Here is a 72,089-nt window from a genome sequence, read left to right on the forward strand (position 1 = left end):
CTTCCCGAGGTTGTTTAGATCCTTCACCAATCGACTCACATTCCTTTTTATACGGATATATATTTTCAAAGAACTCAGCATTATCTGATTCTATAACCGTATTATTATGAATGTCGGGATTTTCTGATTTATGAACTAGAAATCGATATGCTTTACTATTGGTCGCATATCCTATGAAAACACAATCAACGGTTTTCAGAGATATTTTTACCCTTTTGGGTTTAGGAACTTGCACTTTTGCCAAACACCCCCACAACTTTAAAATAATTCAAGTTGGGCTTCCTTCCTTTCCATTTTTCATAAGTAATGGATTGTATTTTACTATGGGGTACTCGATTTAGTATTTGGTTAGCCGTAAGAACGGCTTCCCCCCACAAGTTATGTGGCAAACTAGAACTTATCAATAATGCGTTCATCATCTCCTTTAATGAAAGATTCTTTCTTTCTGTTATCCCAGTGGATTGGGGCATGTAAGGGGCCGTTGTTTGATGAATAATTCCATATTCTAAATATATTTGTTCAAAAGGAGATTCATATTCACCACCCCTATCACTTCTTATCATTTTGATTTTCTTGTTAAGTTGTGTTTCAACTTCATTTTTGTATTGCTTGAATGCGTCTATTGCTTCATCTTTACTATTAAGTAAGTAAGTAAACATAGCAATATCGAGTACTATCGTCAATAAAGGTTATGAAATACTTCTTTCCACCGCAAGATGGTATTGACTTCATGTTACAAATATCTGTGTGAATTAAGTCTAAAGGATTTGAATTCCTTTCAACTGACTTATAAGGATGTTTAACATACTTAGATTCCACACATACTTGACATTTTGATTTGTCGCATTCAAACTTAGGCAATACTTCCAAATTAATCATTTTCCGCAAGGTTTTATAACTGACATGACTCCAACGTATATGCCATAATTCATTTGACTCAAGTAAGTAAGACAAAGCTGAAATTTTATTATTATTTTCAACAACCATTACATTCAGCTTGAAAAGGCCCTCGGTGAGATAACATTTTCCTACAAACAACTCGTTCTTACTTATTACAACCTTATCGGATACAAATACACATTTAAAACCATTCTTAACAAGAAGTCAAGCAGAGACTAAATTCTTCCTAATCTCAGGAACATGAAGGACGTTGTTCAAAGTCACCACTTTGCCGGAAGTCATCTTCAGAAAGATCTTTCCACATCCTTCAATCTTGGTCTTTGTAGCATTTCCCATAGAAAGCGTCTCATCGGGTCCAACAAGAGCATAAGTAACAAAAGCTTCTCTAACAGCACAAACATAGCGAGTGGCTCCAGAATCAATCCACCACTCTTTAGGATTGCTCACCAAGTTGCATTCGAAAAGTATGGAACACAAGTCATCAACATCATCATGCTTTTCAACCATATTTGCTTGACCCTTCTTCTTATCTTTCTTCGGAGCACGACACTCCGTATATTTGTGTCCGGCTTTTCCACAATTGTAGCAATTTCCACTGAACCGCTTCTTGCTTGGGTTGTATTTCGGTCCAGAAGCCTTCTTCCTCTTTTTGTTCTCTTCAAAAATATTTGCTCCCATTATTGTTAAGTTTCCACGGCCTTTCTTGTCAGTAGTTTTATTGTCCTCTTCGATTCTCAACCGAACAATGAGATCTTCAAGGGACATCTCCTTGCGTTTGTGTTTCAAATAATTTTTGAAGTCCTTCCACAACGGAGGCAACTTCTCAATCATCGATGCTACTTGGAATGCTTCATTAATGACAAGACCTTCAATGAAAGTTCTGTTAGTAAACATAATAAAATTAATTCTACCAACACTAGTATTAATTCTACTTATACCTTCAGCAAGGAGATTGTGAATAATCACTTGCAATTCCTGGACTTGGGTAATAACAGACTTGCTATCTACCATTTTGTAGTCCAAAAACTTTGCAGCAACGAACTTCTTCAACCCGATATTTGCAGTTTTGTATTTCTTTTCAAGCGCAATCCACAGTTCTTTTGACATTTCCACGCCACTATAGACATTATACAAAGCATCCTCCAGCCCACTTAGAATATAATTCTTGCACAAAAAATCTAAATGCTTCCACGCCTCAATCACGAGAAAGCGTTCAGTCTCTGGAGTTTCATCGGACAGCACAGGAACATCTTCCTTGATGAACTTCTGGAGACTTAGAGTAGTCAAATAGAAGAACATCTTTTGCTGCCAGCGCTTGAAATCAATCCCGAAAAATTTTTCGGGTTTCTCCGCCGGTGCCAATGCTGCCGGTGTTGTTCGGCTCGTTGAGGCATTGGCAGTTACCATCGGAACAACTTGGTTTTCATTGTCATTCGTCATTTCTGTAAAAGAATGACACAAACATTAAAATCACATAGAGTTTAATCTCCAATAGAGTACAAAACCACAAAGGTTTTACTCTCCAGAAACAATGAGTATAACACAAATACAGAAAATATATTAAATTCCTTAAGCTTGTTAGTAATATGTATTTGTAAAATAATTCTGGAGAAAATAAAATAACATAAACAGAAATGTAAACGAAATAATAAAAACCAATTCGAGCCCACTGAATTCACAGTGTTTCCTTAAGGAATTTAATCCCCTCCTAGTACCCAAAGTTATGGATTATTTCCTCCCTGGATAGAACGAATTACACACTGGTGTAGTGGTACTTCAAACCCCAGTGTTTCAGCAAACACAAAGTTCGGTAGCAAATCACACTTACTGTTGCTTTCTTTGAAGTTAAAATATGCAGAAGAAAGGAGAAGAACTCAGAAAAATAAATTTGGTCCAAAAAATTAATCAATCAATCATTTGACCAAAGCCGAAGCCGAAGCCGAGCTGAGTGAGCGACGACAACGACGGCGCGAGGCTTGCCTTCTTCTCAACTCTTTAAGAGCTAAAAGAAGAGCAATTGCTTCTATACCCATAAAAAACCTCTTCCTCTTTCAATATGGGACAATGTCCCTTTACCAAGAGGGAAAACTTAAAATTTTAGTTAGAAATTTTATTTCCCTCCATTTCCCATTCACCCTATTTTAAGCATATCATATACTTAAAATCCCAACAAATGGCATTCCTAAACGGCTTGGCTAGGGAGTAAGCTTAATAAAGACACTAGTGGTAACAAACTGTACCTATGTCGGCATGCTATGTTGTAAGTCGCTAAATTTTACCATAATCAACATTTGCAAGTAAAGAGGCAGAGGATAAAATAAGATGCACCTGTCTTGAAACAAAGATAGTTGAAGACGTTAAAAAAGACAATGTATACCTCACATCACATAGGAAGAATTTGTCCCTGAAAATTCTCCCATTCTCTTGAAATTCATCTGCACCCCCCCCCCCCAAACCCTCCCCCCAAAAAAACTAATGAAAAAAGGATATCCATATGGCGCCAACTAAAATTAAAACTTAAATCTTGTTACAGTCATTCCTCTCTATAACAACATCTCTATATAATAACCATTTACTATAAAAGTCATATTTTCTCCTGAATCGATTCTTATGTTATGTTATAATATATGTCTTCTATAACAACGCTTCACTATAGCGGCCAAAAAATATTGGAATAAACGAGAATGTTATAGAGAGGTTTGACTATATTACACTCACACTATGGATGAAAATTGTAAAGACTTTCTGGCGTCACAAATATAATTTATTGAATTATGGAAAGAGTAAAGTCTAACTGGAATAAAATGAATAATGAAGGGGAGTTATTGCATTACAAGAACGTAAGGTCATTCTTTTAAATGCTCTCTCCAAAAACAAAGCTCTTTCAAATATCTATTGTTATCGAATAGTATAAGCTCAAGAAGAAATATCGTTAAATCTACTTAGGATCTTTTTCTTTTTTTCTGTCTCTCTTTTTCTTGGCTACCTCTTTAATTTCAATGTTTTACCATTTCTCTTTATTTTACCACTTGTTATAAGTTGAATTGTATTGTAGGTGAATTTCTATCTTTTTAGAGAGTTTGTTACTTTGTGGCTAAGTTATTTTCCCCCTATGAATAGAGGAGTTTTATTCCATTGTAATTCATCTCAAAATCAATAGAATTCTCTCTTTCTTTTCTTTGCAATATTTTCTTTCTTTTATTATTTTATTTCACGTTATCAACACGAGACTCTACCATCTCAAAAATCTCTTTGAGAAGACTAAGGTACAATTGTTTTTTCCTCTTTTAACTATGACTGATATTATGAAACGAAAATTCGTCGCCCTTGAAATTTCGGGCAAGAACTATATGTCATAGGTGTTGGATGCTGAAATCCATTTAGATGCAATGAGTCTTGGAGATGCCATTAAAGATAAAAATAAAGTATCTACCTAAAATTGTGCTAAGGCCTTGATTTTTTTGCGCCATCACCTTGATGAAGGGTTGAAAATAGAATATATCACAATCAAAGATCCACTTGTTTTGTGGACTGGCTTAAAGGAAAAATATGACAACTTAAAGTTGGTCACACTTCCACAAGCACGATATGATTGGGATCATCTGAGGCTCCAAGACTTTAAGTCTGTTTCTGAATATAATTCCGCGATGTTCAGAATTACTTCTAAATTGAAGCTTTGTGGAGATAATATCAGTGACTATGATATGCTTGAAAAAAAAAATGTTCACAATGTTTCATGCCTCAAATATGATCCTGCAACAGCAATATCAAAAGAAAGGTTTCAAGAAGTACACTAAGTTGATTTCTCTTCTTCTTGTGGTTGAATAAAATAATGAGTTGCTCACAAGAAATCACGATAATCCGCGATCGCGATTAAGGAATTACTGGGCAGAGTATAAACTTTTCAAAAACGAGGGTTAGTCATTTTATCAAAACTTGAGTTTGGGAGCTCGGATTTGGACGAGAGTTTGAGGGATTTTCAGAGAAAGCTTTTGGGTAACGATTCTTAACTCCTTTATGGTTATATTACACTAATCTATGATTAATTTCATCATTTAATTTCGGATTTGGGTTGAAAAATTAGAAAAAATGGGAAGAAGTTCTTCAACTAAGATTTTGGGTTTTGATTGAGCTTTTGACTTCGGATTTGGATAATTTTAGTATGAGTAAACTCGTGAGTGAATGGGTGTTCATATTTTGTAACTTTTACCCGAATCTGAGACATGGGCTCGGGGAGACTTTTTAGGACGATTTCCTAATTTCTTGCTTTAGCTTTGATTTCATTAACTAGATTAGTTTTTTTATAGTTATATTTATGATATGTAATTGATTTTGGCTAGATTTGGGCTATTATGAGTTGGATATCCGTGGGAAAAGCATGGTTACGGATTAATTTGAGTTTGATTCGAGGTAAGTGGTTTGCCTAACTTTGTGTGGAGGAAACCCCCTTAGGATTTGGTGTTGTTATGATATGTGAGCGTCGTGTACACGAGGTGACGAGTGCGTACACGGGATATTTGTTGAAAACCTAATTTTTACTAGGTAATAGCATGTTTTCATCTTATCTGAGTATACTAGCATGTGTAGTTTTCCCGTTAGCCTAGAATAGCATGCTTACTTGTCTTAATTGCTTATTTGAACTCTTTGCAGCATGTTTAGTGAATCCTGCTCCTTCTCGACTTGTACTTAGTCTAAATTGTAGGTTTTCCTGTTGTAACTGTTATCTTCATTTGTTTGAGCTGCATATTTACTTTGGGACTACGGGACGGTATCTCCGGAGATTCCCTGCATATTTACTTTTGAGACTACGAGGCAGTTCCTCTGGAGTTCTCCCTGCACATTTATTGAGACTATGAGGTGGTTCCTCGGGAGTTCTCCCTGCATATTTACTTTTGAGACTACGAGGCAGTACTTTGAGAGATCTCTTGCACATTTATTTTGGGACTACGACACGGTATCTCGGGAGATCCCTTGTTGTTTATCCTTGTGTATTGTATTACTATCATTGCTGTGTTTTCCTTTGTTTCATTCCAGTCTTTTATTATACTGTACATTTTCCTGCTTCATTTATTATAGACCAGTGGGCCTGGCGTGACCTCGTCACTACTCGACTAAGGTTAGGCTTGGCACTTACTGGGTATCATTGTGGTGTACTCATGCTACTCTTCTACATATGTTTTCTTGTGCAGATCCAGGTACATCATTCCAGCCTCGCTATTAGTTGTGCACCTTCTACTGTTACGGAGAGTTCAAGGTACATCTACCGCGTCCGCAGACCTACGAGTCCCCCTCTATATTTTGTGTAGTTCTTCCTCTATTACTTTTAAACATTGGTATATAGAACTTTTAGTAAATTCTTAAAAGCTTGTGACTTATGATGTTCCGGGTCTTGGGGAAAGTTCCGTATGTATTTTTTAGGAGTTGCTTTTGTATATGCCGAACGGCCTTTCTATTGTTTGTTTCATTACTGTACTGTTAGTGGTTTAGATTTATTCTTCATTTGTTGTTATTCCGCAATTGTTAGGCTTACTTAGCCGTAGAGACTAGGTGCTGTCACGACCTCTCAAAGAGGGAAGATTAGATTGTGACAATTTGGTATCAGAGCTCTAGGTTCATAGGTTTTGTGAGTCACAAGATGGTATATTAGAGTCTCGTGGATCGGTACGAAGACGTATGTACTTATATTTGGGAGGCTATGGAACTATTAGGAAAAATTTACACTTCTTTGATTCCTTGTCGTGCGAAATTTGTTGACATCAAAAAAAATTTAAACTTCTGTATTCCATTCTTTCTCACAGATGGTGAGGACCTATACCAGAGGATCTGATGACCAGGAACCCGCGCCCCTGCTAGAGCCGCCAGAGGCCGGGGCTGGGGTAGAGGCAGAGGATGACCACGCGGTGCAGCCAGAGCACCCACGCGAGCTGCTACAGAGGAGCCCCTAGTAGCTCCATCTAGATGGCCATCTTCACCGATATGGTGGAGGATATTCTTGAGGTCTTCATGGATGATTTAACCGTGGTTGGAAACTCTTTTGATGATTGCTTGAACAATTTGGATATGGTCTTGGCTAGATGTGAGGAGACAAATTTGGTGTTGAATTGGGAGAAATGTCACTTCATGATCGAGGAAGGCATTGTCCTCGGCCATAAAATTTCAAAGCATGGTATTGAGATCGACAGGGCAAAAATTGAGGTGATCTCCAAACTCTCTCCCCCTACATCCGTGAAGGGAGTGAGGAGCTTCTTGGGTCATACGAGTTTTTATCGCCCCATTGTGCAAACTTTTGGAGAAGGATGCCAAGTTCCATTTCAATGAAGATTGTATGAAGGCATTCAAATTGCTTAAGTTCAAGTTGACTACTACTCCTATTATCACCGCACCGGATTGGAGCTTGCCTTTTGAACTTATGAGTGACGCTAGTGATGTAGCAGTTGGAGTGGTGTTGGGGAAACGTATCAACAAAATCTTCCATCCAGTCTATTATGCAAGCAAGACCATGAATTATGCCAAAGTCAACTACACAATGACCGAAAATGAGCTACTAGCTATTGTCTTTTCTATGGAGAAGTTTCGCCCGTACTTGATGTTCACACCAACCATGCGGCGCTTCGGTATTTGATGAGCAAGAAAGATTCTAAGGCAAGGTTGATGCGGTGGGTACTTCTATTGCAAGAGTTTGATCTAGAGATTCAAGACTACAAGGATAGTGAAAATAAAGTGGCGGACCACTTGTCCCGATTGGAGGAGGAGGGGAGGCCACATGACAGCCTTGAGATCAATGATTCATTTCCCGACGAGCAACTCCTAGCCGTTTCAATGACCGGGAAGTCATGGTTCACCGACTTAGCAAACTATCTTATAAGTGGCATTGTACCGAATGAGTTCTCTTCAAACCAAAGGAAGAAGCTCAAACGGGATTGCCTTAACTATTATTGGGATGAGTCGTACCTCTTTTGGATTTGTACCGATGGTGTGATTCGACGATGTGTACTGGAGGAGGAACAAGTAGGTATTTTTGAGGCTTTCCACTCTTCACCGTATGGTGGTCACCATGGTAGAGCAAGAACGACAGCAAAAGTTTTGAGTTGTGGATTCTATTGGCCGATGCTCTACAAGGATGCTAATGAGCTTGTCAAGCATTGTGATGAATGCCAAAGGGCCGATGGGATCTCAAAGAAGAATGAAATGCCTCTCACCACCATTTTGGAGATAGACATTTTAGATGTGTGGGGTATTGATTTCATAGGTCCGTTTGTTAACTCTTGTGGGAACACCTACATTCTAGTCGCGGTTGATTATGTGTCTAAGTGGGTCGAGGCCGTTGCTTTGCCCAACAATGAAGCGAGGAGTGTGGTGGCATTCTTGAAGAAGAGCATCTTTACGAGGTTTGGTACACCAAGGGCCATTATTAGTGATGGGGGTTCTCATTTTTGCAACAAGGCTTTTGACACCTTACTCACAAAGTATGGTGTCACTCATAAAGTATCGACCCCTTACATCCTCAAGCAAGCGGGCAAGTTGAAGTCTCCAATTGGGAGATCAAGAGTATTTTGTCAAAGACAGTCAATACCAACTAGACGGATTAGTCAAGAAAACTTGATGATGCTCTTTGGGCTTATAGAACGGCCTATAGAATACCGATCGGAATGTCTCCATACCGGTTAGTGTTCGGGAAGGCGTTCCATCTTCCTGTGGAACTTGAATATAAGGCCATGTGGGCTTTGAAAAAGTTGAATCTTGAGTGAGATGTCGCCGCAAACCTAAGGGTGTCACAATTGAATGAGCTTGATGAATTCCGATATCATGCCTACACAAGTTCGTCCCTTTACAAGGAGAAGATGAAGTACCTCCATGACAAGTACATCCACAATAAGGAGTTTAAATAGGGTGATCTTGTACTATTGTTCAATTCCCGGTTACAGATATTTCCGGGCAAGTTGAAGTCACAATGGAGTGGCCTATTTGAAGTGGTGAAAGTAACCTCCTTTGGTGCTCTAGATTTGAAAAATAAGAACGATGTGGTATTTAGAGTTAATGGGCACTGGGTTAAACACTATTTTGGCAAGGTTTATGATGGCCACATCGTGGTGGTTCTCCATTTCAAATGATTGGTAATCTGCATCGTGCTGCGATGTTAAATCAGACGCTTCTTGGAGGCAACCCATGTGTCTTTTTTTTTTCTTCTTTGGATTAGACTTTTTCTTCTTTGGATTAGATAGGCTTTGTTTTGTGCTAACTAATTTTTAAATGTATGTAGGAACGAGTGTGCATTGTAGGGACTGTGCAAGAAAAATTGGCTAAGTGTCGCAAAAGTGCGGACAACACCAGAATTTTGCGGACCGCACAATCACGCTACGACCACACATTTCTGTGTGCGGTCGTACAACTGGAAGATCAAAAATGCATGCTCTATAAAGTTTGGCATGTCGACTCCCGTTAACAATGTGCGGCGGCCGCACACAAAATTGTGCGGCCGCACACAAAATTGTGCGGTCCACACAAATTCTGCGGCCGCACTCACTTTTGTGCGGAACATAGAAATTCTTCACAGGGACAAGTAAAGAGTGCAGACCGCACTTAAAATTTTGCGGCCGCACTCAGGTAAGTGCTAGGCCCGATGGGTCAACCTGTAAATAGGGCTTTTCAAAACTTTTCACACTTTACACTCTCTGAAATATCAAGCCCTAAGCAAGCGTAGCCCATTAGCTCTAAATCTTCTCTCATTTCATCAAATTAGATTCTCACCTGCATCATTCACTACTAGTATGTTCAATCCATGTTAGATTTTTGTTCTTTCTTCTTAATTTGTGTTCTTATTTTCTTTGATTAGTTTAGTTATTTTTAGGCCTATAAATGTCAAATGTGCTAAATATGTACTCCAAAATCATGTGGATAGCTTCGTATGTGTTAATTAGGGACCGTGTAGACCACTAAGCTTGTCAATTTGTGCAAACCATGTCTAAATTGTGAAAAATTGCATGAACCCTAGTTACTGCCCGTGAAATTCAAATTGTACGGCTGCACACATTTTTGTACGGTCCGCAGTTTAACTTAGGGCTTCTGTGTGCTTAAATTGCGCGGACCGCACTCAAAAATATGCAGTTCGCAGTGAAATTGTGTAGTCCGTAGAAAAATTGTGCGGTCTGCACTGATGAATGATCAGAGAACCTAGTATTCTGAACCTGGGGTTGTGCGGCTACACTCAAAATTGTGCAGTTCGCACTTTTGGTTGTGCGGTCCGCACTTGGCAGTCTGCGGCCGCACTGCCTCTTCTGAGACTGTTTTTCCACAACTGGCCTGCAACTGTCATGCATATATCTGTGTCCTAAGAACTTTAACTCTAACTGATTCTTATTGTTATGAATAGCAGACGATAGTTAGATTAAGTGGGAGAGGAGATACATCAAAAGGGAGGGCAGAACCCTCCCGAGGCTGAGGCCGAGGCAAGAGTAACCTACCACTTGCCATTCAGAGAAACATAGGAAAGAAACCAACCACCAGCAGAGTTCCTGAACCCTCCAAGACTAGTAAGTATTTCCCATCTGGGGAAGTATGAGCATCAGCATCCAGGTGGGTTGCTTCAGAAGTTAGAGATTCTGAAGTGGAAATGGGAGCGGATCACTATGGATTTCGTTGTTGGACTCCCAAAGACTCAGAAGAAGTTTGATACAGTTTGGGTGATTGTGGATAGGCTGACCAAGTCAGCTTATTTCATTCCTGTGATGACTACCTATTCTTTCGAGCAGCTGTCTCGAGTGTATATCCGTGAGATCATCATGCTTCATGGCGCACCAGTATTTATCATCTCTAACAGGTGTATGCAGTTCATATCACGATTCTGGAGGGCCGTACAACATGAGTTAGGTACTCGAGTGGAGCTGAGCATAACATTTCACCCTCAGACGGACTAACAATCCGAGTGCACTATTCAGATACTAGAGGATATGCTTTGTGCGTGTGTGATGGAGTTTGGAGGTTCTTGGAATCAGTTCTTGCCGTTTGTGGAGTTTGCCTACAACAACAGTTATCAGTCGAGCATCCAGATGGCACCGTATGAGGCTCTATATGGTAGGCGGTACCGGTCTCCAGTAGGTTGGTTTGAGTTGGTCAAGGCAGATTATTGGGTACAAACTTGGTTCAGGATGCCTTGGAGAAGGTTAAGGTGATTCAGTATCGACTTCACACAACCCAGTTCAGATAGAAGAGTTATGCAGACTGGAAGGTTCGCGATGTTGCATTCATGGTTGGAGAGCGGGTCTTGCTTTGGGTTTCGCCTATGAAGGGCGTTATGAGATTCGAAAAGAAGGGCAGGCTGAGCCCAAGGTATATTGGTCCCTTTGAGGTGTTGCGACGAGTTGGGGAGGTTGCTTATGAGCTGGCCTTACCTCCCAGCCTAGCAGGAGTTCATCCGGTATTTCATGTTTCTATCCTCCAGAAGTATCACCATGATCCATCTCATATGTTGGATTTCAGCTCAGTCTAGTTGGAGAAGGATCTATCCTATGTTGAGGAGCCAGTGGCCATTGTAAACAGGCAGGTTTGAAAGTTGAGGTCAAAGAACATTACATCAGTGAAGGTTTAATGGAGGGGTCAGCCGGTGGAGGAGGCAACTTGGGAGACCGAGCAGGATATGCGTAGCCGTTATCCTCATCTTTTTAACGTTTCAGATATGTCTCTATATTCGTTCGAGGATGAACGATTGTTTTAAGAGGGGGAGGATGTAACGACCCGGCAAGTCATTTTAAGAGTTATAGCCCTGATCCCCTTCCCCGTATCTCTTTCTGCTTATGTGACCTACCGGGAGGTTTTGTTTTGGTTTTTTGAAGTGTTTTAGGACACTTAGTCCCTAAATGGAAGCTTAAGTCTTAGGATTTTGACTGTAGTCGAAACTATGTGAAGACAACTCCAGAATGGAGTTTCACCAATTCTGTTAGCTCCGTTGAGTGATTTTCGACTTAGGGGTGTGTCCGAATTATATTTTGGAGGTCTATAGCATATTTAGGCTTGAAATGGCGAAAGTCAATTAAAGATTTTGACCAGTAGTGGACTTTTTGATATCAGGGCTGGATTCCAATTTTGGAAGTTGGAATAAGTCTGTAATGTCTAATATGACTTGTGTGCAAAATTTGGGGTCAATCGGACGTGGTTTGATTGGTTTTGGCATCGGTTGTAGAAATTTGAAGTTTCAAGTTCTTGAAGTTTGAAGTGGAGGGTGATTCGTGATTTTAGAATTGTTTGATATAATTTGAGGGCTCGACTAAGTTCGTATGGTGCTTTGAGACTTGTTGGTATGTTTAGTTGAGGTCCCAAAGGCCTCGGGTGTGTTTCGAATGCTCAACAGATCATTTTTGGACTTTGGAAGATAGCAGATTTTCTGGTGTTTTTGTTGTAGACCTTTCTTCATCGCGTTTGCGAGAGAGGTCTCGTGATCGCGTAGGCTAATCTATGCAGTGGAAGGATTCTTTCTTCCCATTAACAGGTAGGAGTATGCGAACGCGTAGTTGTGTGATGTCGTTCTTCGTGAACGCGTGGACAAGGCTGCGTTCACGTAGTGTCTATAAGACGGAAGCTGGACCACACGTTTTGTTCATCGCGAACGGATGGTGTCGTTCGCAATCGCATAAATCTGAGGGTGTTACACCCCATGTTTTCGTACGTGAAAGTACGCCACAAATAAATTGATGGAAGCTCGAAAAATGAGATGTTACATCCCGCATTTTCGTATGTTAAAGTTTCATCGTAAGTTAATCTACGTAAGTTCGGGAATGAGATTATTTTGAGATTATAAGCATTATGTTACTTCAAACAAGTGATAAGTAAATTCGTGAAGATAAGAGGGTAAGCGAATTGAAGAAAATGAGTTTCGTAGAAGTTGCACATTTTGAGATAAAATACGGTCCAAGCTATAATACCCAGTATTTATGGACTAGAGCCATACAAGGTACCACATAACCAGGTGTACAAAGTGTGTTAAAAGTGAGTATTATTTTAAGTAATTTGAGATAATTCCTAATTATGTGGATAATTGGATAATTATTGATTAATAGGGGATTAACAAATTAATTAAGGTGTTGGTGGTTAATTAGTTAGGAATGGGTAAACATCAACGTGGCAACAACATAAATCAACTAAAGTGACTCTTGAATCATTCTTCAAGGTGGCAAGGATTAGTCATCCTAGTGAGGCCCACACCTAAAGGTAAAAAAATAACCCCTCTTATTCACCAAAATGAATGGCTCACCTCTATTAACTTAAGAGCTTTCCTTATCTCATTTTTGAAGGAAAGATGTGATTAAGAATGCCTCTTCAAATTCACAAAGACATGGAATGGAACGTGATAAGCTTCAACAAAGATGTTGATTTGAAATAGCAACGTAATAGCTTCAAATGTTTCATACGAAGGTTATCTAATACTATAGCAACGTGGGATTTGCGATTCTAAAGGAAATTGGTGCAATCTTTCTCAATAATATCATACGGATTGTGTTAGAAGGTGTCAAGAGAATCGGTTCAGGTATGTTAAGGCTATCCCTTCTTTCCTTTTGGCATGATCCGTACAATGCAAACGAAACGAGCAAATGTAAAACTTCCATAAATGACTCTATTCATAGAAATGCTAAATATGCTTATGTTCTTGATTCCCCATATGTCTTATTTTTATATCGTCTGTTCATGGGTCTCAAAAAATACGTAAGTTGATAAAGTTCATTTCATGATATTAATCAGAGGCATAATGGTCTTATGACATTCCGAAAGATTTTATTGATGTACTTCTCATGCATTGCATTCATTTATACATGCACATTGACCCATGACCAGATGACGTTATATATGCGTATATATGTGTATATATGTATATGGGATATGGGAAAAAGTTACGGCATTATATACGTACCACCACCTGATCAACTGGTATACGTTGATGATTTTCCCACAGTGGCCGAAATGATATGATAGGATGCCCTCATAGGCTTGATGATGTTATGAATGCATATACTCATGCATGGTATGACATTTATACGCATATTCATGACATTATAATATTAATGATTCACAGAGTTATTCAGACTTACTTGTTGAGTTTTTTACTCCATGTTTTTCTTATGTCTATTATTTACTGATTTTCATTCCTTACATACTCGGTACATTATTTGTAATGACGTCCCTTTTGTCCGGGGATGCTGCCCGCAGGTCTGATAGACAGGTTGAGAGTCCTCCAAGTAGGCTATCATCTCAGCAGAAGATATTGGTGCGATCCATTTGCTCCGGAGTTAGTTATTTAGTCAATATGATCAGTACATGTATTGATTGGTATGGCAAGGCCCTGTCCCGACCTTTTGTGATGTTATGTACTCTTAGAGGCTTGTAGACAGATGTCATGTATACAGATACTTGTATGGACTTGTCGGCCTATGTTTTGGATTTACAAATGATCATATTGGACTTATAGGCCCGTATGTCATATGTATAAGTTTCTATATCTGGTTATGTCGTGTTTTATCGAGTGTTCCCTAACATTTTAATATTGTTGCCTCATATGGCCCACTTACCCATGATGATGTAGTATGAAAGATATGTTATGTTGGAACTCGGTTGAGTAAGGCACTGGGTGCCCATCGCGGTCCATCGGTTTGGGTCGTGAAAAAAGTGGTATGAGAGCAGTTCTGTCTTAGGGAGTCTACAAGCCGTGTCTAGTAGAGTCTTGTTTATGGGTGTGTCGTGCACCATACTTATAAGTAGGAGACTACAGGGTATTTAGGATTGCCCCTCTTTCTTCTTACTCTAGATCGTGTGGTAGAGCTCAGTTGTAAGAATTCAAATTCCTAACTTCTATTTTATTCGTAATAAGATGATACCTACATCCAGAAAGACAGTTCGTAAGATATTGAATGTGGCTATGGAAAAGTTGAGTCAGAGGAACTCGATTTTTCATGATGCTTGTAATAAGTAAATGTAAGGTCTTCAGTAGATCATGCGTGTACTAAGACGTGTAAGCCTCTTGATAAGGAGCCTTAAGGCAAGAATATTTATCCACCTTTATAGTGAAAGACAATGAGAAATTCAGAAGATAAATACAAGTTTCAACAAGCAAATGAAGCAAGATGAAGAAAGTTACGAGGCACCCAGTTAATGAAGGTTAACAGTATTTACAATTTAGACAGAGGAATATAAGCCTTTTGAGTTACCTTCAATAGTAACAGAGGTATGTACAATTGGCCACACCAATCCCAGTTATGCCCTATGTGAGATAATATATATGGTTTAAGAGAAGGAGGGGATATCAGGATCCGACTGGGGTTAAAGTAACCCAAAATGGTGGATGGATTATTTGCATTAGTTGACATTAGGATATTGCAAAAGTGATAATAAATCTCCTTGAGACATTCAGATGGTGCACTCTAAAATAGTATAGTTATATATGAGTACTATAAAGAAGGCGCTGGAAGCCTTGAAGGGATAAATATTACCTTAGTGCGGCTCTCGTCCCTAGTAAAGAAAGAATGTTAGGCAACCCGAAGAGCTAGTAGATGGATCAAGGGGAGCTAAAAGCAAAAGAATGTTCTATTGAAATTTTCATAATAAAGTGATAGACAGAAATGTTAGCAAGAAATTAGAAGAGAGTTAATGAAGCATTATGAGTAAGATGTATGCATGGATGATAATGGTAGATAAAAAAAATATGACGGTATTACAAAGTATATAGTCAAGTGAAGGAAAATACGGGAGGAGCCAGGCCTTGAGACAACAAAAGAGTATATGCCATAAAGTTATATCCTCATTTCGAGAAATAAGTTCGTGACTCCAACACGACTACCAGAAGGGAGAGTTAAACCCTAGAGTAATAGAAATCAGTATGGGCCGGTGAACAAGATAACTAAATATGAATTAGGGGCTGAATGATTTGATAATAGTCAGCATCATGAGAATTTCATATTGCGTTCCGGCGATAATAGAATGGACAACAGAAGAAGATTCATGAGAAATTCAGAGAATGGTCATTCAGGAAGACGCTTCCCTAAAACAAGCAATGTGAGCGAAGTTAAGTTTAAAGGATTATATGTGACAGTAACACTAAGTGTCACCATCGCAAGTAAGGAATTTTGTTATCCTTGGTACAGAAGGATTACCACAAGGCGAGTAAGGGTCATCGATGATGTGAAAGGACCCAAAGATGAAGAGGTAAAACATCTATAGGTTGGTCATCGTAGCTCCAACTCTTAGTACTCCCCTAAATGGGGGAGGGGGGGGATATGGAGTGATGTGGAATTAAGTCAGAACTAAATGGTTCTAGTAATTATAGAATGGTAAAGGAAGAATGCGATAGAAAATGAAAAAGGTATGAGATTGCACTTATTCAAAGCCTATAGATATACTACGATTCCAGAACACTATGCAAACACGACGTCAAGGAAAGGAAGTAAGGATTCTTGCCCAGGATGTTATTGATAAATAAAGAGCCAGTGCGAGAGGTAAGTTAAGACAAAAGAAATAACCCAAGAATGATTACGCAGAATACTGATATGAGAATGGGCCAACGAGTAGTCAATAATTGACTCAGGAAGAGCTTAGTTATGGCTAGACAAGAGGATACAAACAAATCAATAGATCGTGAAAGATAAACATAGTGAACCCCAACATGAGGAATTCAGCCCCGCAGTTATGACATTGTAATACTTGAGAAATATTCAGATAGGAGTTAGGGTAGTTAAAGGTACCATATGAGTGTTACGAAGATAAAAGAGAGTGGCACTGAGAAGGCAATCAAAATATCAGCTCAGAAGCAACCTACAAGTACAAGGCATGGAGGTAAGTAACTATGGATAATTATAGGCGAGGAAGGACATCAAAAATTCCGTCGAATATACGATATAATAAGTTCACAACTTTACAAGAGTCAGAGGGTCCTTAAGTACTACAATGAAAGACTAGTCATATAAGGAAGAAGGCTTTAACCTAAGCACAGTGACTTAAAGAGGAAATGGTCGTGTAACAACAGTCTCACAATAATTTTATATGCACTCCATTAGAAGGTGACACCTATCGTGACTAATGAACAGGAACATTACGTGTTTGCTAGATGTATAAATAAGCCAAAATATATTTATAATCCACCCTGTAAACGTACCCAAATACTCTCTAAGTTTGAAAAAACACTAGTATAAAAGTAGCTTTCACGAACAATTAAAAATTTCAGAATTTTTTAACAAAAAGTCACTAGAAAGTTTTTTTCACTTATTACAAAATATATTTTTTCACTTTTCGGAAAACATCGCCCACAGGAAGGGAAGATTCCAGCGTCGCTTACGGATATACCAATAATCTTTTCTTTTTGATTAGCTGTCATCACTACTTTTTCAATTTACACGCCAACCACTACGTAATAAAATGCTTATATTTACCAAAAAACCTACCTCCTCTCACCTATATAAACCCGCTCTCCACAGTCTTTCAGACCTTCTTTCGCCTACTTTCGGTTTCACACCTATTGGTATGTCTCAATTATTTCCTCTTTCTCCTTTATCCTTTCATTTTATTGTTTTCTTTTTGTTCATTTTCTCTGTTTTCCTTTTTGCTTGTGTTTTCATTTCCTCTGTTTTTAATTTGTTTGTATATGAATTTTCATTTTTGCTGCTGTTTCTCTTATTTGTTCTTCCTATTTGCCGCATATGTGTTTCTTAAAATTATAAATTTCGGTGGCTTCAATATTTTTGTTGTAGAATCAGCCTAATTTTGATTATGTGGTGAATTCTTTTAGACCCGAATAGATCGAGAAGGATATTGGGATCGGGTTGATTATTTAAATATTATGCTTCAGTTATTGTTAAATTTGTCTATTTTTGGCGATTTTGCTAATATTTTGCTGCTCTGTTTTTGGCTTGCAGATTGATTTGCGTTTAATTGCTGCAGATACTGTTTGGATTTGGATCTACACATACTTTGGATTCTTCATTAACCCATTGAATTAGGGTTTCACAAATAGTTTATATGTTAGCTTCCAATTCTTCATGACCCTCATGCGTCGAATTCGTATTATGCATTCTTTCTCCGTAGTCTTCCTGTACTGGTTCTACGTGTTTTCATGAACTAGCCCCCCTCACACCTTGTTTTCCTGTCCAGTTTGTTATAGAAATTCCATACTTAGAAAACCCTAACTCGCAAAACCTAGCAAGAGCAATAGTGCCCTCCCCCTTCTTTGAATTCCAATAGTTGTCTGATTAGCCTCTGACTGGAACGATACACAAGACATGGCTTTGACACAGCAACCGGCTAGTTCAGGTTCTGATGGCCAACGTTATGCCACAAATGACGATAGAAAACGAAAGAGAATGGAGTCCAACCGTGAATCTGCAAGGCGGTCACGGATGAGAAAGCAGCAGCATTTGGAGGAGTTGATGAGCCAAATGACACAGCTACAGAATCAGAACGTTCTGTGGCGCGAGAAGATTGATGCTGTGGGAAGAAACTACCTCACCCTCGATGCGGAGAACAATGTCTTGAGGGCTCAAATGGCAGAACTGACTGAACGCTTGGATTCTCTCAATTCGCTCACTCGTTTCTGGGCTGATGCTAATGGACTAGCTGTGGATATCCCTGAAATTCCTGACACTTTGCTTGAGCCCTGGCAGCTTCCTTGCCCAATTCAACCCATCACTGCTTCTGCTGATATGTTTCAGTTTTGAGCTGCTGCTCTGCAGTTCTGAACTACTCTGCTCTTAGCTTGAATTCTTGTTTAATCAGGTGTTGTTTTGCTCTTGGATTGGAGTATGCGATCCTTAGTGGAAGTGGACCTTGTCAGGGGTTGCTTACATTATCCCTTTTGCAGTCTGTCACTGTTTTTTTGTTTATTGTCAATGTGGGTCAGTAGTTTCTGTTTGTATTAGCTTGGTGTTAGTTTCGGTGTTGTTGGTACTCCAATGTTTAGCTCTGGTGGGTTAGCAGTTTCTAGCGCCGTGTCAATGATCTTTGCCTCCAGTTTTATAAATAAATCATTTATGTCAACGAGATTGGCCATTGTTGTTTTTGCGCATTCTCCAAGGTTGTGGGTAATTGTGGATCTGTTCGTCACAATGTTGGGGGCAGTGTTGATTGTTTGGATCTTTTGGAGGTTGGTGATACAGAGCAAGGCTTTTCACAAACAACTCTCTTTATGCTTATTCTTAGAACACTGTACACGTTCAAGAATGGAACATGGAGCTTACTCTAAAATCAAACATCATAATCCCCGTTGAAATTTTTCTTGGCTATTTTGTCGACAAAAGTTGCGCATCTATAGCTGAACGGATTGTTAAATTGTGGAGAATTATGTATAATTCCATTTTTAGGTGCATCTCGTAAAAGGTTATTTACATCACACGGGTAGATTTGCCATTTCATTATATTTCATGCGCTGAGGCCAATTTATAGGCTTCTAATATTTGGTCATTGACTGCCTTGTGGAGATTCCTAAGAAATAAATTACCATATATTGTTAGTCTTTGTTCCAAAGGCAATCTTTATCATGTCAAAAGATAATCGACAATTGACTAATGGCTACATAGTGACTATGCAAATCGAGCTAAATCTAATGTTATCATCGTCTTAGCTAAACCATACAGTAGATGGTTTAAGGTAGAAAGCGGAAGTCAAATGATTCTTAGTTCAGGGGAAGTTGGTTGAGAGTTGGAAATGTGATGTCCAGCACCAAGATTTCGAGCATGAGAACAGAGTATTGAATAATGACTTCTGATTTATAAGCATAAGCTGCGTCAGTTTCACTTTCTTTGGTATGATTTTCAATTGACTACCCTAGGATAATGTAGCTTCGCCCTGTCCTCTATTATCGGTCTCAATTATGTCTATGTATTCTTTATAACAAAAAGTCTCTCTAAAAGTATCTTTTCAGACTTTCTGAGAGCTAGGTATAAACAGACAAAAGATTCCAGCTCACACAAAAATATATATAAATGATACTACTAGTAATATCGCGATAAGATCGAGTAAAACAGCAGACAAAGACTTTCAAGAAATATAGATAACTACTAATTAATTTCTTGTTATACCATGAATTCATATAACAAAACCATCCTTAAACACCACATTCAATAGGTTTGTATCGTATTTATACTAAGCTAAATAGGAAGAATTTTTTCATCATACATATGATATGAGTAGCCTATTTTAGAGCATCCAAGATTTAAAGGACTAAAACACATGGCATAAAATAGAAGTATGTGGTTAAGAAGCAGAAGTTTGCTTGGAAACACAAACAACTATAATCAATTGTCATATACACGGCACTCATCAGTCTCAGGATTTTCCTTGCAATAACCTTCCAAAGGGTCAGAGTTCTGCTTCTGCTTGTCCCGTGCATGGCTAGCTGCTGCACTTGTCTCTTCCACTACATCCCAAGCCGCCGCACATTCTCCGCTAGCTGGATTCTCTGAGCATGCTTCCTCGGCTCCCTTGACACTGTCAGCCACAAGGTCAGAAAGCTTATCTGGTGCTGCTGACACTGGCTTGAGGTACATCCTACTAGACCCAAATTGAGCTGAATTCTTCCATGGATTGTTAAGGCATGGAAACTTAAAGGGCTCAACTTTGGGAGAGTTGGATTTGTTGGCCAATACTCTTGGAGTAGTGAGACTAACACCAGCAATTGTTGCCATATTCTGAAGATCTTTTCTTTTTTCCTTCTGTTTTAGTGATCTTTTGTATGATATGATGTTTAATGTATGAGAAGGTACATATATATAAACAGAGCATGGAACGACTATTGAGCGCACATTTCTTATCATTTTTATAGCCACTGCTGGACATGCACGTCGTAAAATGTCTTTTATGTGGTCTGTTTCTCTAGGATCTTTATGTTAGAAAATACAAAATCTAAAGCATAAAGCTTGATATTATTCCGTGCGTTAGTTGGAGTTTAGATGATGGTCCAGTTTGGTCACGGAATTTGTACCGTTCACAGAAATTCAAGATTGATTAAATCAAACAAGGATTAGTTTCTTCTTAAATAGAAGTTGGATAGTCCTTGTTAATCAGTTTTTCAAAATTGGAGTGTGAACAAAGGGTGAAAACAGTCTGAGTTTAACTTCTATACACTACTGTGTAATAGAACTTTAAAGCGTCAATGTAATACCTTAAATTCAAAATAACCATAGGTAATGCTCACAATAAGTTGAAGGAGTTACTCGAAAAATAAAGCATATAACATGATATAACTGTCAAATTAAATTTATAATATTATAATTTATTTATACTTGTCAGTGTATATAAATTAAATCGTAAGCGGTGACTGGGTGAATCTCACGTCTCCAAATTTCGATATTTCAGCAAAATTGAGGCTCTAAAAAGTCCAAACTTCGAAAAATCCAAGGAGCTGCTTGTTTTTTTCTTATCGACCTCCATGCACTTGTTATTCCATGTCATCCATGATGTTGACATAGGTACTTTAAGAAAACAAATGACACGATCTATTCTTGTAAATCACAAAAAAAAAAAAAAAAGATATGGAAGAAAAAGTTTAGCTAGATGTGGCTAATTAATCATCGAAAGCATAAGCATGATAATACAGAATCAATAATCAGTTCATTTAAATCATTCTGTTACGTAAACATATTCTCATATACCTTGAAGAATATACTTACATAGTGTATCTCTTACGTTTACCTAATCGGCTAATCCAACTGATTACTAGAGGTATAATGCAATATGTCGCTTCCAAATTTAGGACATTGAATTATAAATGTTGTGGAAGAAACTAAGATGGGGGTGTCCGCGGAAGGAGGAAACATGGAAATTCTAATTAAACAGAGGAGTGAATTGAGTGTGCTTAATTTGAGCCTAAAGCCTTCCTGTTTCCGGGGCATCTTTTCTTCCTTTGCCTCGAGGCTGGACACTGTTATTTGCTTTCCTTTTCCTTTACGACATGACATCAGATTCTTTTCCCTCTAGGCTCTATGATCTTTACGTTTTTAAACTCAATCCCATCCATGTTCTAACCCCAAAAACTAATTTTTCGATCGGGGTTTTGAGTTTCGAGAAGAAAGAAGCAGACAATTTCTATAAGGATGAGGGCACAGTTGCTCTCTTTGACATCAGTTTTTGTTCTGAGTTTCATAGGTACATCTACTCTCGATCAACTTCCGGCGGCAGATTTATGATTTAAATTTAATAAGTTTAAATTTTTTTTTTTTTTTTTTTTTAGAAAATATAGATTTAAAACTTAATCTTTACGCAATATTCAATAGGTGTGTGTGTGTGTTATATATGTATAACCTACAAATCTTTTTCTTCCGTGGTGTCCTATTTTAAGAGCCTCATATTAGTTTTGAGATTTATACAAAATATAGATAACTTCTAGTGCTTGATTGGAAGCTAAATTTTAATATATTGGATTGAGACAAACTTAAATAGCTACATGAGTAATTAATGAGAATTCGTATAATTAACCTCCAATTTGTTTGAAATTGAGGTGTAATTATTGTTCTTATCATAGGCTAGTAAGATTTTCAAGCTGGTAATATCTTCATTTAATGACCCTATTTTGTATGTTTCTCTACTGCAGCTGAAAAATGCCGGCAGTTGGTGGGAGAAGAATCAACTTCGAGGAGCAAAACCGAAAGATTCACATTCATAAACTGTTTTGACATGAGTTACGGAACCATAGGCTGTTTACTCAAGGAATTAGTGAAGATCTATTTATACTACATTCGAGCAATATACGTGCACAAAGTGAGGAATGAAGCAACAAAAGAAGCAGTCCAAGAAAACTTGTCCAAAGGACAAAGTCTTGAAGATGCAGTCAAAATAGGACAGCAAGTGGGAAATGCTGCGGCCAAACGAGCATCTTTACAAGCAAAACATATTATGGGGCCAATGGTTTCATCTGGATGGGACTTTTTTGAGACAATATATGTAGGTGGCACATTGGGTGAGGCAATTATTAGAAGTGTTGGTACATTGTTGGGGTCTTATATTGGAGGAATTATTGGAGAAGGGAAAACTAGGTGGTTGGGTTTTCTTTTGGGAAGCCAATTTGGTAGTTGGATTGGTGGGAGGCTAGGCCTAATGTTGCATGATGTGGGAATTGGGCTGCAATATCTACATCAACTCATGAAAACTAAGAATGATGGAGAAAGCAACTCACTTTTGTTGGTTCCTAGCTAGTGAAAGACCTTCTCTCTGTAATTAAAAGCTTGAATTAATATTATTGCTTGTTAGAGCAACAATTTATTGGTAAAAGCCTAGAACTTTGTAACAAGTTTCACATTTCTCCAATTCAGTTGTAGTCTTGTGTAATTTGATGCAAACTACAATATGTGACATCAATGTAATTCCAAACGTAAAGGTTCAGCGGATCATTAGGCAATAGTCACATAATTCTATCGTCTTTCCAGTATTCTTTCTTATTATTGTCTTTTGTAATTAAACTGATAAGTAACACAAATAAAAAATTATAATTGATTGATTAGTAACGAGATAAGGTGAAATAAAATAGTTTCGTGTTTTCAGTTTCATTAAATGTCATTTCATAACTAATAATATCCTTTTTCACGGTAGTAATAGTTATTTGTTTTCTTAGTGCATAAAAGGAGTCATTAAAATTTCAATTATAAAAAAAGAGTAAAATATTTAAAAGTTTTACGAAAGACTTATTTCTTGACGGGAGGAATATCAAATATTGTAAAAGATTATTGCAAATGTATAGCACTAGCTAACATTCACAAGTAGTGTTAAGACCTTGAATTTCAATGATTTTTCTTCTTCTTGGCTTTGAGCCTCTTTCTCTCCTACTAAAGAATACAATTTTTTTAAAAAGATAGAAAAAGTAAGGCATCTCATGCCAACACCAATAGAAAAATCTAAGTGGGAGACCTTTTTAAAAAAGGAAAAAACTATGGAATCTCAGATGGATTGATTGAAATCTATGAACCGGTCAGTCAATCATGAGCCTTCCCAAAGTCTATCATCGTTTCTCTTTACTCTCTCTACACTCACCCAAAACCCTCTTCTTCTCTTCTTCTCTCCCTCTCGCCGTGAAACGCCTCCCATCGCCGCCGTTACTACGCGCCCATTCTAGAAGATTCGTTACCGGCAAGCAATTCAAGGCCAAATCCGCCATGGCTTCCTCCAGATTTCACCTTGTTGTCCCCGTCAACGCCCTTGCGATTGAGGACGGCGGCAATGGCAGTGGCTCTAACGGCGCTGCTAATGCTACTGCTTCTGTTGCTTATGATGACGGTATTTTAGTCCACTCATCTTGAATAATTCAGTTTCGTTTATAAATATTCCTGTTTTTCGTTAATGCTGCTAGGTAACCTTAATTATGGATACCTGTTGGGATTAAGCTAGTTATAAGTGCAGAGACAAGTGGGAGATTTGGAGAACTTCTAATTTGTCTTAAAAGATAAATTTTTTAGTATTGGAATGAAACGGACCTGAATAATCCCTCAGTAAACGATGACTTCTGTTCTTCAGGTGATAGAACATGGTTAAGGCAGTTATATCTATGGAGATTTTGAGGAGTTTTGATGAATAAAAGAAGAATTGGTAGAATTCTCACAGTGCTATTTAAACATTAAATTGATATTTTGGGGTTAAACTACTCGTCCATGAAGAGATAAGTGGGGGATTTAGACGTTGTCTAGTTTGACTTAAAAATCATTTTTTCTAATGGAATAGAGTGGACCTGATTTGAGTGGAATGAATATAGAGGATTTATTGTGACTGATCCAAACAGGTTTATCTCTAAAAATTCATTGAATGTACTACTGTGTATATGATTGCTGTGCATCCCTAAAATGAGAAACACAGAGAAAAGAAGAATCTTTTCGCTATTACACAGGCACTATATTCCAGAATTTTTGGCCTATAAGGCGACTATGACATTTAAACAGAGTCCTTAATATGAAAGGATGTATTTTGTTCCTCATCTTTAAGGCAAGTTAACTTTCTATTGAAGTAACACATGCAATGCCGCCTTCAGTGGAGCGTTGGATCTCAAGTGGAAAAATTTCCTCACTGTTTTAGTGCTTATAGATAATGATAAAGCTGTTAGCTTTTCTCCATGCTCATTCATAAAGCCTCTTCCTTTGCCTCATGTATTACTGCCCCTGGGCAATGCACTGACTTCATGTAATGTAGAGTATGTACCTTCCATAGATAAAACAAGGATGGGCTTATCAAGTTAATTTTTTTTTGGGTGGGGTGGGGTGGGGGGATCTGTAAATTTTATAAGTTTTTCATCTATATCTCCATTTTTTCGTTGCCTTTAGTTTCATGTTTCGATACTCTCTAACTCTTTAATTTTCCCTCTTTAATAGAATTTACATATGTTGCTAATTGGATAAATCTTCTTGTTTTTAAATTTTTTACTAGATCTAGAATCAGCATCAGAAACTGGATATCGTCTCCCTCCCCGTGAGATTAGAGATATTGTTGATGCTCCACCACTTCCAGCACTATCATTCTCTCCATTGAGGGATAAAATACTGTTTCTTAAGCGGAGATCCTTGCCACCTTTGTCAGATTTAGCAAGACCTGAGGAGAAACTTGCTGGAGTCCGCATCGACGGGAAATGTAATACCAGGAGTCGCATGTGAGTAATGATGAAGCTTCTCATGATATTTCCTTTAAGCACTCAAGTACTCAAAGTGCTGGAGACGCTATGTTAGGTTGTTTTATTCCCTTTGGCTGTATACTTGGTGTCTCTTATGTTCTTTACATAGATTAAGTGCTCCTTGCTGGTATCATTCTTCTTCTTCTTCTTCTTCTTCTTCTTCTTCTTCTTCTTCTTCTTCTTCTTCTTCTTCTTCTTCTTCTTCTTCTTCTTCCTTTTCTTCTTGTTAATTATCAAAAAGAAATGTTTTCTTGTTTTAAAGCTAGTAATTGTTGATGCCTTGATGGTGGTACTACATCAATCTTTAGTAAGCAGCTTCCACACAGGATCTTATGATGTTCTTTCTCAGGTCTTTCTATACTGGTATAGGGATCCATCACTTAATGGAAGATGGTAGCCTAGGACCGGAAAAAGAGATCCAGGGTCTCCCAGAAGGTGCTAGAATTAATTTTTTAACATGGTAATTTCCTTCTCCATACCTGTATGTGTGCGTGCTTTGAGTTACTGTGTGATGGTTTTATCTTCACAATGGTCTTACCAATTAATATGCACTTCATGTAATACTCATTTTATCCCTTTTGTTTTGGTGTAGTCCTTTCTTTATTTAAGTCCATACTGAAAAGATTGACCTCTTTCCTTGAGTTGCGAAAACAAATGTAACACATAATAACACTTTCTAGTATTACTTTAAATTTGATGTGACATTTTTATACTTCTCCAACTATTACTTATTATCTCTGACGACTCAGGCGATAATAGCACCACATTTTCTCTTAATCTAAGCAGTAGTTCCATTAGGTTTTCAAATTTGGGACAGTGAAACTTTTGTAAATGAACTTCTCCATGCATCTCAGACGCACAATTTTAAGAGCTAAAATGTATTCTTTGATGTTAAGGTAGGGTTAATCTAAAATTTTCAAAAAATTTAATGTTGGATAATAGTGTTAACTAATACTACTTTATATCAATTTTAGCTTTCTGTCATATGCTTGCACAAGCTAACCTACCTTCTCCATTTTTGTCATGTCAAATATGGCAAAATTGCACTGGAAGTCAAAAAGGTATCTTTAAACTGGTAGAGACAACCATCTGTTCCAAGATTCTAACCTCCATGGAAATGGTAACCAGCTAGTTTTTACTTTTGAAAATTCATTTAGTCACAAATGGGAGGCAGATTTTCCTAATTGAGCAAGATGACGATGAGTCCCAAGTGTTCTAAACATTCGATATTGACTAATAACTTATTCAACGTCCCTATGAAAAATGAATATCATTTCTAAGAGAAGAGATGATCTGGTAGACTGAACATCACACTTAGCTCTTGGTCAACCAGTAGATGTCATTGATCTTTCCAAAGCATTTGATTGACTAGCAATAAGTAAAACTATAAAAGCTTTTCATTTTATAGTTCAGTATTTCCTATCTAAGGGAGGATATTCTAGAGGTAAGAACCCTCGACCTCTAGCGGTAAGGTTGCGGTTTCGCATCACTAAGCTAACAAAGTTGGAAAGGGCCATTGTTCGGCTCCTAGGTAAAGTGGGTTTGGAGGTCGGAGTTTACCATATCCAAAAGAAAAAGTTCTGTGTTTACTATCAGTTACCTTACTGATTAAACCTGTACATCACTTTAATTACTAGAAGAAAACAGAAACTTCACCTAATGGGGGATGCAATGTGAAACTAGAGTAAAAAGCCTCTTTCTTTATTTTTCCTTCTAAAAAAAAGCCTCTTTATCATATTTTCCTTGCATATTCCCTTTATATATAAATGTCTCTTCAATAGAGACCTAATATACTTGTATATTTGGATCAATTATTATCTTTCCTTCTTCATCTGATTCTTTGCTTTTTTATGAAGGTCAAATAATGGTCAGCATTTAGCCTTCACTGTCCGTCTTGATGAGGTATTTTGATATATGTTTGGGTGTCTCCCTGTGAGTCTATATTATTTGTACGTTGATGTTACGGAAAACTTAATAGTAGATTTGCCTTCAGCTATTTCACTTTGTATCATTCTGATATTTTTAATGCCTAATATCACGTAAGGTCCTTTGTCACAAGGTAGATCTGATGTTTTGACTTTTTGTATCAGGATGATGGCAGCAGCAGCAAACTGAGAGTATGGGTTGCTAATGTGGATACTGGGAAAGCTAGACCTCTTTTCGAGTCACCAGATATATATGTAAATGCTGTTTTTGACAAGTAGGTCATTTTCCATACTCTGCCTGTCATTAAAAGGAAAGTCTGCTGATTCTAAGCTACATCTCCCTGTCCTGACAACTCTGTTTCTGTTATTATCAGCTTTGTTTGGGTGAATGACTCAACTCTTTTGGTATGTACCATTCCATTATCTCGTGGAGATCCACCAAGGAAACCTTTGGTTCCCTCTGGCCCCAAGATTCAATCTAATGAGCAGAAGAATGTTATTCAATCTAGAACCTACCAGGATCTGCTCAAAGATGAATATGATGAAGATCTGTTCGAGTATTATGCTACTACACAGCTGGTTTTGGCTTCTTTAGATGGGGAAATAAAGCCTTTTGGTCCACCAGCTATATACACGTCAATGGACCCATCTCCGGACCAAGCATACATTTTGTTAACCTCAACTCACAGGCCGTTTTCATTTGTTGTACCATGTGGAAGGTTTCCCAAAAAGGTTGAAGTGTGGAAGGCCAATGGAGAATTTGTGAGAGAACTTTGTGATTTTCCCCTTGCAGAAAATATTCCCATTGCATTCAATAGTGTGAGGAAAGGGATGCGATCAATCAATTGGAGAGCAGATAAACCATCGAATCTCTATTGGTATGCATACAAAAATCTATTCTAGTATATTTAGTTCACTGGTTAACAAAACTCCATGGATGTGCTTCTGGACTGCCAAAAAAAGAGAGATGAATGTTTCAGATTTGATGGGGAAAAATTAAGCTGCCTTGTTTTCCTGGTTGGTTGGGGGAAAGGGGAGTTGAATGATAGTCTTATCTAGATCTTTCTAACTGATTTTTGAGCCTATAATATGGGCTTATGACTCCTCAGATCAGAAAAGCCTAAAAGAAATATTGAGTGATTACAGATTTATATATAAGGGAGAAGAAAGGTAGATGTTGTTTGTTGTATTTTGCTCTCATGTGAAATGTGAATGACTTGTTTCTGGTAATCCACTAATATTTGGATGCTAGTACTAATCTAGTACTATAATTACCCCTTTGAAATAACAATTCATGATAGTTGCACATTGATTTGTTGAATTATCAGTATCGTCACTTATCTGAGGCTATATTGTCAGTATTGTCACTTATTTGATGCTATATTGTCAGTATTGTCACTTATTTGATGCTTTTCTCCTGAAACTGTTTCAGGGTTGAGACACAAGATGGTGGTGATGCTAAAGTCGAAGTTTCTCCACGTGACATAATTTATACACAATCTGCTGCACCACATGAAAATGAACATCCTAAAATTTTACATAAACTGGATCTTCGCTATGGGTATGTACAAAATTATACCTGTCATGTTATGTACGATTGTTACTCAACAAATGTGAATTATACACGTGGGATTCATGTGCGTTGAAACAGCTTTATTTTTCATTTATTTTTGATACATGCGTGAACAATGATTGATATTTTTCGGTAGGAAGATATTACTTATGGTGTATTGGATTGCAAGTTATACTTTGTGTAAGAGTATGCAAATAGTCAATTGTTTCAGTTTTTTTGGGTGCCACTATGTCAATTATTTAGCAAGTATTTGGTCAATTACAGGTGATTGATTACCTATAGATAAGTTGAATTTCAAGTCATTTTGGTGGGTGGTTACAGTAACATAATTCAAAGTCGTCAAAAGAACTTTTACACAATTAATATCATATTTGACTTGGGTTGCCAGGTTTATAAAGAATTGATAAAGTTTTTCTTTTCATTTTGCAAAATAAATGGAAAAGCACATATTACTTGTTATATAGGGTTATAGCAGAAGCAGATAGATGCTTTTGATAGTATTGCTATCATTGACTGCCTTTACAAAAAACAGGTTTCATTTATCCTCTATATTTGACGAGGGGATTCACTTGTCGAGTAAACAACCAAGAATTAGGAACCAAGATTATTCTCCAATAAAAATGATGTTCTTATATTGGGATCTTCTTACATGTACAGAGGGATTTCTTGGTGTGATGATACACTTGCATTAGTTTATGAATCGTGGTACAAAACAAGGAAGGTGAGGACATGGGTTATATCCCCCGGATCAGAGAATGTAAATCCACGTATACTCTTTGATCGATCATCAGAAGATGTTTATTCTGATCCTGGTTCTCCTATGTCGCGGAGAACTCCTGCTGGAACTTATGTTATTGCAAAGGTGAAGAAGGAAGATGATGGGGACACTTATCTATTATTAAATGGAAGTGGCGCTACCCCGGAAGGAAACATTCCGTTTCTTGATTTGTTTGACATGTAGGTCTGGTGTACGTTTTTTCCCATATTTTTTCGTTTGCCGAAGAAAGTGATCTGACATGATTTCTTTCAGAAATACAGGCAGTAAGGAACGAATCTGGCAGAGTAACAGGGAAAAATATTTTGAGACTGTTGTTGCTTTGATGTCTGATCAGAAAGAAGGGGAATTGTCAATAAATAAGTTGAAGATACTCACTTCTAAAGAATCCAAAACTGAAAACACTCAGTACTACCTTCTGAGCTGGCCAGAGAAAAAAGCATGTCAGATTACAAACTTCCCTCATCCATACCCACAGTTGGAATCGTTGCAAAAAGAAATGATCAGGTATCAGAGGAAGGATGGAGTTCAACTTACTGCGACCCTATATCTTCCACCAGGTTATGATCCCTCGAGAGATGGACCCCTCCCATGCCTAGTATGGTCATACCCAGGAGAATTTAAGAGTAAAGATGCAGCTAGCCAAGTTCGAGGTTCCCCTAATGAGTTTGCTGGCATTGGGCCAACATCCCCCCTCCTATGGTTAGCAAGGAGGTGTGTCTCTGTTCTCTGTATTGTCCATCTAAATTTTGCTTGCTATAATTGTTATTTTGCCGGTGTGTCATGTTAGTCTTTTTCGGGGAACTGCTTGATTTGGAACCACAAATTTCAGGTTTGCTGTCTTATCAGGGCCGACAATTCCAATCATCGGAGAGGGTGATGAAGAGGCCAATGACAGGTAAACTTGTGCACTAATAATTTAAGGATGTGACTTCTCTTTATCAGTTTGAGTAGCAGTAGGACTACTTGACTAAATCTGTTTAATGATCATTGGTCTACTAGTGGAAAAACTGGGTTTGTCTTCTTGCTACAAATACGGCAACAACAAATAATAAGACCAATCTCAATCTAGTTGGGCCTAGCTGCATGAATCCTCACTATCCCTTTCACTCCGATATGAGTGTCTCATTTCATTATTTTGATATTTAAAAATTTAGTTTCTCTAACACAGTCTTGTGAAGAGCGTGAAGCGAGAAAAAGCGACAAGTCCCTTTTCGCTTAAAGCGAGAAGCGAAGCGTTCGCTTTTTTGTAGTGAAGCGGAATTTAAAATAAATACTGCATAGACAACTAAGAATAAATGATATGAAAAAAATGACAGTAAGTATGCCAAAAAATAGCAGTATAACTGAAACGAAAAATGGGCAGCATTTCGCTACAATTTATCACTAAAACAGTGAAAGAAAATGAAGAAAAAGAAGAGAATGAGAAAAAGAAGAACTGAAGGGGAAAAAAAATTTCGCAGCATTTCGCTGCTATTTGGACACTGAAATAGTGAAGGAAAAAGAAAAAGAAGAAGAAGGAGGAGGAGGAGGAGGAAGATATCACATACCTGGGACCAAACTTGATGATCTTGAAGTTAAAAAAAGAGAGCCTTTTTAATTAATTAACATTGGCAGCCCAAATATAAAGAGAAGCGCTCGCTTCTGTCGCTCTCGCTTCTCGCTTTTTCAGGGGAAGCGCTTGCTTTTTTGTACCTGATACGCTTCAGATCAGAGAAGCGCCAGATGCCTCACTTTGCATCGCTTCTCGCTTTAAGCGAGGAAGCGGCCGATTTTAACAACACTGCTCTAACATAAGAGGTCTTTTACGTTTTCTATTGAAAATTGACATACAAACCCCCCAAGAAGATTAATTAGACTCCTAGCAAATTTTTGATCGATGAAGCATAGTCACAAGACTAAGCTTTAAGAGCAGAAGTGTGATAAAAGGTATAAATCCAATTTATGTTTTTTTTTATAAGTGAAAAAAATCTTTAATTCAATGGTAATCAGAGGTTTAAAATCAAAGGTTTAAATCTAATTCATTTGAGAACTTAATGAGTGGGCACACCTCATTTATGAGAAACCGAAATGGAAGCAGGGGTGCTTCACGGTCAAGTGAAAGCAAGCTTAGAGCACCTCTAAAGAGAAATGTGAATTACATTTTTTTTGTAAGTGAAATATGTTATTCCTATTTGGGCCAAACTCGAAGAAATATTGCAAATGTCAACAAGGAAGCAAAAAAGACACATTTGCTAGGGACAATGCTAGTTTTTTTTTTCTAATGACGGCAGTGTTCAGGTCAGCCTCAACCAATTCACCAGGTAGCCTGTTAAATGTCTACAAGCACATGTGTCGAGTAAACATGCCCAACAATGATCGAGCAGTTGGGCTTACAATAATTGTTATAGCAGGGTATGAACTTGGGATCTCCTGATTGTTACTCCTGTGCCTCAACGACTACCAAATGCCCTTCTGATTGTTACTCCTAATCTCCTATGCCTCAACCACTTACCTATGCCCTTGGGGACTTTGTTTGGGAATTTGTTCTTGTTGTTTTATCTGGTAAAACTTACAGCACAAATGAGCATCCACAAGTGAAATCCTGCTCTCCCAGGTTCTTCCACTCTTTGTAAATGCTCTATTGGAAAATGGAAAATGCTGTGACTAGCTACCGCCTTTCATCTTAGATTTCCCTTTCTTTTGCATGTTTTGCTTTCAGTTGCATCTTGATCAGTTAGCCCTCGTGTTCTGAGCTGTTGGTGTTCTGCACTTTGTTATGAAATGAGTAAAACTGCATAGTGCATACTGAAAGTTTGATCTTTATATTATTCTTATGAATCACAGCATGAAAGGCGGTCCATGTGAAAGTTGCTTGTTGGAGCGCATATTGGACTTCTCCATCAAAACCACGGATTTAGTTCTTCTAAACAAAATTCACTTTGCATGAGTATCGTGCTAACCACAGATACTGTTGGTGTATTAGTAATTTGTAGAGTTAATGATTTTGGGAGTAGTTTGAATATAAAAAACTCCGCAGTAATATGCTGAATACCATGCCGCATCTACCTACTCTACTGAAGTTCTTCTGCGTAAAATTTTGTGCCCATGTGGTTGCTGACAAGTGATGAAGCATTATTAAACCCTTTCTTTCTCTTTGTTGCTTTTATTTTGGGGGTGGGGGTGGGGGGAGGGATGATGTCATGGGCTGTTGACTGGACTTGCTTCCTTCAGCTGCTCCTTGTAGATAGATTATTGATGTTCGGGGACTAATTTTAAGGATAAACCATGTCTCTGTCTTGTGATGAAATGGATTCCTTTACTTTTCCACCTGCAATTTGGAGGTTTGGGTGTTTATTGATTAAATCTTGTCTTAACCAGGTACATAGAACAACTTGTTGCAAGTGCTGAGGCTGCAGTGGAAGAAGTTATACGCCGTGGAGTAAGCTTTTTCTTCTTCCCGCTGAACATATGTTGCGTGAAACTTTGGAGTTACGGCTGAGCTCTGTGGTGCTTTGTTTTTTAGGTGGCCGATCCAAACAAAATTGCTGTTGGTGGTCATTCCTATGGGGCATTCATGACAGCAAACCTCCTTGCACATGCACCTCATCTTTTCTGTTGTGGAATTGCTCGGTCTGGTGCTTATAACAGAACACTAACACCTTTTGGGTTCCAGGTAATCCTCCCAAGTCATGTGTAAGGTCAATAAGTCTAAAGTCCTAATGACTTGGTGTTTCTCTCTGCATTCTAGGAGGATTATTTCATTAACTTACTTTGCTAAGAACTTATTTGTTTATCTTTTCAGAACGAGGAGAGAACACTTTGGGAGGCGACCAATACTTATGTTGAGATGAGCCCTTTTATGTCAGCCAATAAGATTAAGAAGCCTATCTTGCTTATCCATGGGGAGGAGGACAACAATCCAGGAACCTTGATGATGCAGGTAAAATGACAGTCCTCTTGTTCTTATTCTTCTTTCAGCATCTTGTTTCAAGAGCCATATTTTCCGTGAATGTTGCCTGTCACCTAAAGTAGGCAAGTTAGTTGCAAATGTTCTTGATTTACTCCGTAAGTATGCTAGTTCTTCCTAGATTTATCTAATGAGTTTGCTAGCCTTGACTTCAAGAGTCTTGATCTTAAAAACTCTTTTCGTTTTGCTTAAAATATACAGTCAGATCGTTTCTTCAATGCACTTAAAGGTCATGGTGCACTTTGTCGCCTTGTAATTCTTCCATATGAGAGTCATGGTTATGGAGCACGAGAGAGTATAATGCATGTACTCTGGGAGACTGATAGGTGGCTCCAAAAGCATTGCGCCTATTCTTCAGATGTCAAGGCAGATCTCAATGCGTGCAAGGACAATGCAGAAGGGACAGTAGATTCACAAAGCAAAGCTGTTGGTGCTGCTGGAGGTGTTCAAGAGCTTGCAAATTTGGATGATGACAAATTTCACTCTATCAGAAGGTCATTATTGTGGTAATTTCTTATTTCATGAAATATCTTCATATGTTCTAAAATTTCTCGTATCAAGAACTTGGTTCTTCTGTCATGGAAATCTAGTCAAGTTGATTGATTGTTTGCTTGAATAAAGTATAACTTCTTGATTCCCCACGTTCGGCACATGTGGAGAATTTCTGTTCAAGAAGGCGCTTTGTGTTTTAGCATGGCTAAATGCAGTCTCGTTTTGTTTTTATTATCCATGCCAATTAATTTGACAGACTACTTGAATCTGCACTTTATCGCTCAATAACCAAGATTTGGCAGACCCACACATAGTTTTGTCATTCCTTTTTATTATGATAAGTCATGGACCTTCATCCTTGGAAATGCCTTGAGAGCTTTTAGATCTCCATTCCAATAGTTGATATGGTAGTGGTTTGGGAACCTTCTCAAATTCATTGGCTACGGTACACTTCGTCTATGCTCAGTATGGAGTTAGATTTACATAGAGATTGATGCTTTGCTTTCTGTATTAAAGATTCAAGGGGTTGATTGGTTTGAAGAATAGGAAGGAAAGGTTTGATGCCATTTATTTATTTTCGTGGATTTACATAGAGATGGGTGCCTTTTTAGGTGGAAATACACTGTCGCATTTATTAATACTCCTTTTTACTTTTCCGTCCATTCTTACCAACCTACCAGCAGATTCTCTCAAATGCCTCCCTTTTCCCTTTTCCCATAATTGTCCAAATGCAAGTGCCTTGAATGACCACCATTATTTCTAGTAACCTTCTTAAATAACAAGGTTACAGCATGAGTAGCTGCTACGCCTATCTGCTACATCTTTATACTCTAGCAATGTACTATGCATAATTGGTGATCATGTTATTCACCGGAATTTATACTCTCATCTCTCTTTCTTTTCTCAAGTTGCCCATCGTTGTTTCTTGATTTGTAGATTTCATGGTGACAAACTACCTGGAGATGAAGCCAGGAGTCACTGATAAGGTCCGCCTGTGACCACTTATACAGCAATTCTATTGCAACAATAAGTACCCTGATGAAGGAGTGCAGGTCAGTTGTTTTCATAAAACGCTGTGCTTCTTTAATGTCATGGACAGTGATGGCCTCATGGGTGACTATACTGCGTTCTGCTTTGCGTGATTACAATTTAGAAGTGTAAAGCTATTGTTTACTAATTACAGGGACAGTTCATATTGGATATTGTAAACATCTTTGTCTGTGTACAGCAATTAGAAATTGTTTATTGAATACTCAATATATTACTGGGTTGTGATTTCGTTTTAACTTTTTATGCTGTTTTCTTATTTGGCTTCTAACTTCAGACAATTTTTTTTGGGGAAGTCCCAGAGTGCTGCACTCAAATTAAAATGCAAGAAATTAAAAAATAGCCAGATTTACAACTAGTCGTTCAAAAATAGTCCAGTTTCAAAAGTAATCGAAATTTAGCCACTTTTTATGTAAAGATAAATCTGAGCGAAAACACTGTTCAAAACCCGGAAAATACGCTAGTATATTATACTGGAGTTCCAGCATAAGTATGCTTGAACTCTAGCATATTATACTGGAGTTCTAGGATAAGTACTTATCCTGGAACTCCAGCATAATATGATGGAGTTCCAGCATAAGTGCACTAGAACTCCAGCATAATATATTGGAGTTCCAGCAAGTATAATTGTCCAGTATAATATACTGGAATTTGGAGCACCGGTGCTCCGGTCTCTAGTATATTATACTGGAGTTAGCAAAGTATAGCGGTTCAGCATAATATACTGGAGTTCATACACAGGTGCACCGAACTCCAGCATATTATGCTGGACCGGTCTCTGTTGCAGCAAAATAGTGGCTATTTTTCATTGACTTTGTAAACACTGGCTATTTTTGAATGACCAGTCCGAAAACTGGCTATACTGTGCTATTTTTACAATTAAAATCCGACTTTCGTGGCACATATAGAAGCACGTAATAACTTTAGTGGTGAAATAACATAATAAAAGAAAGAAGAATATGTCAAAGAAAAGAAAGAGAATTTTATTGATTTTGAGATTGAATTACAATGGGATAAAATCCCTCTATTTATAGGGGAAAAATAATTTAGTCACAAAGTAACAAACTCCGTAAAAGATAGATACTTAGAATACAGTTCTATTTATAATACTCTCTCTTGAATGTCTATTCAACAAATAACGTGCCTTGTTAAAATCGTAACTAAATTAAAATTCAGTGGGAAAAAAATTCTAGTGAAGGAAAAAGAGTACGCATGTTTAGAAATACGCCTTTTGGTTGCCTCGTTAAAAACCTTGCAAGGAAAAGAGACAAAACCTTGTAAGGGAAAAAGAGTACAATACGCATTAACTTCCCCTGATGAGAGCACCAATTCACATCCTTGAGCATTCGTATCCCAATCTTGTACACTAGCTTCTTGAAGGTTGATATCGGTAGAGATTTGGTGAACAAATCAGTCATATTATCACTTGAACGAATCTGTTGCACATTGATATCACCATTCTTTTGAAGATCATATGTGAAAAATAACTTTGGTGAAATGTGCTTTGTCTTATCTCCTTTTATGAATCCTCCCTTCAATTGGGTTATGCATATTGCATTGTCTTCATACAAAATCGTGGGTAGCTTGTCACGTTTCAAACCACATTTTTCTCGAATAAGATGTATTATAGACCTCAACCACACACATTCTCGACTTGCTTCATGAGTAACAATTATCTCAGCATGATTAGTTGAAGTAGCTACGATTGATTGTTTGGTCCATCACCAAGATATGACAGTGCCTCCATATGTAAACACATAACTTGTTTGAGATCGAGCCTTGTGTGGGTCAGATAAATATCCAACATCGACATAATCAACAAGATCGGGACTGCAATAATTGTCATAAAATAATCCCATATCGGTAGTCCCTTTTAGATACCGCAATATGTGTTTGATTTCATTCCAATGTCTCCTTGTAGGAGAAGAGTTATATCTTGTTAAGGCATTAACTGAAAAAGTTATGTCACGCCTTGTTGCACTAAGATATGACACTTCAGGACCAAGAAGCTCTTCATTCTTTTCTTGAGGTCGGAACAAATCCTTATTCACATCAAGTGATCGAACAACGAGTACTTAATGGATGCACTCCATCCATGTAAAACCGTTTCAATACCTTTTCTGTGTATGCATATTGATGAACCAAAACCCCATTTGTCAAATGTTCAATTTGCAAACCGAGACATAATTTTGTCTATACGAGATCTTTCATCTCTAATTCCTTCTTTAAATAATCAGTTGCCTTTTGGAGTTCTGTAGGAGTTCCAAAAGGTTTATGTCATCAACATATACGACAAGTACAATAAATTTCGACGTTGTTTTCTTTATAAAAACACATGGACAAATGACATCATTTCTATAACCTTGATTTAATAAATACTCACTAAGGCGGTTATACCACATTCTTCCTGATTGCTTTAGACCATACAAAGATCTTTGCAATTTGATTGAAAACATTTCCTGGGAATTTGAATTATGTGCGTCAGGCATTTTAAATCCTTCGAATTTTTTTTATGTGTATCTCATTATCAAGTGAGCCATAAAGGTAGGTTGTAACCACATCCATTAAATACATGTCGAACTTTTCATGGACAACAAAACTAATAAGATAACGATACATTATTGCATCCGTAATAGGTGAATATATCTCTTCATAATCGACACCAGGCCTTTGTGAAAATCTTTGTGCAACAAGGTGTGCCTTATATCTTTGTATCTCAATTTTCTCATTCCTCTTATGTACAAAGACCCATTTATAACCAACATGCTTAACACCGTTAGGTGTTTGGACTACAGGCGCAAAAACTTCATGTTTCGCAAGTGAATTCAACTTTTATTGGATTGCTTCTTGCCATTTCAGCCAATCACGTCTCCAACAGATTGAGGTTCAAGATCCTCACTATCTTGCATAATGCTAGATGCAATGTTATTTGTAAAGACATAATCCACCATTATGTCCAATCGATTCAAATTCATCTCAGTATCAATTGGATTTATCGATAGTTCATTATTTTCTTGAGTCTCAGGCTTAGTAATTTCCTCATGAATCTCAGAATTGATTTCTGTAGACTCTTTTGGTGTCATCCTGATCATTTCTTTTTCTTTTTATAGGATTTCAATCCTTAGAACCCAATGGTCTACCACGCTTTAGGCGTGCGATATGGATGTGCTACAGGCACATATACTACACATCCAAAATTCTTAAATAAGATATATTAGGTTCATGGCCTAAAACTAATTGCAACAAAGAATATTTATGATAATTTATCGGTTTGATACGAACTAGCATTGCTGCATGCAAAATAGAGTGGGCAACCTCGTTTTCATGAGTAATGGTTTTGCTATCAATTGCAGGCGTTTAACCAAAGATTTTACAAGGCCATTTTGAGTGTGGACATGAGCTACAAGATGTTTCACTTTTATCCCAATTGATAAGCAATAATCATTGAATGCTTGTGATGAAAATTTAGCAGCATTATCAAGTCGAATAGACTTAATTGGATTATCGGCGAACTATGTCCATAATCGAGTTATTTGTGCCATTAATTTTGCAAATGCCAGGTTGCGAGATGACAATAGGCAAACATGAGACCATCTAGAAGATGCATCTATGAAGATCATAAAATATCCAAACGACCCACTAGGTGGGTGAATAGGTCCATAAATCCCCTTGTATACGTTCCAAAAATATAGGGGACTCAATCCTAACCTTTGTTGGTAATGGTCTAATGATTAATTTGCCTTGATAACAAGAAGTTCAAGAAAATTCATTATTTAAAAGAATATTTAAATTCTTTAGTGGATGACCATTTGAGTTTTCTATAATTCGTCTCATCATAATTGATCCAGGATATCCCAATCAATCATGCCAAAGCACAAACGTATTAGAATCAGTAACTTTTGGTTTACGATAGAATGTGCCTCAATTGTACTGATTCTTGTCCAATACAGGCCATAAGATAAAGATGAGAACTTCTCAATAACCTTTTTTTGACTAGAGACATGCTTGGTAACGATGAGATATTCAAGATTATTCTCATTTATTGTCTCAATATGATATCAATTTCGGCGGATATCTTTAAAACTCAACAAGTTCCTCCTGGGCTTGGAGGAGAATATTGCATTATCTATGATAAGTATTGTTCCCCTAGGTAGAGTTATAGTAGCTCTTCCACAACCTTCAATTAAATTACTACTACCAGAATTATAGTAACATTTGCCTTACACACACTTAAATGAGAGAGATATTTCTTCCCATGCTTGGACATACAAAAAGAAATATGCGAATAAACATTAGTATTGTCAGAGAAAAAGCAAAAGAAACAAAGTTAAATCAATGATTCAATAATAATTTTTTAATGCAATTTCGAGCAAACTCTGATTATAATACAAACAATTACGTAGCTAAAAGTAATGCAATTATGAGTGCACTACGCAAATGACTAATACAACTACAATAAATTTATTTTCATGTATAAGTTATTTGCTTTTGTACCAGTTTAAAATCATATATTCGATCATATACTACTAAAATCTTGTTAAGCAACACTTCGTTCGATCTGGATGGCTCGTAAATAGTAATACATTTTAAAAAGTCTAATTACTGGATGTGTTTTTGTACTATTCACAATTTATTTTTCAAAGTTCCTGTTAATTGATAGTGACTGGAAATTACAAAATTTTATAATTTTCAAAAGAGGACGTGTACTTCCGTGGGGTATGTCACACACTTCACTACTGTCATTTTTTCAAAAATTCTCATTTAATTTCTTTCCCGTTAATAATTCTCCCTCAATTCTTAACGTCAAAATTGTCACGACCCAATCTTCCCTCTGTGAGAGATCGCGACGGCACCTAGTCTCTACGACTAGGTAAGCCTAACAATTGCGGAAAACAACAAATGAAGAATAAATCTAAACCACTAACAGTACAGTAATGAAACAAATGACAGAAAGACCGTTTGACATATACAAAAGCAACTCCCAAAAATACATACGGAACTTTCCCCAAGACCCGGAACATCATAAGTCACAAGCTTCTAAGAATTTACTAAAAGTTTTATACACCAATGTTTAGAAGTAATAGGGGAACAACTACACAAAAGATAGAGGGGGACTTCTAGGTCACCGGACGCAGTAGATGTCCCTTGAAGTCTCCGTAACAACAGTAGGTGCACAACTAATAGCGAGGCTGGAATGATGTACCTAGATCTGCACACGAAAACATGTGTAAAAGCATAACATGAGCACACCATAATGGTACCCAGTAAGTGTCAAGTCTAATCTCGATCGAGTAGTGACGAGGTCAGGTCATGCCCACTGGTCTATAATAAATGAAGCAGGAAAATGTACACTATAATAAAATACTGGAATGAAACAAAGGAAAACACAACAATGATATTAATACACTACACATGGATAAACAACAGGGGATCTCCCGAGATACCGTCTCGTAGTCCCAAAATAAATGAGCAAGAAATCTCCCGAGGTACCGCCTCGTAGTCTTAAAAGTAAACATACAGGGAGAACTCCCAAGAAAGCGCCTCGTAGTCTCAAAAGTAAATGTACAGGAAGAAATCCCGAGGAACCGCCTCGTAGTCTCAAAAGTAAATGTGCAGGGGGATCTCCTGGGGTACCGTCCTGCAGTCCCAAAGTAAATACGCAACTCAAACAAATGAAGATAACAGCTACAACAAGAAAACCTATAATTTAGACTAAGTACAAGTTGAGAAGGAGCATGATTCACTAAACATGCTGCAAAGAGTTCAAATAAGCAATTAAGACAAGTAGGCATGCTATTCTTGGCTAACAGGATAACTACATATGCTAGTATACTCAGATAAGATGAAAACAGTCTATTACTCAGTAAAAATCAAGTTTTTCAACAAATAGCCCATGTACGCGCTCGTCACCTCGCGTACACGGCGCTTACATGTCATAACAACACCAAATCCTAAGGGGTTTCCCCCACAAGGTTAGGCAAACCACTTACCTCGAACCAAGCTCAAATCAATCTGTAACAATGCTTTTCCCACGAATATCTGACTCCGATTGGTCCAAATCTAGCCAAAATCAATTACATATCATAAATATAACTATAAGAAATTAATATAATTAATGAAATCAAAGCTAACATAAGAAATTAGGAAATCGCCCTAAAAAGTCTCCCTAGGCCCACGTCTCGGAATAGGTAAAAGTTACAAAATATGAACACCCATTCACTCACGAGTTTACTCATACCAAAATTATCCAAATCCAAAGTTAAAAGCTCAATCAAAATCCAAAATCTTAGTTGAAGAACTTCTTTCCATTTTCCCTAATTTTTCAACCCAAATCCGAAATTAAATGATGAAATCAACCATATATTAGTGTAATATAACCATAAAGGAGTTAAGAATCGTTACCCAAAAGCTTTCTCTGAAAATCTCTCAAAATCTCGTCCAAATCCGAGCTCCCAAACTCAAGTTTTGATAAAAATGACTAACCCTCATTTTTGAAAAGTTTATACTCTACCAAGTAATTCCTTAATCGCGATCGCGGAAATAGCTTCGTGATCGCGAAGCACAACTCAGTTGCCCCGAAATTAACTCTACACGAACGCGGAAAACACCACGCGAACGCGATGCACTAGCCCTCTATCACGACCCAAACCAATGGGCCGCGACAGACACTCGGTGCCTTACTCAACCGAGTTCCAACGTAACATATCTTTCTTATCATACATCATCATGGGTAAATGGGCCAGAAGGGCTGTATGAGGCAACAATAATAAAATGTGAGGAAACACTCGACATAAAACCACACAACCTAATATAGAAACTTGTACATATGACATACGGGCCTATAAGGCCAATATGATCGCTTGTAAACCCAAAACATAGGTCGACTAGGCCATACAAATATCCGTATACATGATACCCGTCTACAAGACTCTAAGAGTACATAACATTATAAAGGCCGGGATAGGGCCCTGCCATACCAATCAATACATGTACTGATCATATTGACCAAATAAGCAACTCCGGAGCAAATAGAGCGCACCAATATCTTCCGCTAAGCTGATAGCCTACTTGGAGGACTCTCAACCTGTCTATAGGACCTGCGGGCATAAAACGCAATGTCCCCAGGCAAAAGGGACGTCATTACAAACAATGTACCGAGTATGTAAGGAATGAAAATCAATAAATAATAGACATGAGAAAACATTAGAGTAAAAGACTCAACATGTAAGTTTGAATAACTCTGTGAATCATTAAAATTATAATGTCATGAATATGCGTATAAATGTTATACCATGCATGGGTATATGCGTTCATAACATCATCAAGCCTCTGAAGACATCCCATCATATCATTTCAGCCACTGTGGGCAAATCATCAACGTATACCAGCTGATCAGGTGGTGATGCGTATATAATGCCGTAACCTTTTCCCATATTCTATATACAAATATACGTGTATATAACGCCATCTAGTCATGGGTCAATGCGCATGATACTACATGAAGGTAGTATGTTAGCATTGTGTCCATTTTCTAATTTTCAAAATTGCCCTTTAAAGTACCCTTATGTTTTTTTATTAATTGAAGGTTATAATTATAATTTGAGCCATATAGTTTTCATTATCATTCTCCTCAATGAATCTTTCTCTCTTTCAATGGTAGAACGTTTCGGCACTGACAATCTGTTCTGCAATTTTTTTTCTTTTCAAGTAGTTTTTGCGCTATCTTCACTATTTTCTGCCTATAAGCATTTTCCTTCTCTTATCATATCAGATCAGTAAGATTTAAAATTTCGTTTATCAAAAGAAATTGCATCACAAATTCTTTCTTTGATGTAATCCTCTCAGATAGTTTGGTTATCGAGTTGAAAAGCATCCATTTACGAAATGCATTTTAGATTTGGTATTCCCTATTTTCTTTTCATGATTTTTTTTGAAAGTTTTGGCTCAATCAAGTACTTATTTAAATACTAACCTCCGGAAATATTCACAAATAACTCAAAGAAGAATGAAAACCCAAAATTATCACTAAAGAAAAAAGAAGCTAGCGAGTCTAGCGATACCTTTGCAGCCAAAAAAACAGATCGGGAAAGTTAGCAAAAATTTAAAGAGAACGAGAGGGAGAAAGAAAGGGAAATGGGGGAGTACAAATTGTTTTTTATTTTTTGGGGAAAAAAGACAAAAACACCCCTCTACTAAGTGTGTTATTGAACCACTGTTAAGGGTATTTAAAAGGAAAGAAAGTTGGGGACAATGCTAACATACTACCTTCATGTAGTATGTTAGCAATATATATATATATATATATATATATATATATATATATATATATACGCGTATATAACGCCATCTGTTCATGGGTCAATGTGCATGTATAAATGAATGAAATGCATGAGAAGTACGCCATTAAAATCTTTCGGAACGTCATAAGACCATTATGCCTCTGATTAATATCATGAAATAAACTTCATCAACTTACGTATTTTCTGAGACCCGTGAACAGAAGATACAATAATAAACCATATGGGGAATCAAGAACATAAGCATCTCTAGCATTTCTATGAATAAAGTCATTTATGGAAGTTGTATATTTTCTCGTTTCGTTTGCATTGTACGGATCATGCCAAAAGAAAAGAAGGGATAGCCTTAACATACCTGAACCGATTCTCTTGACACCTTCTAACACACGCCAATTGCGACAAAATACGTAACGATGAAATCGAAATAGGAAACAATCCATATGATATTCTTGAAAAATATTGCACCGTACTCCTTTAGAATCACAAATCCCACGTTGCTATAGTATTAGATAGCCTTCGTATGAAACATTTGAAGTTATTAAGTTGCTATTTCAAATCAACATCTTTGCTGAAGCTTATCATGTTCCATTCCACGTCTTTGTGAATTTGAATAGGCATTCTTAATCACATCTTTCCTCCCAAAATGAGATAACGAAAGCTCTTAAATTAGCAGAGGTGAGCCATTCATTTTGGTGAATAAGAGAGGTTATTTTTAACCTTTAGATATGGGCCCCACTAGGATGACTAATCCTTGCCACCTTGAAGAATGATTTAAGAGTCAATTTAGTTGATTTATGTTGCTGCCACGTTGATGTTTACCCATTCCCAACCAATTAACCACCAATACCTTAATTAATTTGTTAATTCCCATTAATCAATAATTATCTAATTATCCACATAATTAGGAATTATCTCAAATTACTTAAAATACTACTCACTTTTAACACACTTTGTACATCTTACTATTATGGCATGTGGTATCTTGTATAGCACTAGTCCATAAATATCGGGTATTATAGCTTGGACCGTATTTTATCTTAAAATGTCAAACTTCGACGAAACTCATTTTCTTCAATTTGCTTACCCTCTCATCTTCACGAATTTACTTATCACTTGTTTGAAGTAACATAATGCTTATAATCTCAAAATAATCTCATTCCCGAACTTACGTCGATTAACTTACGACGAAACTTTAATGTATGAAAATGCGGGATGTAACATCTCATTTTCTGAGCTTCCATCAATTTATTTATGGCGTACTTACACGTACGAAAACATGGGGTGTATCATCATTCCCCACTTTGGAACATTCGTCCTCGAATGTTGACCGATGCACTTATTATTTTCGTAACTTATGTCTGCCGAATACTTTAGTACTCTTCTTGCCATCTAGGCAACTGTTCTACGGATAAATCCAAAGGCCAGGGAATTCCCTCCTTTAGGCCTCTTTCTCACACCACAACTTGTGGTCGGAATCCTTCCAATCTCGTAACTGTTGCTACCTTCCATCATGCAGCCTGTATGACTTTTCCTTGTACGTGCGTCTATGCGACTCTTCTCTTCTCTTTCATCCAGCTTGTAGCCAATCTCTAGGCCTCACTTTGTAAACATATACAAAGCTTGATAAAATGTCTCTCTGGGCATCTATAGGTATAATGAAGTTCTTCGCTCGGTACTTTATTGAACTTACGAATATTGCTATACCTTATTTCATAGATCCGTTTATCCATCCGTATGACTTTACTGCATCTAGGTAGGTCATACTATACCATGACTCTTACTTCGATTTATCATTGCTGAGGTCTGCTACCAAACTCCAGGTTACCCTCTCATTGCTTCTCATGTATGTATAAATCTAAGTCCTTTAATGCTTCCTCGTTACTGTTCATCGGAAGGATGGAATCCTTATCTCTTCTCATACATTGGAACTTTATCCATCTATTGTTGATTCACCTCAATATTGATCTACAATCTACTACGAATAACTTGAAACCTCTTATCTAATCACTAGGGCTCACGTTGCATCGTGGAACATTTGAAGTGATTTTCCTAACCCACCTCGGACGATACGATACTATACTTTAATAACGTATTTCGTGATTCATCTTATGTGGGGTATTCTAATCTCATGCCGTCCGTGAAATCTTTTCTTCTTCTTTTTTCTCAATCGAAGGCCCAAACATCATCCTTTATCTGTCACAATTACACTCTCATTCTATTACCAGGGAGTATTCCATCTCTTCTAAAAGCTACTAGTCTTAGACTCTTTTGAGTTCATTCAGGCTATACTGATCTTTCTATAACTTAGAGAAACCATTAACTCTTTTATTTTCTGGGCTTAATCCCGAGGACTTATCCATTTCTCGTCACCTTTTCACTCGCCCTTTCTTGTCCTTACTCCATTCTTCCTAAAATCTTGTCGCTTTACCATACTTTAGCTTGCGACCATACATGTCTATTTATACTACTCACAACCTTCCTTCAACTTGCTTGCGCCATAGATTTTCTTATGTTATTCTGGAACATCAAGAGAGACATCACATCATCTCTAACTCTTCTTTACTCTCTTAACTAGACCTCTTGGTATCTGGAAACCATAGTTTGGAAGATATGCCACTAATGACACCGCTATCATTCCTGGATACTGAATCCCAACGCTTCTAGACCTCTATCTGAAGTATGGATTATTCACAACCTTCTGCACCTGAGTATCTCAAACGTTGTTAACCTTTACCTTACTTACCTTAAAATATCGCCGTATCTCTTCTATTCCTTTTATAACCTCCCTTCCACATAGTTACCTCTACAACTTGAAGCTCTATTATAATACTTGCACCTCTGGTGCATACACAATCTGGTGGGAGCTTCATACCGACTTCTTATGAGGTTGATACTTTTCTAACTAGCTTTATCGTAGAGCCATTATAGAATATGGCTACTGTACTATCTCTTTTGTACCTCTGATATTTAAGAGTTATCCTGCAATGTTCTCAATCACGATTTATAATTTTCTGGGTCCAATAATCAGACTCCTGATTTACTTAGTTGATGTAACTCTTTAGTTTCCTCTTCCCTCTGATCAACCTTTATGTAGGCTTAAGCTATCTTTCGATTTGCGGCTCCTGGTATTAGTTATTATTTTACCTTTCATAGACGCTATGGAATATCCGTGATACCATCATCTAAAAATTCAATCCTTTGTCTATGACCTGGACTCAATTCTTTCTTTTAACTTATACCGGAGTCTTCTACAACTGTATGATTGTCAACATATATACTGCATGGATACTACTCCAAAATTTTATGTGCATTCATATCGTAACTAACTTTGGATCGTTGATCGAATAATTCCTTTCGTTCATTCTCAGCTTTGTTCAAACGTAAGCAATTACTTTTCCTAGTGTTTCTGCCCCTTGTTGTGTGCATACTTGGCTTATCTTGGCGCTCACTAATATTAGAATCCCATGTAACCCATATGATCTCGAATATCACTTACTTCCTGTGCTTATCCGTCAAGTATTTATAAGCCAAAATCAATTAAAAGTAAGTTTGCCATCTTCAACTTATAATTTTTTAGTTTATAAGTAATTTTAGAGCCGCTTTAGTTAAGCTTCTTGGAGGTCAAAAGTACTTTTTTTGCTCAAAAAATTATTTCTTGATAATTTGAAATGTTTGGCCACGACAAAAAAAGTATTTTTCAGCAGCAGAAGCAATTTTTCTGCTTTTGGAAATAAGCTACAAATTTTAGCTTCTTCCAAGAAGCAGAAGCAGAAATTTTATTCAAGACAAAAATATTAAATACAACATATATATATATATATATATATATATATATAAAATTTCCCTTACTAATTTAATTTTTTTTCTACCCCCTTTTTATTCTCTTTCTCCTATTCCTCTTTATTACAAATAGATCTCTTCTTTTATATGGTGATTTATAAGAGTAGATTTTAAGTAAATATTGAATGATGTATTTTGATATATTTAAATCATCATTTAATAATAAGTAATATCATGTACCCAATAGTATTGCTTCGAAATAATTATATTTTATATTAATTAAAATATTTAATTTATATTATATATTTTTGTTGAATTCCTATATAATAAATATTTAAATTCATATTTCTTTTTAAATAATACTAATTACAAACTGAATCTTTACTGTCATTTATCGTAATTTGATATTCAAAAGTACTTTTTGGTAAGATTCGTCAAACACAATTTGCTTACAAAAAACACTACTCAAATGAATTGACCAAACACAAACGGTTATTTTGCAAAAAACAAGCACTTTTGAATAAAAGTACTTTTCAAAATTTGAACAAAAATACTTTTCAAAATAAGTAGTTTTTTGTAGTTTGGTCAAACATGCTCTTAATTTGTTTAACAACAATAATAACAAACCCAGTGTAATATTACAAGTGCGATCTGGGGAGGTTGGTATGTACGCAAATCCTACCCCTAACCCATAAGAAGGTAGAAAAACTGTTTTCGATAAACCCTAAGTTCAGAACTTAATTTGACCAAGTTTACTATTTTTACTGTTGATATTTTCCTATTCTCAATATACCTTTTCCAAAATAAAATTCCTAACTTCCTCTCAACTCCATATTCATTGTTTCTCATTTTTCTCGTGACTACTTTTAATTTTTTTTAAATAATATATTTTGGTCATTTAGTTGAAAGAACATCCTAACAGTTTTTTTTTTACTAAAAATTATTATTAGTTTCTAACACTTTTATCCAAACATATAATTATCCATTAAAAGAAGCAGTTTCAAACAACTACTCCAAACATGCTCTTACTAAGGTTAGGTTGTAATAAAATAAAAGTAATGCAGTAAAATGTAAATAAGAAGAGATAGAAAGAAGGGAGAAGTGTTTTATTTTTTCACTTTGATGTATTTTTTCATTGCAATTACATGGCCTTTTATAGGCATAAAAAGTAAAAATGATGGACATAAAGTAGGAAATTTAATCTTTAAGTTATTCACAACATGGGCATCCAATGTAGCATCCAATGTAGTATCCAAAGTAGTATCCAATGTACAAACTATTCATAACACTCCCCCTTGGATGTCCATGTAAGATAATGTGCCTCATTAAAAACTTACAAAAAAATATTGGGATGTACATAGTTATTTATAATATGCATTATTTGCTGCCTCGTTAAAAACCTTATCAGGAAAACCCAGTGGGACAAAACCTTGGTTACGAAAAAGAGTGCAGCGTGTAGTTACTCCCCCTGATGAAAAATCACTTAATGTCTCGAAGACGACGCATTCCAATCTTATATAGCAGCTTTTCAAATATTGAGGTTGGTAACGCCTTAGTGAACAGATCAGCCAAATTATCACTTGAACGAACTTATTGTGCATCTATTTCACCATTCTCCTGAAGATCATGAGTGAAAAAGAATTTCGGTGAAATGTGTTTTGTTCTATCTCCTTTGATATATCCTCCTTTCAATTGAGCTATGCATGCAGCATTGTCTTCATACAATATTGTTGGAATATTCTCTTTCGAAGAAAGACCACATATTTGCTGAATGTGTTGAGTTATAGATCTTAACCAAATGCATTCTCGACTTGCTTCGTGAATGGCTATTATCTCTGCATGATTTGAAGAAGTAGCAACCATAGTTTGTTTTGTCGAATGCCATGATATGGCTGTACCTCCACTTGTAAATAAATAGCCTGTCTGAGATCGACCTTTGTGTGGATCAGACAAATATCCTGCATCTGCATAACCAATCAATGATGGCTTGGATTCATTTGAATAAAATAAACCCATATCAATGGTCCCTTGGAGGTATTTGAATATATGTTTAATACCATTCCAGTGTCTTTGTGTTGGCGAAGTACTAAATCTTGCCAATAAGCTTACTAAGAAAGCTATATTTGGTCAGAAATTATTGGCAAGATACATTAATGCCCCAATTGCACTAAGATATGGTACTTCAGCACCAAGAAGCTCTTCATCATTTTCATGAGGTCGGAATGAATCTTTCTTTATATCAAGTGATCTGACAACCATCGGGGTACTCAATGGATGTGATTTATCCATATAGAATCGCTTTAAAATCTTTTCGGTGTATGTTGATTGATGGACAAATATTCCATCTTTCATATACTCAATTTGTAAACCAAGACAAAATTTTGTCTTTCCAAGATCTTTCATTTCAAATTCTTTCTTCAAACAGTCTACTATTTTTGGAAGCTCCCCAGGAGTTCCAATGATATTTAAATCATCAACATACACGACGATTATAACAAATTCAGATCCAGACCTTTTTATAAAGACACAAGGACAAATTGGATCATTCTTGTACTCTTCTTTCAACAGGTATTCACTCAGGCGATTGTACCACATATGACCTGATTGTTTCAATCCGTATAAAGATTTCTGAAGCTTTATTGAATAAGTTTCTCGAAAACTTTTATATACTTCTGGCACTTTAAATCCCTCAGGTACTTTCATAAAAATTTCATTGTCTAATGATCCATACAAATAGGCTGTAACAACATCCATTAGATGCATATCAAGTTTTTCTTGCACTGCCATATTTATGAGATACCTGAAGGTGATAGCATCCACTACAGGAGAATATGTCTCCATATAATCAATTCCAGGCCTTTGGGAAAACCCTTGTCCCGGTTGAGACATAACTTATTGATGTCTCTTCATTTTTATTATTTTCAGGTACCTGGACCTCTCCTAAGGTCTTATCATTTGTTACGTCTTAGGGCTCTTCTTGAGCCACTACCTCTGTGTTATGTTCACTTTGATCACTTGCTCCTTTTCTTCTTCGAGGATTTTTATCTTTAGAACCGATTGGTCTACCACGTTTCAAGCATGGCTTAGACTCATTTGCTTTAATTAATTGTCCTGCCGGGATATCAACTCGAATTGGAGCATTAGCAGCTGGAATATGTGACTTAGTCACCCTTGGTAGGTTAGTGAATGCATCTGGCAATTGATTTGCAATATTTTGTAAATGAATAATCTTTTGAACCTCTTGTTCATATTGATTTGTTCGAGGATCTAAATGAGATAGTGATAATGCATTCCAATCTATCTTCTTTTTTAGCTGCTTATTTTCTCCCCTTAATGTTGGATATACTGACTCATCAAAATGGCAATCAGAAAATCTTGTCGTAAATAAATCTCCAGTCATCGGCTATAGATATTTTATAATAGAAGGAGATTCATATCCAACATATATCCCCAACCTTCTTTGAAGACCCATCTTTGTGCATTGTGGTGGAGCAATTGGAACATATATCGCACAACCAAAGATCCTAAGATGGGAAATATTTGGCTCCTGACCAAAAGCCAATTGCAATGAGGAGACTTTATGATAACTTGTGGGCCTTATCCGCACAAGTGCTGCTGCGTGCAAAATAGAATGACCCCATACTGAAATGGAAAGTTTTGTTCCCATAAGCATTAGTCTAGCAATTAATTAGAGGCGTTTGATCAATGATTCTGCTAGACCATTTTGTGTATGACACATGAGCAACCGGATGCTCAATTGTTATCCCAGTTGAAATACAATAATTATTAAAGGCTTGGGATGTAAACTCACCAGCATTATCAAGACGAATTGTCTTAATTGCATAATCTGGAAATTGTGCTCTTAGCTTTATTATTTGAGCAAACAATCTCGCAAATACCATATTGCGAGTTGATAGTAAGCACACATGTGACCATCTTGTAGATGCATCTATCAAAACCATATAATATTTGAATGGTCCACATGGAGGGTGAATGGGCCCACATATATCACCTTGTATACGTTCCAGAAATGCAGGGGATTCCATCCTAACTTTAATAGTTGATGGTCTAATAATTAATTTTCCTTGAGAACATGCAGCACAAGAGAATTCCTTAAATTGAAGAATCTTCTGATTCTTCATTGCATGTCCATGTGAATTCTCAATTATTTTACGCATCATATTAGAACCAGGATGGCCCAACCGGTCATGCCAAATAATAAAATTATCTTGATTAGTAAACTTCTCGTTTACTATGGCATGTGTTTCAATCCTGCTAATACTTGTGTAGTATAAGCCGGAGGAAAGAGCAGGTAACATTTCAAACACATATTTCTTACCGGACATTATTGTAGTAATATAAAGATATTCAATCTTTTCATCATTTGTAGTCTCAATATGATAGCCATTTTGGCGAATATCTTTGAAACTTAATAAGTTTCTTTGAAATTTACTACAATATAGTGCTTCATCAATAGTTAAATTTGTTCCTCCTGGTAGTAATAAATTAGCTCTTCCAGAACCTTCAATTAATCTTGTACTACCGGATATTGTATTAACATTCGCTTCTTTCATTACCAAATAAGAGAAATATCTCTTATCTTTTAAAATAATGTGTGTTGTAGCACTATCCAGAAGACATATATCATCTTTATTAATCTTGAGTCCAACTGAAGACTGGGGAATTTTCATATTCTTCATAAAAAAACAAATAATACATCATAAGAAATATGAAAGACAAGCGGAAAAAAAATATTAAGAAATACATTAGGAATGTAGAAACTAGCAACACATGATGCATTAGGAAAATACACTCAAGAAAAATAAACTAGTTGCAAATATAAAAATAACAACTTTTATAGCTTCATTCCCCAGTAAGATGATTAGTTCTTCAGTCAATATCCTCAAAGAAGTCTCCAACTTCTAAATGAGTAATATTTGTTAGGCCTTCAAAATCATCATCTTTATATGCAAGATGTGCCTTAGAATCATATTTATTTGAGGGACCTGCTTCATCATCATTATTTTGAAAGGTCAAGTGTGCCTCCACATTATTTTCTTTTTTCTTGAGGGAGGCTTGATAAAGTTTGACAAAATGTTCTGGCGTACGACAAATGCGTGCCCAATGACCTCTCATACCACATCGGTGACACATACTAGCTTTACCTTTTGAATGATTAATTTGAGAACCCTTATTGTTCTCCAATTTATTTCCACCATAATGACGATAATTGTTTCGCCCCTGCCACGTCCACGTTTACGACCATGTCCACGACCACGGTAATTATTTTGTTTTCTTTCAAACTTATCATATGTTGCTACAACATTCACTTCCGGAAATGGAGCTGACTCGGTGGGAAGAGCTTCATGATTTTTCATTAATAGAGTATTATTCTGCTCAGCCACAAGTAGGCATGCGATTAACTCAGAATATTTCTTAAAACCTTTTTCAAGGTATTGTTGTTGTAGCACCACATTTGAAACGTGAAAAGTAGAAAATGTTTTTTCCAATAAGTCCTCATCTGTGATAGTGTCTCCACATAATTTTAATAGAGAACTTACTTTAAAGATAACAGAATTATACTCACTTACGGTTTTAAAGTCTTGCAACCTTAAATGTATCCACTTATACCGAGCTTTCGGTAATACCGTAAGTTTTAGGTGGTCATATCGATCCTTCAAATTAATCCATAATTCAAGTGGATCTTTTACGGTTAAATATTCAGTTTTTAACCCTTCAAGTAGATGACGAAGGAAAATCATGGCCTTCACTTTATCCTCATTTGATGCTTCATTTCCTTGTATAATAGTATTTCCAAGACCTTTAGCGTCAAGGTGAATTTCAGCATCAAGAACCCATGATAAATAGTTCCTTCCGGTGATGTCAAGTGCCACAAATTCAAGTTTTGATAAATTTGACATAGTGAAAACTTAATAAAATATGGCTCAACTTAGCGGGAGTTAAGAATAAAATTAGAGCTTCGTGCTAATAACGTGTAATAAAATAAAAGTAATGCAGTAAAATGTAAATAAGAAGAGATAGAAAGAAGGGAGAAGTGTTTTCTTCTTTCACTTTGGTGTATTTTTCCATTGCAATTACATGGTCTTTTATAGGCATAAAAAGTAAAGATGATGGACATAAAGTAGGAAATTTAATCTTTAAGTTATTCACAACATGAGTATCCAATATAGCATCCAAAGTAGTATCCAATGTACAAACTATTCATAACATAGGTGACATTTCCTTCAAATATTTAATTAATTTTTGCAAACAGTGTTTTTAACCTTTTTTTCTAGCACACATGCATTCATAAAAGCGACATTTAAAAAGGGGCAATTGCACAAATAGCCGGCTAAATCAAATTGCAATTGTATCAACACTGACTTTTGAGAATTTTTAATACTCAATTGTTGAAACACGATTCAAAATAAAAGAAGCTAGTCAGAATATCACAAATTTGATAAGAAGCTGTATTTTTGTTCACTAACTCTCAAGCAATTCCTAGTCGAATCTTCAGTATCTTTTCTCTCTGTCATTGTAAGTAGAGAACTTGAAGTGTTTGCATTAAGAATTTTATGGTAAACTACATGTTTGAAATACAAAGGCAACATGCGACTAATTTTAGTTTAGAGGAGAAAGCAACATATATTGTGCTGGAACAAGTGCACAAATAGTCGATTTCTGAACTGCTATTTAAGCCATGATCTAAGTTTATAATTTTCTTTAAGTTTAGCCATTTGAGAAATAACTTCAAACATACGAGATTGAATTTTTGTAAAAATCCACGTATGAAGTTACAAATTTTATTTGAAATTTGGCATACTGATTGTGCAAGTAAACTTTCGGCTTACAAGTTTAAAGTTTGATTTGTTAGGATATTGTGATGACCCAAAAGGTCATCACCTATTTTAGAAATAAACTCTGTATTCCGAGACCTTAAAATCCTCTTTCTGTCTCATCTCGACTTGCGTGCATGGTCCGGACCTATATCCGGAAAGCCTTCTATGTGAAAATATGAGAAATAGAAATTTCTAGAATTAAAATTTAATTATGGTTGACTTTGGTCAACATTTTGAGCAAATGTACCCGGATCCGTGTTCCGGCGATCCCGGGAGGTCCGCAGTAAAATATGGGACTTGGGCGTATGCCCAGAAATGAATTCTGAGGTCCCAAGCCTTAGAAATCAATTTTTGAAAGAAATTGTTTTACTGAATTATCTAAGAAATGAAGAAAATAATTAATTTTTGAAACCATTGATATCGGGCCTGTATTTTAGTTCCGGAGCCCGGTACAAATTTGTTATAGTATTTGAAAGATAACTGTGAAATCTCGTGAAAAACGGAGTTTATTTTACGTGAGTTGGACTTCCGATTGAAGAGTTATGAACTTTGAGTGTTCTTGATGAAAATGTTGAGTTTTGAGGTTTAATTTTTGGTTTTACATGTTATTTTGATGATGTGATCGCACGAGTAGGTCAATATGATATTTTTGAGTTAGTATGCACGTTTGGTTTGAAGTCCCGAGGGCTCGGATGAGTTTCGGGTAGGTTCCGGGATGTTTTTAGGCTTAAAACATAGTTGTTGCAGGTCCAGAGATGTTGCAAATCTCTGAACCCGCCAGTGCTAACCGCGGAGGGTCCTTTGTAGCCGCACTCCCTTTTGTGCGGTCCGCGATGAGGAAGAATTCCACTGGTCTTACTTTGGAAAGCCTATATCTTTTGATCTACAAGGAATGTTGAGATGATTCAAAAACGAAAATTGTAGCCCTTCGTGTCTAGTTTCCATAAGGGTAAAGAAATCACAATTTAGACATCTGTAGAGAAAGTTATGGCCAAAATACTAAAGCATATCACTGCAGTCAATATTGTGAGCTCCGCGGCCGCACTCCTTTTTGTGCGGTCCGCACAGGGGGTCTAAGAGGGGTATACTTAAACGGGATTTTCAGTTATTTTTCATTTTTCAAAACCCCAAAAACATAAGAGGCGATTTTTCAAGCGACCTTTCTTCTCCAAAACATTAGTAAGTGATTTCTAACTCATTTTCTTTACTCCTTAACTTCTTTTTACAAGATTTCATCCTAGAATCTAGGGTTTTCATGGTGGAATTGGGAATTTTGGGTAAAACCTAAGAATATTGAAATTTGGAGATTTAGACCTCAAATTGAAGTCGGATTCCAAAACCAAGCATATATCCGAGCTCGGGGGTGAATGGGTAATCGGGTTTTGGTCCGAATTTCGGGTTTGGACCAAGCGGACCCGGGGTCGAATTTTGATTTTTTGGAAAAACTTTAGAAAACTTATTTTCATGCATTAAAATTGATTCATTTAGCAATTATTAATATTATTAAGCAACTTGTGGCTAGATATGAGCGAGTTGGTGGTGGACTCAAGAGGTAAAGCGATAGTTGAAACTTGAATTGTGTTCGTGGCATCGAGGTAAGTGTTTGGTCTTGTGAGCACGTGATTTTTGCCCTATATGAATTACTCCCATAAATTCAAGAAAATATATTCTTCCCATTATTTGCAATTTCTTAGAGTCTTTGTGGGATTTTTGTTAATTGTTTGCATTTTTTTTCTATGCATATTTGTTTTATTTTAATTCGTGAAAATCCCAAAAAAATACCATGCATTTGCATTAGGATTTATTTTTTATATTTTAGGTTAATTAGCAAATTAGTTGTTTTATAAAAATGAAAAATCACAAAAATGGCTCATTTTTGTATTTTTAGCCTTTTAATATTAAATTAGTAATTTCTTCTTTTAATTTAGAAGTAATTAACTTTCATAAATATCTTAGTAGATAATTAACTTAATTTCACAGCTTAGTCTAATTTAAGAGTCTAAATTAGTTTTTTTTTTAGAAAAGAAGGGAAAAGGAAAAATAGAACAAAAAAGAAAGGAAAAGGAATGTGTTCATAAAAAAAAACCATCTGGGCCAAGACCAAAAAAACAATCCCAAGCCCAACCCCCTTCTTCTCATTAACCCGCCCCAACCCACCTAACCAACAGTCCGACCCGACCCGCCCCACTTATAACACAAAACAAACAAAAGAAACCCTAAATCCAAAGACCCCAAACGATGGAACACTGTTCTTCTTCTCCAAATAACCGAATCCATTCCCAAAAATCGCCAAAATTCAGGCGAGTGAAATCCAAAATCGCATCGCGCATCTCTCCCTTCTCTCCTCCTACCACAAGTGTAACGGTTTCTGACACCAAAGATTTTCCTCCCCCTCACTCGCTCGAATTTGAGATATAGCACGCGATTGGAAGGTTCTGAGAACGATTCGTTGGATGAGTGTGAGGCGTTGGATTGATTTCACTCAATCCGAACCCCACATTCATCAGAGGCTCGTTTTCAAAAGGGACCTCATCCGATTTTGAGGGCAGAGGATTTCAGAGAATTCTGGGGTAAAAAATCAGAGGAAGAAAAAATGGAGGTTTGGTTATGAGTTTTCTTAGGTTTTATTCATTCTGTTTTCTTTTCGATTTCTGAAAGAGAACGGGAAAATTTTCGAGTTCTTTTATTTTGCTTGTTCTTAGTTTGCTTCCAAAACTCTGAAAATTCGAAAAAAAAAGTTCCATTTTCCTTCCATGATTTCCATTCAAGTGAAGATGATTTAAGCGAGCTCATCGCTGTTGAGAGCTGCTGGTCGAGTTTCCTCCGTGGCTGCTAAGTCATGTTTCTCTACTATTGCTTTGTTTTTTGGATTTCCACTACTGAACCTTCTTGTATTCTGCTCTTGGAAGTAGTTGAAGTTTTGCGCATTCAGGTGCATTTCCTCTCCTGTACTACTTTGTTTAAATGGTTTAAAACATGGTTAAGAAGTTCAGTCTTGATTAAGCTAAAATTTATGCATTGTCGATGTGATAAGTTACATTTTGATGAAACCTGTGGTTGCTAGCAGAGCACGAATCTGCAACGCTTTTACTTTCGAATTCTTCCTGTCTGTTTCATTAGTTTGCTTTGTTTGGTTGAAGCTTGGGTAGTTGTGAAAATGTTAGCCGAATCTCATTCTAGCGACGTGTTATGTTGTGATTTTTATGAACATTTAGTACATTCTTCTCAGTTGGAGCCCAAAAGAGTGCTGGAAACAAGTATTGTTTTCTGCCTATTGATAATCCAGTCTACTTGTTACTGTTCCTTGTTCTGCTGAGTCCCTATGTCAACTGATAGCCCTATTTGATCGGGAAATAATTGGTGTTGGAATTCATGTGTCAAAACATAGAGTGATTGTGAACATTAACCGTTTGGTGTAGATCCTATGTGCTTGAGTTGATAATTCTATTAGACCTGAAAGTTTAAGTTTCAAGTTATACAATTGACGAGGAAGTGCAGTTGTCCAGGTCTGCTTATTTGTTTTTTTTAACTTAAAATGTGCATTTGTGTGACAACTTGTCGTTTGGTTAAGCGAGATGTTCCTCATTTTGAATGATATTAGCTAAGTCCATATCTTGTGTTCTTTGATTGTAAGCTTAATCCCACGGCCTGAGCTTAACCCATGTTAAACCCCTTCCTAATGATTAAAACTTTTTAAAGTTAAGTTCCTCATATATAGCATAGAATTGATACTATGAACATTTGTCTGAACAATGTCGTGGTCCAGTACTGGGTGTATCTGAGTTGAATGGCCCTTGAATGAAAGTGAATGAAGGTTTAATTCTGAAACCAGAGGCAAAGCCTCATTTTCCCCTCTTGTTTTGAGTTTCTTACAGTTAGTGCTTGTGTGAACTGTGAGGTATGCAACAAAAAGATGTTCATGAGTCATACTTCTTAGAAGATTTTCAGTCTAGTATATTTGTTCTATATCTGTTACCACTGATCGTATGGGTTCCATTTGATATTCTTAATTTAGAAAGGCACGAGCGTTGGTCCGTTTCTCTGTGATAAATTGGAAGGAAAGGTCTTGGCTGCTTGATTCTAGTGATTTCTGTTTGGGCCTTCAGAAGGATTCTATTGATATGCATGTTGGCTAACATTTAGCTTCATCTAAATAAACTCTGTTCATGTTCTAGAGTTAGCATCCTAATGCATCTGTTAAGGCTTCATTAGTTTCAAATGGTGTTTGTTTCACTCCCATCCCTAATATAGATGTACAGAATCTCAAAACATGGTTTGTATTTCATTTGGCATTAATCTAAGCTTGTTAAGGTTTGTTGGGTGGTTGTTTCCCTCCTTTTCTCCTCCATCATCATTCTTCCCCTTCATTTTCTGATAACTTGATAGGCGACACTTTGATTGGAATTGGAGCTTTATTTTCTTTTGTTTCTTAAATAACAGTAACATTGGTGTGAGGATAGGATGAAAGATTGCAAGCTGAATGATAGTAATAGATAGTAGGCTTTGTTGAAAAGTGGCATTTGTTACTGGATAATTAGTGAAAGGCATGCCAACTGTTGATGGACTCATGAATACTCCATTGAGCTTTGGCAATTTCTTGAAATGTTGATGTTATTCCTTTCATGGTAGATTACTGTATTGGTATGCGAAATATGTCATGTATTAAGGGAATTCCTAGTAACATTAATTAATATCTGGTTTTGTGTTGTCTTGTTGGAGTATGTAGTGATCAATCGAACCTCTGCTTTTGTGTTTTGTTGCTTGTTATTTTTTTATATTTTATTTTTCTCAAATATAGATGAGTTAGTTGAATCGCATTCCTAATAATAAGGTCATCACGATTACGGGTAAGGTTCTCGTGACGTAGTTGCGGTGATTAATTGCGAATTAGTTTTAAATATGAATATTCATAGCCCATTTAGTTGAATAAGTTTTGAGGCGTTCCATTCATACATTTGAATCATATAATCTATGGCCCTCATATTTTATAACTTAGTTACTAAAATAAATCTCGTAGCTTGCTTCAGGCGCGTAATTAAATCACCACAACTACGGGTACGGTTCTCGTGGCGTAATTGTGGTACCTAATTCCAAATTAGTTTTAGATACGTATATCCTTAATTCTTTTAGTTGAATAATTTGAGGTGCGCCATACACAAATAAAATCCATAACATATGGCCCTCACATAAATACAAAAATAGTATAGAAAATGTCTTGAACTTTCATAGTTTGCTTTAGGCGCGGTAGTTAAATAATTGTCATGGCTACGGGTACGGTTCCCGTGACGTGGTCGTGACGCTTAATTTCTGAAATTCGGGGGTATATTTATGTGACCCGTCCACAATTTAATCTTTTGTTAATAAAATAAACATGTTGTAGATCGTGGATACGGTTCCCGTGACATGATCCGCGATATGTAACACTAATTTATTAAAAGCGGTTTAAAGGGAATAAAATGCACACAGGTTTCAAGAGTGTATTAAAATCAGATAATAGGCCAATTATAATAGTTGAGTGATCGTGCTAGAACCATGGAACCCGGGAATGCCTAACACCTTCTTCCGGGTTAACAGAATTTCATACCCGGATTTCTGTGTTCGTAGACTGTAAAACAGAGTCAATCTTTTCCTCGATTCGGGATTTAAACCGGTGACTTGGGACACCATAAATTATTCCAAGTGGCGACTCTGATTTCTAAATAAATAATCCCATTTCGATTGTCACTTAAATTGAAAAAAACTCCGTTATACCCTTCTGGAGGTAGAAAAAGGAGGTGTGACAGCTCTGGCGACTCTGCTGGGGATCGAACCCAGAATCTCTGGTTCAGGGTTCAAGAATTCGAGCTTAGAATAATTGTTATATTTGGCTTTATTTATTATCTGGTTTTTATTACATGTTTGGGCCTAATGTGCTAAATGCCGCTTCTTACCGCTTTGATATTATCTGAACTGCATATAAACTGCTACGAAACCCTTCTCTTCTCATCTTCGGGGATGTGCATGCTGGCATGACTCCTTTTCTGTTAGTGTCATACCTTAAATTAGGAAGAGGCTCGGACAAGTTACAAAGACGGATGGCCTTTTGATTTTCGGTACGTAGCCCCCCCTCGGCTCGAGTTGTCCACTCAGATGCACAAGTCTAGAACAACATACCCAGGTTTTGAACTTAGAATAACTCAGCCTCATACCGGATCCCTAGTAGGAACTCTTGTTTGCATCATATGCATCTGACTTTGGGGACTCAACACAGGGTTGGGTCCGTCTAGGACGGGCGTAACCGAAAACAACAGACCAACCTAATGCATGTTTGTGTGCTACCTGTGCATTTAATTTGTTTCGGACTGCATGTTGACCGGCTTCTAGATTAAGTGAGAAAACCCAGAATTTGTTAGAGAAAAGAAAAAAAGAGACCAAGTGCAGAGAATGAGAGAAAATTTCATTCGTTGCCCAAAATCCGGTATCCAAAACATCCCGAAACTCTGCCGAATTTTTGAAAAAAAAAAAGAGAAGAAAAAGGATTCCTTGAAAAAAAAAAGTTTTTCGAAAAGAGAAGAATTAGTCCAAAATAATTTTTGTTTTTTTCCTTTTCATGTCAAAACTGGCCGAACTATGCCGGTTTGATTCTCACCGGATGTTAGGGGTGGGCATAAAATCCGAAAAATAGAATTCCGAACCGAACCAAATTAATTTGGTATTTCGGTTTCGGTTTTTTCGGTATTTCGGTTTATTTCGGTACAAAAATTTTGGTAATTCGGTTCGGTATACGGTATTGGGTTTTTGATATTTCGGTAATAACCTTAAGTGATTTGAAATTTAATGTGGAAATCTCAATCATCCCATTACAACAAAATGAAAAGGAACCTTCTAATCAGAGGTTGTTTTTGTCTGATATGTGCAAAGTTTTGTCATGGCAATATCAATGGTCACAAGACCCACAAGTTTATGATTGACAAGCAATTCAACTTCCGCCTGTAAATTATTTGAGTTGGAAGTTGGTGTGGTTTCTCTTTTCTCCTCCTTTTAGCTAAAGGGTGGAGTTCTAGTTCATGCTGATGAGTAAGTTCTTTGTTGTACTTACAGTGACAACTCCCCTGGTGTAGGACATGATGCTTTCAATACCTTCTTTAGTGAAACCAGTGGAGGGAAGCATGCCCCAAGAGCTATATTTGTCGATCTCGAACCCACTGTTATTGATGAGGTGAGAACTGGGACTTATCGCCAGCTTTTCCATCCTGAGCAGCTCATTTCAGGAAAGGAAGATGCTGCAAATAATTTTGCCAGATGGCATTATACAAGTAGTTATTCTGGAGAACCCATTCTAACAAAATAAAAAGGAACCTTAAGTGATTCGTAATTTAATGACTACTATTTGTAATTTTGAAATGTTCCAAAAATGGTTAAGAATTATCCTCTATTATGTTTCAGCTGGGAGCTCAAATAGTGAAGATTTGGTTTAAACCGAAACCATACCGAAACCGTACCGAACCAAAATAAGAAATATCGAACCGTACCGAAATATTTTGGTACGGTATTTGGTATACACAATTAATAAACCGAATACCGAACCACAATTTTTAACTACCTAACCGAAATACAAAATGCCCACCCCTACCGGATGTGGGATATGTAGGCAACCCTTATCGGGTCCAGCCCCGCTTTTTGGAAAACTTTGAAAAAATATATGAAGCGTCGTCGTTTTGTCGTAAATAAAGTGGGTAATGTCGTTCTTGTCTAAAATAGTTGAATGTCCCAATGGGACGCCGGGGGCTGTTTTTGCAAGAATAGCTGTTGACTGTGTTTTTTGTCAAATTTTGGCCACTTAGTGAGCACAGCCCTAAAAGCTTTCATTTCAAAGTGTTGAAGGGCCATATTCGCAAAAGTAGCCCTGGCTTCTTGATTTTTGCAAAAATAACCCCTTTTTGTTAGTTTTTCAAATGAGATTCACTTTGTGTGTAAACCAATCACCCTAATCTAAATATGCAGAATGAGCACGAGTCAAAATTTACCAATGAAGGTCATGTCCAGGATTCCGTTGGATCTACTCATGTGGTGGGAAGATTTGGGTGAATCAGGACAAGATGTGGTCAACCAGTACTTGGGGGGTCTCACTGGGTTATTGAAGATCAGGCTTAGAGGAGACATAATAAAAGCATTGGTTACATTTTGGGATCCAGCACACAACGCGTTTCATTTCTCGGACTTTGAACTCACACCCGCTTTAGAAGAGCCGGTTATGTTGGGAGTACCGAAGCTTTGAGACATAAATCTAGTTGCCCCGAGAGCCTTCACCTCTCACAAGTTTCTTGATTTGCTAAATATAAGCAGGGGGTCGAATATGCAGATTTGGTGGTTGGGTTTTCTACTCCACAGTTCATATATCAGCGGTATGGACACATAGAGGGATTCGAAAACCCGGAGAGCAAAATTTGCAGCAAAGGGAATCGACTAAAATGGGAAGAGCATATATGCTTCGCTTTCATGGTAGTATTTCTAGGTCTTTTAGTGTTTCCTAGGAGGGACGGAAATATCGATGTACGTGTAGCCGGAGTTGTCAACACTTTGCTTACCTAGGCCAAAAGCACCCTCGCACCCATGATAGTGTCCGAAATATTCCGAGCTCTCACAGCCTGCAAGGCCGGGGCAAACTTTTTCGAAGGGTGTAACTTGTTGCTACAAATATGGATGACTGAGCATCTATGCCATCGTCCCCGGTACATGAACTATGGGTCAATAGGAGAAAGCTGCATAAAGAAGTTTTATACAAGGGTCGACGGGTTCAACATGCCAGAAGGGGTCGCAGAATGGATATCTCGCCTCCGCTCCGTCACGGCCGATCAAATAGAATGGAAGTTGGGTTGGCTTCCTGCTGATGAAATCATATACATGCCTGCTACTGGTCCCCACTTCCTCTTGATGGGTCTCAGAAGCATACAGCCTTATGCCCCGTACCGGGTTTTGAGATAGCTAGGGAGGTGTCAAATAGTTCCAAAGAGATGAAGACCTTAGTACTCAGGTAGTCGAGATCGGTTCCAATGGTCAGTTTCACGAAGTGGTAGTTCTCCAGATCTAGAGTGAGTGTCATTACTTGATAGCAAGCACCAAGTGCGTAATCTATCCAAGGGTGAAGTCTCGCCAGGTTACCTCGCATGGTACAAAAGAAGTGTTGAGTTTGGAAGACCAACCAAAAAACCCCATCTTCAAGAATTTGTCGAGGCGTCACAAGAACAGTAGGATTGGTTGGCCAAAGAAAATGAGTATAGGGCCACCATAAGCAAGCTAGAAAAGCAAGTTAGAGATCTTCAATTTGAGAATGGTTTGCAAGCCGCTGCGGATGAGGTGAAAAGAAAAAGCTAGCCAAAGAAAATGACGCCCTATGAGCCCAAATTCAGGAAATAAAAATAGCAGCCGAAAACCCCGCTAGAAGTGAAAAAGATGAAAAGCTTATAAGTAATCTTAGGTAGAAAGTGGGTGAATATGGTTTTGATCTGAACAAGGCTGAAGGCGAACTGGCAAGAGCTCGAACAAAATTGGCCAAAAATTAAGGCTGAAGGCGAACTGGCAAGAGCTCAAACATAAGTCTGGAAGACAATTAGGGGGACTGGGACACTTAGTAGACATATGAGAATTGAGCATCCTATAGAATGGGGATCTGATGGAGATGAAAATCAATCAACTCTAAACCCTACTACTGGAGGTCTTGTGAAATATTATAAAATGATGGATCGTGAGGAGTTAGCAAAAATGATTGCTTTGGGTTGTCTACCTTTTTCTTTTGCTTCTTCATCATATCTTATTATGTATATTCAAAGGATTTACAATCCTTTATTTAAAGGTATCCCTAGAAGTACTTGTAGATTTGATATCTTTAGACTTCATGGACAATATCAAACATACATACGTTATTTGTTTAGTCACCTTCCTTGTAGAGTTTCTCTTACTTCTAATATTGGTCATGTTGTTAATGGAAATGATTATTTGACAATTACATGTCATTAGATATATGATACTACTTGTATGCAAAAATGTATTATCGCTTTTAAATATGATGAAGATCAGAGTCATACTGCTGCGTTTATAAGTAGTACTATTTGTGAAGTTGTTGAATTTTATAATCTCAAGCAAAAAGTATTGTGTATGTCTTTTGATAATGCTTCTAACAATAATGCCGCAATTTCAATATTAAAACTGCATTTGAAACCACCTCTTGATGAAATTTTTCATGTTAGGTGTCCATGTCATGTTTATAATTTAATTGTTAAAAGTAGCCTTGATTTATTTTCAACTGAGATTACTCATGTTAGAAGAGCAGTTGGTATTATTCAAGGAAATATAGACAATCTAGAATAAAGGAATTTAAGAATAAGTGTATCCAGTATAACCTTAAACCCAGATTCATGCCAGACAAAATTGTTACTAGATGGAATTATACATATATATTTTTAAAATATTGCTGCAAATATAGATTTCCAACAACTGAAGTTGCTAATGCGCATTGTACTGATCCAAACCGTATGTTAACAACTACTACTTGGGAGGTCATTAATGATGTTGTTAAATTTTTACATAAATTTTATACAGCTACTGTTGAGTTTTCTGGAGCATATTACCCTACTGTTACTATGGCTTTAGTAAATATAGTTGAAATTTCTTTTCTACTCGTTGAATTTAAGAAGAAAGAAAAATATAGGGATGTTGTTTAAAAAATATAAGCAAAATTCAAAAAATATTTCTTTCCAATTCCTCTGATTTACTTAATTGGTGCTGTTTTAAATCCTTCTATTAAGATGTCTGATTGTTACCAATTAATGAATATTGTATATACTTATATGGAGATTGGACCAACTGAAACCCCAGATTTATATGCTTGTATGAACAAGCCAAATAAATCCAAAGGTTTTACTAGGCATATGGCAGAAGACTGCATCCCTAGATTCTTGCTGTTTGGAGGATTTGTGCAACTATTTCAAGAGGTTAGTGCTTCTAATCCTGTTATTTTTGCGTTGTCTAGTTTACATGTATTTGATGTCTGGCTTGTATGCTTGCTTCCGCTACACATGTTCTAACAATTGGTATCAGACGCCGTTTTACATCTAACTAGATAATGTAATACATCATGCATAGAGTAATATTAAAACGTCTTGTTTATTGATACATGTTTGGGATGATTATTCTATGTTAAAAATGTGATTGTATTTATTAGTATCTTAATTCTGTAATTCTGAAATTATGAATTAATATACACATGTATAAACAGTGGTGTTATATTTAAATTACGTTTTTGATGAATAGCATTTTTTTGATAAAAAATGTGGCTGTTTTTTGAATGCTATTAATTCTATAATTATGGGTTAATATACATATGCATAAACAGTGAATTAATATCATTAATATGTTTTAGTTGCGTTCTGTCCATAATCACAGTGTTATATTAATAAAAACTTGACTATTTTGTATGATGTTAGTTCTGTAATTTTGAATTAATATACAGAATTATGAACAGTGGCGTTTTTACTAGTGAAAAACATATTATTTTTATAATTCTGTCTAAATACGTTTTTATTAAATAAAAATATTATTTTGAGTTCTGAAATCATGTGTTAACATACATCAGTATATTATATGATTTGAACAAGTCAAAATAATAAAAACCCTTAAAACGCCAAAAACAGAATTCTAGAAATTTTAGAATTCTGAATTATGTCGTACTTCGATTGACCTCAAATTTGGTAGCTTCATCGAAAACGGCCCAGTGAGCAATAGTTATTGGTATAAGCCTATGAGGTATGTCGGTTTTTGGGCATTCGGGGTCTTTTAGATAGGTTTTTGGCCATTTTTCTATTTTCTGGAAAAACAAATTAATAAAAAAAATGTTTTAAAGAAATCTGTGATGGTAGGGTTCAATTCTCATTGTTTCCAATCATATTTTATAGTAATGTAATGAATTTATATGTTGACATAGGTCTTCTTCCACATTGGATAAATTCATTATAGATGTCTCTAGTTATTTGATTACTTGTATTAACTCTCCAACTGAGCTACATGTTGATTGAATGAAACTAGAGTTTATAAATGTGATATTTACCTATCTTAAATTAATAGTTTACTCTCCATCTGAGTTGGTCCTGTTTTATGGGGTTAATATATTATATCACTCATATATTTTGCATGAATAGTTAAGTTTCCCTAACGAATCTAACTATTCAACGAGCATGGTTATATGTGCAATGTCCTGTTTTGAATTTAATTATTCTAAATACATAACTAATGATATATTTAATGTTAATATCTCTCAGATTAACCATGTCTTCATTCAATCCACTTACCTTAATTTTGAACCAAAACAAGTTAGAAGGACTGAATTATGTTGACTGGAAAAGGAACCTTGATATTGTCCTAACTGCTGAAGTTTACAAATTTGTAATCACTGAAGAGTGCCCAGAAAAACCTGAAAATGCTACTGATGATCAGGTTAAGGCCTATGACAAATGGGTTAAGGCTGATGAGATGGCGCGATGTTACATTCTTGCCTCTATGGCGAATGTTTTGCAACATCAACATCAGTCTATGGGGTCTGCTTATGATATGCTCGAAAGTCTCAAAAAGATGTTCGGTGAGCAAAATCGTGCAGCTAAGCAGATAGCCATGAAAGCCCTTTTAAACACCAAGATGGCTGAAGAATCATTGGTCAGGGACCATGTTCTGAAGATGATGAGTTATTTTGAATGAACTGGAGGTCCTTGGAGCTGTGATTGATAAAGAGTCTCAAGTTGAGATGGTCATGTAGACTCTGCCTGACAGTTTTCAACAGTTTCGCTTGAACTATAATATGAACAAAATGGATTTGTCACTAGCGAAATTGTTGAATGAGCTACAAGCAACAGAATCTATTATCAAACAACAAGATCCAGTTGTGCCACTCAATATTGAGAAAGCTTCGGTTTCTAAGTCGAAAGGCAATAAGAAAAAGAAGAAGGCTCAAAAGGTTCTGGCACCTAGTGGTGTGGCTGGTGTGAAAAAGCCCAAAGGCAAGTTTTGCTTGAACTATAATATGAACAAAATGGATTTGTCACTAGCGAAATTGTTGAATGAGCTGCAAGCAACAGAATCTATTATCAAACAACAAGCTCCAATTGTGCCACTCAATGTTGAGAAAGCTTCGGTTTCTAAGTCGAAAGGCAATAAGAAAAAGAAGAAGGCTCAAAAGGTTCTGGCACCTAGTGGTGTGGCTGGTGTGAAAAAGCCCAAAGGCAAGTGCTATCATTACAAGCAACCTGGGCATCACAAGAATCAATGCCCTGCCTATCTGGCAAAGTTGAATAAGCAAGGTAATTCAAATTTAAATGTCGTTGAAACTTTTTTAGCGGCTGTTTCTACCATATTTTGGTGTGTATATTCGGGAGCCACTAATCACATCTGCACTACTTTGTAGGGGTTTCAGGAAATGCGGCGGCTAAGTGAGAATGAAGTTTGCGTTTTTCAAGCCAATGGCGAGCCAACACCAGCTTTAGCTTTAGGAGATATTAGAGTTTCGTTTAATAGTGATAGAGTTTTAGTTTTAAAAGATGTTCTCTATGTACCTTCTATTAGAAGGAATTTGATTTCGGTTTCGAAAATAATGGATGCAGGTTATAATATTTATTTTGCTAATAACTCTGTTGTTATTAAGTTTAATAAATGTTTTATCTAGACTGCTACTAGAGTACATGACCTTTTTATTCTTGATATATCTCCTTATGTGCTACAACAACCAAAAGAACTAAATAACATTAACCTACCACATAAAAGAAAACATATTTCTGAATTGAGTCAAACTTATTTGTAACACTTACGTCTAGGCCATATAAATCTAAATAGGATTTCGAGATTGGTCTCTGATGTACCTTTGAGTTCATTGAAAGTGGATTCATTACCAACATGCGAATCCTATTTATAAGGCAAAATGACCAAGAGACATTTTCCCTCAAAAGGAAATAGAGCCAGTGATAAGCTAGAATTAATTCACTCTGATTTGTGTGGCCCTATGAATATATAAGCAAGAGGTGGTTTTGAGTATTTTGTGACTTTCACAGATGATTACTCAAAATATGGATATATTTATCTGTTGCGACATAAGTTTGAATGCTTTGAGAAATTCAAAGAATTTAAGACGGAAACGGAGAAACAACATGATAAATATATCAAAACATTGCGATCTAATCGTGGTAGTGAATACCTTTCTGCGGAATTCATAAAATACTTATCAGATAATGGAATTACATCTCAATTATCTGTTCCAGGAACACCACAATAAAATGATGTGGCAGAAAGAAGAAATAGGACCCTTATGGAAATGGTTAGATCAATGTTAAGTTATTCCGATTTGCCTTCTTCTTTTTGGGGATATGCTTTAGAAACAACAAACTACATTCTAAATTTGGTTCCTTCAAAGTCAGTACCTTCAACTCCAGTAGAATTGTGGACTGGGTGCAAGCTAAGTTTATATCATATTCGGTTTTGGGGTTGTCCAACACATGTGCTAAAAGGGAAAGCGGATAAATTGGAATCAAGGACAGAAGTATGCATTTTTATTGGATATCCAAAAGGAACTAAAGGTGGTTTGTTTTATTGTCCCAAAGAAAAGATGGTAACTGTTACGACAAATGCCAGATTTTTAGAAGAGGACTATCTAACGAACAATATTCCTAGAAGTAAACTAGTTTTATAGGAATTAAACAATGGAGTAACTAAAGACTCATCTCTAGAACGTATCCCGGAAGCCAGTATTGACATACCACTGCATTATCGTAGTGGGAGAAATGTCAATAGGCAGCAGAATGCATAAGAGCAATTGCCTGACATCTCACTATCCCAAAGTAGTGGGAGTAATGTTGAGCAATCTTAGATTATTGAGCAACCTCAGATTGTTGAACAACCCGAAATTGTTATACAGCATGTACTCCAGGAAGAAGTTAATGATATCTTAGCACTGCAAAGTTGGAGGATAACATTGAGGTTTCAGTTCCAGAAAATAATATTGCGATTCAACAACAAAATCAGCCTCCACCTATAGTGACTAGTCGTAGTGGGAGAATTATTAGGAAACCTCTATGGTTTGCGCTCTTGGGAGAATCTTATGATAGAATCCCTGAAGAGCCTAATACATAACTTATTAATAACAACGAAGTACTACATGATACAGATGCTGATAAATAGGTTGATGTTATGAAATCTGAAATGGAGTCTATGTACTCCAATCAAGTCTGAGATCTTGTAGAACCACCTACTGGAGTCAAACCCATAGGTTGTAGATGGATCTATAAGAAAAAGAGAGGAGTATATGAAAAAGTGCAAACTTCTAAAGCTAGGCTTGTTGCAAAAGGGTTTACTCAAAAAGAAGAGATCGATTATGAGGAAACCTTTTCACCAGTAGCCATGCTTAAATCCATTAGGATTCTCTTATCCATTGCTGCTCATTACGATTATGAGATCTGGCAAATGGATGTCAAGACCGCTTTTCTAAATGGAAGTCTTGATGAGTGCATCTATATGGCACAATCAGTTGTTTTCATAAAAAGTGGCAATGAGAACATGTTGTGTAAATTAAAGAAATCCATTTATGGATTAAAACAAGCTTCTAGGGCATGGAACACTTGTTTTGACGCATCGATTAAAACATTTAGTTTTGATCAATGTGAAAATGAGTCTTGTGTCTATAAGAAGTGGATGGAGATAAAGTTACATTTTTGGTTTTATACGTAGATGATATTTTGTTCACAGGAAATAATGTGAGCATGTTGAATTTAGTAAAAGAATGGTTGTCCTCACGTTTCGATATGAAAGACTTGGGACAGGCAACATATATCCTTGGGATCAAGCTTATGCGAGATCGCAAGCAAAGGATATTAGGCTTGTCCCAAGCACTTTATATTGATACTATTCTCACCAGGTTTAGCATGCACGATTCCAAGAAAGGGTTTCTTCCTTTTAGACATGGAATCTCTCTGTCAAAAGATCAGTCCCCAAAAACGACTGATGAGATAGAAAAGATGAAGGGTGTCCCTTATGCTTCTGCTGTAGGGAGTCTTATGCATGCTATGTTATGTACTAGACCTGACATCTGCTTTGTTGTTGTCATGGTTAGTAGATTTCAGCCTAACCCTAGTCGAGAACACTGGCCGACATTGCTCTCTGGAAATTTCTACTTTAGTTGCTCTCTGTGTTTCAAGGTAGATGGAGGACCTTTAAAAAAAAAACAAATAAAAAAAAGGAAGATAGGGGACGGTTTTAATAAATTTGACTGAACTTATTATTTTTGGCGCAAAAAAATAGATGAATTATGTATGAACAATCACTAATTTTGAATAAACTTAAATATTAAGCTCAAAAATTAAAAGTGTGATGATAAACATTAATACTGAATTCATCAAGTTTAAGCATATAATCAAGTACTTGAAGAGGACTAGGTATTATATGCTGGTGTATCACTCAGGTGATCTTGCACCCATTGGCTATACTGATTCAGATTTCCAGTCAGATAGAGACTCTAGAAAATCTACCTCAGGATATGTTTTTACCTTAGGAGGTGGAGCCATAATGGAGGAGCATCAAGCAATCATGTGTTGCTGATTCCACCACGGAAGCCGAATATGTGGCTGCATCTGAGGCATCTAAAGAGGTCGTTTGGCTCATGAACTTTCTGAAAGAGCTTAATGTGGTTCCTTTGGTTCAAGCACCAATTGTACTTTATTGTGACAATAGTGGTGCAGTTGCAAACTCGAAGGAACCAAGAAGCCATAAAAGGAGTAAGCATATTGAGCGTAAATATCACTTAATTCGGGACATAACTCAGAGAGGTGATGCAAGAGTGTTGAAGATTGCGTCAGAGGACAATTTGGCAGAACCGTTTACAAAAAGCTTGACACAGAAGATTTTTGACAAGCATGTAGAAGGAATGGGTGTTAGAGTAGTAGACGCATGGTTATGAGTCTAAGTGAGAGATTGTTGGGATATACTATTAACCATGCGGTTTAGACATAATATTATATTTTATTCTTTATGGAACAATTATTTATTTAATTTATTCAATTCAATGAAGTACTATTTTAAACAGATGAGTTGTTACATGTGTGTCCTTTTAATTATGTAGTAGATTTATTGTATGGAGTCTTAGCTCATGCACAGAAGATTAAATTGTTGGTTCTCATAATTAATAAACTATGTTCACAATCAAAGATATTGTTAGACAAAATATCTTGATGATTGTAGCACAAGATTATAGTATAATTTGTCTTGATTATGGGAGTAGTTTTACTCCTACTTCTTGTGCTAGTATACTAAGTGTATATTGTACGAACCAAGTAGAGAAAAGATATTTTTGTACTGAATATATAAAATATTTTCTCTAATTTATTAAATGAGCTTATACTCTTAATCTTGATATAATTATTATGATCAATATAATTTATTTATTGTTTTGATTTATTAAAAGGTACGACTGTATTTAGAGTTAGTGTATGCCTAATAGATTGGACAATAACGAATAACATTTGTGAATAATAATTAGTTGATAGAATCCATGACTCGGTTTTGAGTTTGATGATACCCTTTTATGTAAGCTTATAAGTTTTCATGTGAAAAATCGGCCGGTGGATTTTGTATCCGTCACATGAAATGTTTTAAGAGGAATTGTAAAGGATTTAATTAGTTGATTAAGTTAAATTTTCATTGATTTAATTTAATTAACTGATATTTGAGATCTTAACATAGGGAGTTAAAATAAGTGTTATTGAATTTTCGAAATTCATATTGAGGAGTTCAATTGCAGTATTTTAGTGGAATAAATTGCAATTAATTATAGTAAGAATATAGTAAGAATTAATTCATGCTAATTTCGAATTAATACTATAATTGGTAGCCTCTTATTATT

At 36.6% G+C, this 72,089-nt stretch overlaps 5 protein-coding genes and 1 long non-coding RNA gene across 7 annotated transcripts; 4 read left to right on the forward strand and 2 right to left on the reverse strand.

Annotated features, from left to right (window-relative positions):
• Positions 1-17,320: 17,320 nt before the first annotated feature.
• Positions 17,321-18,903, forward strand: LOC107805559 (bZIP transcription factor 53). The gene is made up of 2 exons (XM_016629620.2): positions 17,321-17,392; positions 17,787-18,903. Exon 2 carries the CDS (start codon positions 18,150-18,152, stop codon positions 18,582-18,584), a length of 435 nt encoding a protein of 144 aa, XP_016485106.1. The 5' UTR covers positions 17,321-17,392; positions 17,787-18,149; the 3' UTR covers positions 18,585-18,903.
• A 1,016-nt stretch (positions 18,904-19,919) lies between these two features.
• LOC107805556 (calvin cycle protein CP12-2, chloroplastic-like) lies at positions 19,920-20,686 on the reverse strand. The gene has a single exon (XM_016629616.2). The coding sequence runs from the start codon at positions 20,676-20,678 to the stop codon at positions 20,160-20,162; it is 519 nt and encodes a 172-aa protein (XP_016485102.2). The 5' UTR covers positions 20,679-20,686; the 3' UTR covers positions 19,920-20,159.
• Positions 20,687-21,653: 967 nt separating this feature from the next.
• On the forward strand, positions 21,654-23,251 carry LOC107805557 (uncharacterized). Its single transcript, XM_016629618.2, has 2 exons — positions 21,654-22,008; positions 22,454-23,251. The coding sequence occupies exons 1-2, from the start codon at positions 21,957-21,959 to the stop codon at positions 23,053-23,055; spliced, it is 654 nt and encodes a 217-aa protein (XP_016485104.1). The 5' UTR covers positions 21,654-21,956; the 3' UTR covers positions 23,056-23,251.
• A 298-nt stretch (positions 23,252-23,549) lies between these two features.
• On the forward strand, positions 23,550-35,507 carry LOC107823911 (putative glutamyl endopeptidase, chloroplastic). Of its 2 annotated transcripts, none has more exons than XM_075244067.1 (15): positions 23,550-24,129; positions 25,267-25,486; positions 25,857-25,967; positions 27,364-27,409; positions 27,598-27,707; positions 27,807-28,310; positions 28,865-28,993; positions 29,663-29,962; positions 30,036-30,494; positions 30,613-30,678; positions 33,141-33,201; positions 33,286-33,435; positions 33,565-33,702; positions 33,931-34,235; positions 35,158-35,507. In XM_075244067.1, coding segments are annotated over exons 1-15 (2,895 nt in total). In that variant the 5' UTR covers positions 23,550-23,834; the 3' UTR covers positions 35,159-35,507. The 2 variants fall into 2 exon arrangements, with proteins under 2 accessions (XP_075100168.1, XP_075100167.1); XM_075244066.1 differs by having other exon boundaries at positions 33,931-34,223.
• A 6,555-nt stretch (positions 35,508-42,062) lies between these two features.
• Positions 42,063-44,237, reverse strand: LOC142176808 (uncharacterized). The gene is made up of 2 exons (XR_012705614.1): positions 43,921-44,237; positions 42,063-42,365 (listed from the first exon to the last, which is right to left on the reverse strand). It is a non-coding gene; the product is annotated as an uncharacterized LOC142176808 (long non-coding RNA).
• A 22,247-nt stretch (positions 44,238-66,484) lies between these two features.
• LOC142176065 (uncharacterized) lies at positions 66,485-66,910 on the forward strand. Its single transcript, XM_075243125.1, has one exon. The coding sequence runs from the start codon at positions 66,485-66,487 to the stop codon at positions 66,908-66,910; it is 426 nt and encodes a 141-aa protein (XP_075099226.1).
• Positions 66,911-72,089: the final 5,179 nt, after the last annotated feature.

Source organism: Nicotiana tabacum, chromosome 22, assembly GCF_000715075.1.
Source record: "Nicotiana tabacum cultivar K326 chromosome 22, ASM71507v2, whole genome shotgun sequence".
Lineage (NCBI taxonomy): Eukaryota > Viridiplantae > Streptophyta > Magnoliopsida > Solanales > Solanaceae > Nicotiana > Nicotiana tabacum.

Excerpts from the sequence above, each read along its gene's own strand:
- LOC107805557 (XM_016629618.2), top strand. The coding sequence starts at position 21,957 with ATGAGGGCACAGTTGCTCTCTTTGACATCAGTTTTTGTTCTGAGTTTC. Across the intron at positions 22,009-22,453 it reads TTTTGTTCTGAGTTTCATAG|CTGAAAAATGCCGGCAGTTG; the intron begins GTACATCTACTC and ends TCTCTACTGCAG.
- LOC142176065 (XM_075243125.1), top strand. The coding sequence starts at position 66,485 with ATGTCTTCATTCAATCCACTTACCTTAATTTTGAACCAAAACAAGTTA.
- LOC107805559 (XM_016629620.2), top strand. The coding sequence starts at position 18,150 with ATGGCTTTGACACAGCAACCGGCTAGTTCAGGTTCTGATGGCCAACGT.
- LOC107805556 (XM_016629616.2), bottom strand. The coding sequence starts at position 20,678 with ATGATAAGAAATGTGCGCTCAATAGTCGTTCCATGCTCTGTTTATATA.
- LOC107823911 (XM_075244066.1), top strand. The coding sequence starts at position 23,835 with ATGAGCCTTCCCAAAGTCTATCATCGTTTCTCTTTACTCTCTCTACAC. Across the intron at positions 25,968-27,363 it reads AGAATTAATTTTTTAACATG|GTCAAATAATGGTCAGCATT; the intron begins GTAATTTCCTTC and ends TTTTTTATGAAG. Across the intron at positions 27,410-27,597 it reads TCACTGTCCGTCTTGATGAG|GATGATGGCAGCAGCAGCAA; the intron begins GTATTTTGATAT and ends TTTTTGTATCAG.